At 37.8% G+C, this 72,089-nt stretch overlaps 3 protein-coding genes across 3 annotated transcripts; all 3 read left to right on the top strand.

The window, feature by feature from the left end:
• Positions 1 to 6,120: 6,120 nt before the first annotated feature.
• On the top strand, positions 6,121 to 7,065 carry LOC123784322 (olfactory receptor 5K1-like). The gene has a single exon (XM_045785652.2). The coding sequence runs from the start codon at positions 6,136 to 6,138 to the stop codon at positions 7,063 to 7,065; it is 930 nt and encodes a 309-aa protein (XP_045641608.1). The 5' UTR covers positions 6,121 to 6,135.
• Positions 7,066 to 31,820: 24,755 nt separating this feature from the next.
• LOC123784321 (olfactory receptor 5H2-like) lies at positions 31,821 to 32,759 on the top strand. The gene has a single exon (XM_045785651.2). It carries the CDS (start codon positions 31,830 to 31,832, stop codon positions 32,757 to 32,759), a length of 930 nt encoding a protein of 309 aa, XP_045641607.1. The 5' UTR covers positions 31,821 to 31,829.
• Positions 32,760 to 56,339: 23,580 nt separating this feature from the next.
• Positions 56,340 to 57,287, top strand: LOC123784267 (olfactory receptor 5H2-like). Its single transcript, XM_087861300.1, has one exon. It carries the CDS (start codon positions 56,340 to 56,342, stop codon positions 57,285 to 57,287), a length of 948 nt encoding a protein of 315 aa, XP_087717426.1.
• The last annotated feature ends 14,802 nt before the right edge of the window (positions 57,288 to 72,089 follow it).

Here is a 72,089-nt window from a genome sequence, read left to right as displayed (position 1 = left end):
CTGTACAATGGATATAAGTAATCAGTCCACTGCTCTAAGGGAGGATTTCCCCTTATTGTTGCCTTTCATGGTCACCCTGGGTGAAGCTAGACTTTAGCAGCAATACATCTTGGCTTGCCTCAACATAACAAGCTATCTAAGAACCAACTTGGCCTTTGAGGTCAAACATGTGAGATGAGGACAAGAGGTCAGTGCAATGGTGGAGGATGACACAGAGGTCTTGGTCCTATTGTATTCTCAGACTCTGCTCAGCCAGATCCCTGGATGTGCTGCTTTCATCTAGAGAATTACTCCTGGGCCCACTCAGTCGTATACTTTTTAATCTGACAAGTTCTAGCTCACGAAGGCAATTCTGACCTCTTGGTCACATATGGCCCCAAAGTTAGGAGCTCTTCCTCTAGCAGAGTTTATAGCAGAGCAGGAAGTGATTTTTTGAATACTTTATTCTCCTGCAGAGAATAAAGTCTTGCTTTGAAAGCAGAAGAGTATATGTTATGATTCTCCTATCAGAGTTTCCATAAACTCTAATACTGGATACTCTATATTCAATTTATTTCCATAACCTCTAACTCAGATATTTTAATACTATTGGCCTGCTGAGTCAGTGCGGACCTGCTGAAGAGCCTTTCTTGTTCGGAGACACACTCAAAACTTCCATTCTTCTCCCATTTTAGCAGATGTATTTGTGTGTAGTATCTTTTCAACTTTGTAGGATATTATGATGTTTGGAAATAAATTCAAGCAAGTGCTTGAATTGCTGTATCATAGTGCTAAGGTACAATTTAAATAACAAGCCATATATCACATTTTTTTCCGAATGAGGTTATTATTTAGTCAGTAATAGTAGTCATGGGGAGTAACAATGTTTTAATAGTATTATTACATAAAATTAAAAGTTTTCATACCATTTCTTCAGTTTAATTCCTTTTAAATATCTCTTTTCATGTTTTATAATATGTAATATTTTAGTATAGTGGTGCATCTACCTAATTTGTAGGTGAGAATATATATATTGAGAACATACTACAAATGATCTTATTAATATGAATGTACACCAAAATGATTTGAAATATCTCCTCTAGCGAAGCCATCAGCAGCTGAAAGATTGTTGAAAACACAAGAATAGAGATAATATTGGGAAAACTCTAGAATGAAAGAAGAGGGAGGTCAAGGATACCATCAGAAAGAAGTATCATTAAGGGCAAAGAGGGAAACATGACCCAGTACTAAGACTGAGATGGAGCAATCAAGAAGCCAGAAACAGAGAGGGTTACCATAAGGAGCCAGAGAAGAATTTAATAGAACCAAACACTACACTTGGTTAGGAAAATAATTAAATATTCTTGGGGTTTTCATTTAAAGTTGGTTGTGACCTTGGAGAGAGAGGGTTTTAGTGAATTGGCAGAGCAGAGAAAATAGACAGGAAGGAATCAAATAGCACAATTTCCAATCTATTTTCCCATTCTTTCTATATTACCTGTTGTGTCTCCTTCTATCATGTATGAGTGAGTTTCAGCCACTCTGGTGTATTGTCCTTTTTTAAAAAAAATTAAGTCTGGCTCTTTTAAGATTCCAGGCCTTTATATATGGTTTCCTCAGATACTGCTTTTCCCCATGTTCGTCACCAGTCATTATCCTGCTTATCCTGTAAAGTTATCTGAAATCATACTTCCCCTGGGAAACCTTTCTTTCCTCTGCCAGGTCACCATTCACTTCCTTCGCTATATTTTTATATAACATGTTTACACTTTTTTATATTACAGCCTAAATTGCACACTAGTTATCAATGTAAGTGCCTTTCTTTCTCCCCACTAGATGATGAGCGTCTTGTCAGGAGCCATATATAAAAACTAAGAACTTATCCCCACCATTTTCACATCCTGTGCACACACTCCCCATTGCCTCTTCCAATGCCATTCATATTTAAAGTACTTGATAAAAGTTGAACAGAATGGAAAATTAAGCAATTAATGCAGCATGTATTGAGGATCTAGCTCAGTTTGTTGTCAGGTGCTCAAAAAGATGTATGACATGATTGGTGACTTAATATTTAGTCAAGACTTTTACAGTCAAGACACATATGAGTCACCCTTGATACAGTGGTGAATGCATTATAAAAGCAGTTAAGTATCATGTAAATCAGGAAAAGAAAAAAAAAAACAATTCTATTTAAAGGACCTAGGAAAGTCCTCATGGAGGAGATGTGATTTGAGCTCAAGGATGAGTAGTATGGAGATGGAAGGAAAGAGAGAAGGAGTTTCAGATGAGGGAAACATTATAAACGAATTAGCTGAAGCAACTGCACAAAGGGGCAGTGAAGGGATGCACAAGGCCAAGTGCCCTGAGGCAAGAGGAAGAGGGCAAAGTGATAGATAAGAGACAGGCTGATTGCGGAGCATCTGGAATATGAAAATAAGAAAAATGTATTGTGCATCCTGGTTGGCTGTCTGTTAATTGTCTGCCTTCAGCTCAGGTCATGATCCTGTAGTCCTGGGATCTAGCCACAGAGCTCCACGTTGGGCTCCCTGCTCAGTAGGGAGTCTGCTTGTCCCTCTCCTTCTGCCCCTCCCTCTGCTCCTTCTCTCTCTCTCACTCACTTTCTCTCTCTCAAGTAAATAAATAAAATCTAAAACAAAAACAAACCCTTAAAAAAAAACAGATTTGATTTGAAAGTCATAAGACACCATTACAAATTCTTGATCAATGGAGTATCATTTTTTTCATTCATTCAACAAATATGTGTTAAGCACTACAAAGTACCACTGTTCAAGGTGTTAGAAATGAAGGAATGAACATAACAGAGAAATCCCTTCCCTCTTATGTCTATAGCTAATGGTAGCAGTGGGCATCAAGTGACTGATTATGGACATACTCTGTATATAGTATTTTTTATTAAATTACATTTTATTAAATATACAGTATATTTATATGATTAATGGCATGAAGGGGGAAAACAGGGTAAGAAAGATCAAGGAATTGGAGTGAAGTGAAAAGAACAGAGAACCACTCAGTAAATCATAAGTGGGGCTCAATGTTAACAACAGTTTCCATGAGGGTTTTGCAATACAAGGGAACAAATTCAACTCAGAGTGAAGGAGTTGATGAGCCTAGCTACCCCTACAACACCTTTTGATCTCTTCTTTAAATACTAATCATCTTTCACAAATCATATTAATCTCTCTAGTAACTGAGACTCTCTTCTGCTCATTTTACATTTTATGCACAGGATAATGAACAGAATTGAAAGAATGATGTCAGTTACCTAAGAACCAGCAAGATGATCATCAAATGACCTCAGTGGCTTTAGTGAAGGTCATTTACTTTAACCTCATTGCCTCACAGGTCATCTTTAATTTATGTCATAGTTAATATGTTTTGGGAACTGAATCTCCCCATAGAAATACACGGATGCCACCTAAGGAAGTCCCATAAGCATTTGAAGGAAAAGTTTAACTTTGCATTGTAAGGAACATCATTATTGGCACTGACCTATTAGTAGTCTCTTGGATGTTCATTCTTTTAATCCCAAATGTTTTTGATACCAAAATTTATATTCTGAAATTCTATGAGACTTAACACCATAAAAAAAAGCAATGTGATGTTATAAAACTCATCTTGAAGCATTCAGGAAGGGGAAGTATTTAAATTTATTTTTACTTCATTATTAGCATCCATAAATATTTATTTATCTGAATTATTTAGCATTTTTTCATTGTTCTCAGATTTCAGTTTCTCACCTATCTAGCTCTTCTCACAACAAAGGCTATGACAAATTAACACGAGATTTAAACTCAGTTCATGCTGACCTTTTCTGATGATACGGTAAATTTTTAAAATATACAGGTAAGAATGCAGCTTAATTCTGTTAAATCATTCAGGCAAATACATTGAAAGTTACTTGTAATATAGCTGAATAATTAAATAGCTTATATTTAACATTTTAAAACAAGAAAATAAAACGTTCAGACTGTGCCTTTATTCTGATATTTCATTATGGAAAAATAAACCCATTTTGACCATAAATTTACATAATTAGACACAGTGGACAATATATCCTAATGGCTCACTAAGTAATGATAGAAGATAGCCTTTGAGGGAAAACAAAATTTATTCTCAAAAATCATATTTTTTAAAGATTTTTTTTTTTTTTTAGTTTATTCATTTGAGAGAGAGAGAGACTGAGAGAGCACAAGCAGGGTAGAGACAGAGGGAGAGGAAGAAGCAGACTCACTGCTGAGCTGGGAGCCAGACATGGGGCTCAATCCCAGGACCTGGAGATCATGACCTGAGCCAAAGGCAGATGCTTAAACATCTGAGACACCCAGGCATCCGATCTCAAAAATCAAAATAAGATTTAAGATTTTTCTCTTCTTCTAAGTATTATAAAAATAAAATATACAGGGCAAGCTTATTTTTATTAACTTTTAAACTACTATGATATAGTTCAGAAAATCTTATATAAATTCCTTAGAAAACAGGAAAGAAGTACATAGATCAATTCATATAATAGACTGATACATAATTATTTTAATGATAAATCTTGAAGAATTTCCTTTGTAGGCTATTCTTCAAAATTAGCAGTCTCAATTTTCAGAAACCATAGAGGTCACTAAGGACCAGTGGTAGTATACTGACAGCAAGTTCACCTATCTCAGGCCTTTGAAGCTAGGACTGGAATCAATCCTTTTTTTTCTCTATAGCATTAAACAACTCTTATAAGAAGTATAAGCCATAGCTAAACTCAAATGTCTAAAATTCTAATAAGGAAACTGTGCATGTATATATGAGAAAAAGCCATGTAGATTATACAGAAGCAACTCAAGGTTGTGCTGGTTATATAGGATATGCTTGAGGATGCAGGAAGTGAAAATCACTGTGGTCTGGGGCATTTAGTAAAAACTATCTTAAGTAGCATCTTATGTAAACTATGCTTTGCATAAAGAAGGAAAGTATTTAGAAATCTGGGCAAAAATCAGTAGGAATGATGGCATGGACAAAATCAGTTTTTATGGAAATGGATCTAATACCTGGAAAAGGGATGAGCGAGGTGATAATACATAGATTTTATTTCCTTTAATATCCAAAATAATTTTCTTTAAGATGAAAGTCCTATTCTTAATCCCTAGTGATCTTCATATAATTCTTAAGATATAAATGTAACATATCTCTTGTATGCTATTTTCAAGCATTCCCTCCACTGGGAGAGTATATGAAAACATATTCCTCACTTAAAAAAATGTGTATAGGGGGCGCCTGTGTGGCTCAGTTGTTAAGCGGCCGCCTCCGGCTCAGGGCGTGATCCTGGGGTTCTGGGACCGAGCCCCACATCAGGCTCCTCTGCTGGGAGCCTGCTTCTTCCTCTCCCACTCCCCCTGCTTGTGTTCCCTCTCTCGCTGGCTGTCTCTCTCTCTCTGTCAAATAAATAAATAAAATCTTTAAAAAAATAAAGATCCTTAAAATAAATTTATAATTTTCATATATACACATTTTTTAAAGATTTTATTTATTTGACAGATAAATAAATAAAATCTTTAAAAAAATAAAGATCCTTAAAATAAATTTACAATTTTCATATATACACATTTTTTTAAAAGATATTATTTGACAGAGAGAGAGAGACAGCCAGCGAGAGAGGGAACACAAGCAGGGGGAGTGGGAGAGGAAGAAGCAGGCTCCCAGCAGAGGAGCCTGATGTGGGGCTCGATCCCAGAACCCCGGGATCACACCCTGAGCCGGAGGCGGCCGCTTAACGACTGAGCCACCCAGGCGCCCCTATTTTAAGGATCTTTGATACAAAAACTGACACTAAAATTATACCAAATATGGGTATGCTAGATTTGTACTCTATCTATGCATGAATTCATAAATACAAACCTTACCCACTGTAAACATTCTTCCTGGAATTATAAAAATATTCATGGGAATGCTGATATTCAGATTTGAGGTTATAAAGCTGACAATATAGGGGGATGAACATCCCCTAGAGGTTTGTGTGCCTGTATCCAGAGATCATAATGGAAGTTTGAAGAAGCTCCTCTCTTTGTTGTAAAAAGAAAAATTCGGGAGGAAAATGATACACACTCTAAATCAGAATCTTGTCTCTTCAGAATTCCTATCTCAACAGAGAAGGTGGATATGACTGAGGGTAACTACTCCTTGACAACTGAATTTATCCTCATAGGATTTACAGATCACCCAGAGTTGAAGAGCCTTCTGTTTGTGGTGTTTCTTACTATCTATGTGATCACCATGGTGGGGAATCTTGGCCTGGTGGCATTGATCTTTATAGAGCGTCATCTTCACACACCAATGTACATCTTTCTGGGCAACCTGGCTCTAATGGATTCCTGTTGTTCCTGTGCCATTACTCCCAAGACATTAGAGAACTTCTTTTCTAAGGACAGAAGGATTTCCCTTTATGAATGCATGGCACAATTTTATTTTCTCTGCCTTGCTGAAACTGCAGACTGCTTTCTTTTGGCAGCAATGGCCTATGATCGCTATCTGGCCATATGCAGCCCACTGCAGTACCACACCAAGATGTCAAAGAAATTCTGCATTCAGATGACCACAGGGGCCTACATAGCAGGAAACCTGCATTCCATGATTCATATAGGGTTTCTCTTTAGGTTAACTTTCTGTGGGTCAAATCAAATTAATCACTTCTTTTGTGATGTTCTTCCATTATACAGACTCTCCTGTGTTGACCCTTATATCAATGAATTGATGATATTTATCTTTGCAGGTTCAGTTCAAGTCTTTACTATTATCATAGTCCTAATCTCTTATCTCTGCATCCTTTTCATGATTTTCAAAATGAAATCCAAGGAGGGAAGAGGCAAAGCCTTATCTACTTGTGCATCCCACTTTCTCTCTGTCTCAATATTCTATGGTTCTCTTCTCTTTGTGTACGTTCAACCACATTCAGTTAAAGAAGAGGATAAAGATTTACCTGTTGCTGTTTTTTATACTATAGTAATCCCCTTATTAAACCCTTTTATTTACAGTCTAAGAAATAAGGAAGTAATAAATGCTATGAAAAAAATTATAAAGAAAATTTTATAACATTCTTAAAGAAATATCATCCTCTGTGGAAGATTAACTTAAATTTAATAAAATGCTTTTCAAAATCATGGCACATTGAGGAAGTAGAAAATGACCACTTTGTACATAAAATATTCAATTGGTCAAACATGATAGTATAGGAGTCAAATAGATAAGGTCAGCAAGGATAGATTCTGCTACAAAGTATTCCAAAATCTAAGCTACTAGCTCCCAGCAAGAACGAACTAAATAATTATTCTTGAGGTCACAAACTGTGTCACCAAAAAATTAGCCAAACTATTAAGTAATTGTTTCAACATATAACGAGTTACAATTTTCATCAAAAAACAAATACTAGGAATAGAAGTCAGTATATATAAAGATTACCTCCATTTAATATTGTTGACAAATTTCTGGAATTCCAAAATATAATCTTACAAACTCTGGCACATTCCAGGTTCTCAAGAATTAATCCCATCTGAAACAACATCATCCATCAGAAGTAAACTGAATATATTTGATTCTTAATTTTCTTTGAGTTTATTCAAGAGAATATATTTGAATATTAATTCACACAGAATATCTATTCTAAAATCAAGAATATTTTCATCCTTAAAAGGGGAAATTTTGGTATATATCTTTGTCACAATTAAAAAATATTAAAAACAAGAAAAAATACTAATATAAATGTAGTGTTATTTAATTTTACTCTCAAGTTCTCTGAAGTACAGTATCTGTATACTGGTGATTTATCAATCTGTAGTTTAAATAGATGGTATTCATACTGAAATCCATATGGATTTGGGTATTTTCATATAGCTTGATTAGGTATCCAAAAAATGAAGTGCAATCATGAATACATTAAACTAATTGAAGGGGTTTTTCCCTCTGATATTACTTATCTTGTTTGTTACTAGGAATTCCACCCACCTGTACTGACTCCAGTGTAAATTACTGATACGTTCACAGCATTAACAAAAAGTTGGAGATGCTGTAAAGCATAAATGAGGCACAAAATAATGAAAATTCTGAATGCCTAAACAAAAAATATTTATTGATCACTTACATATGCAAATATAAAAAAATAATTTACTGAGAACATGTTATCTGCTAGGCACAAAGCTAGATATCTCATATATATTACCTACCAACTGGTTAGACATGATTTTTCATGTCTTTTCTCAGTAAAAACCTCATACTTTGAAACATTGAGAAGCTTGCTTAAGTTCATCCAGGTGATTCAGCTAGAATTTGTATCAATGCTGCTTGGGAGTTCAGAAAATGGAGAGTTTCGTCACCCAGGGTATTTAGTCCTTATGTAGCTTCAGAAGTAAGATGTGCCTTAAAAATGATTTTTTAAAAATGATGTTTGGAGGAAAAAAGGAGTGAATATGACCACAGTCCATGTGTATGGAAATAAGTGGGACACTGGGAACTGAGGTGAAGGAGGTGAACCATGGACAGAGTCAGAAAGCTGACAAAACTGTTGTTAAGAGCTGTTGCCAAATATGGGAAATAAAGGTGGAAGGGGATCAGGTTACTGAGAATCTTAAATGTTACCCTAAGGAATCTGAATTTATATCAGAGGAATCAGACACCAAATTCTTCCTAGAATCAGGTAATATGATTGTATTTTTCAGAAAACTAATCTGGCAATTGATTGGAATGAAGCTGGAAGCAATGAGGCTAACCTCAGGCATTCCTATATTAGATGATGAGAGCTGACACTGGAGGATGAATGGAGAGGAGTGCACAGATATAAGCAACATTTTAAAGAAAAAATAGTAAACTGTAACTACTGGATAATATAATGAAGGTATATCTTCTTCCTTGGGAGTACCAACCTAGTTGTAACAGATTTCCTATCACTAATACTTAAAAAGGTACCTGACACATTTGGCCATTCACTAACCATTTCCTGTAATATATTTTAATATAATCATTTAAGTTAATATATAATAGGTTTGTTATTTTTAAACAAGTCAATAAATAATTTTTAATTTCTTTTTTAAATTTCTAATATTGTAAATACTGTTGGTTAAAACCCACATAAACAAAGCTCTACAGGGTCCTAAACACTTTTTTAAAGAGTGTAAAGGAATCCAGATACCTGAGTTAGACGAATGCTGTTTCTTTGTATCCACTCTCTATTTTAGGGGATATTTTTAGTTGTCAGATTCACATGCTTTGATCCCTTTCCGTTTTTCAGGGGTACCACAAATTCTGTTTATGTATTTCCGCACCACCCACTTCCAACCCTTAGCAACACTGAAGCCTACAGGTCTGTTAAGGGAAGAGTCTGTGACTTATTTGGGGCCAATGAGACAAAGAGGTAATTTTGTGGAGGTTTCAATATGTTGCCTTTATTTTGAAAAAGATCCACAGAAAAAGGTAGTCTTTCTTCTTCTGAACGTCATGCTGTGTGGATATGAAATCTGCCACAGTCTATAAGCATTTTACCTTCAAAAGAGAAACCAGCCTGGAGATGAAGTCAACACACAAAGGAGGGTTTGGCTGACCCATTAACCATCCCTTCTCATTTTACATTGCAATAGATCTTCTTAATGTTAAGTTAGTTAAAATAAAAAAATGCTTTTATTGCAACTGAATAAATATTACTGATACATCCATGTCTCTTCCTCATCTCTCATTTTCTGCTTTATTTTAAATTAATTCTCAGACACCCTTTTAGCTTACGAATAACTTTTCATCAGAATCCATTTAACTACTCAGCACATCTATTATATTTTTTACTTTTATTTTTATATTTTAATTTCCTATAACCCCACTGGAAAAATGGGGCACAAAGAGGTTTCATAATTTGTCCACAGAAATATTAAGGTGGAGCTCAGGGATCAAATCTAAGGATCAAATCCAAAATCCATGTTCTTAATCACTAAGTGATATTATACACAACTTAGAGAAGTGAAAGTAGCAAGAGAGGAAAACTTTCAAGAAACTAAGCTGTAAAGTGGGCAAAGAAATAGGGCAGAGGGTCAAGAAAAATGTGAATCAATGATATTTTCCTCGAGATTTATTTTGAAAAATTTCAAACCTAAAAGAAAGTTGAGAGGATCCCCATGAATTTTTTTTAAATCAAGATAATTATTTGTTAACATTTCACCACATTTGCCCAATAATTCATCTGCAAATGTGTATATATACATATTTAAAACACATATGTATACGTGTCTATACAAATATACATATACATAAGATTTAGACAGTTTACCCATAAATTTTTCAACATATATCTCAAAAGAACAAAGACATTTCCTACATTGTCATATCATTTTTTAAAAGATCTTATTTATTTGTTTGAGAGAGAGAGAATGAGAGAGAGAGAGAGCACTAGTGGGAGGGGGTTGGAGGGAGGACACAAGGGGAGGGAGAAGCAGACTCCCTACTGAGCAGGGAGCCCTAGGTGCATGGGGCTTGATCCTGGGATCCCAGGATCATGACCTGAGCTGAATGTAGATGTTTAACTGAGCAAGCCACCCAGGCACTCCTGTCATATCATTATTATCCCCAGGAAATTTAACATCACCTAATATGGTGTTCACAATAAAATTTTTCCCAATTTTCCCCAGATTGTCCTTCTTAGCAATTCATTTTTTCATCAAGAATTCAATTAAAAGGCCACTATTTGCTTTATTATCATTCCTTAATCTCCTGTAATCTAGAAGAAGCTTCTTGCTTTTTTTTCTTTCATGACATTGAAAATTTTAAAATATTTGTGTCAGACATCATGTAAAATATCCCACCATCTCTATTTTTGTGATGTTTCCTCGTGAGGAGATTGAAATTAAATAATTCAACGATCACGGGTGTGCTTGTTTTTCTTTTCCCATCATGAGGCCCATCACATTAGTTTGTCCTGTTAAGTGATGCTGTTCGCTGATTACTTCATTAAGGTGGTACCATCAGGTCTTTCTACTATAAAGATAACTTATTTCCTTGCTATTAAAATCTAATCTGTAGGGTGGTACATTGACACCATGTGAATTTCTTGTTCCCTAATAATTTTTCATCAACAGTTTTAGCATCTGATGACAATAATTATTTGAATCAATTAACATCATTGGAAGCAGAAAACTGGTGGTTGTTTTCCCTCAGATTGTTTTCTGGCTTCATTCCGAGAAACAAGAACTTTCCCGCGAAGACTTTTTAATAAATTAAAAAATTTTTTTCAAACAATTTTGGATTTATAGAAAATCATAAATATAGTATTGAGAATTCCCATATATGGCACACCCATTTTCCCATGTCATTAATATTCTACATTACTATGGTAATGTAGGTAAATCGCCATTTTCATGTCAGTGGCAAACACTATCCTGATAACTTGTAACTCTTGATGTTGACCTTGACCACTTGGCTGACTTGGTGTTTGTCAGGTTTCTCCATTGTGAAGTAGCTCTTTCTCCACCCTCTCTTCCTGTGTTCTGTGTAAGGAAGTCACTATCCACAGCCCACACTTACAGAGAGAAAAGAAATGGACCATCTCTCTGGGACAAAGTATCTATACAAATTGGAATTCTTCTGCATGGAAGATTTCTCCATTCACCTCACTCTTTATATATTCAATCTTCTATTTATATCAGCATAGAATCATGGATATTTATTCTATACTTCGATATAATTAAATATTGCTTTATTGATTTTGCTGCTCAAATCATTCTGGCTTTGGCCACTGGGAGATGTTTCCATTGGCCCTGTGTCCCTTTGACATAGTCCATCATTGTGTATGCAGGGTGGGGTTGTGTTTCTTTGTTGTTTAGCTATTATCTTTTTTTTTACTTTCTGGCATTACAAGATGCCCCAGGCTCATCTTGCATATTTATTTCCTGCCCTAGTCACCAAATCAGCTATTTCTCTAAGTATTTCTAATTCCTTTGACTGGAAAATGGTATTAAGAACCAGGATCTGGGCCATAGGTATGCTAATTGTTTCTGCAATGTCATTGCTTCTAGGCCCTGACAGCTGCCAGAGTGAGGGTACCGTGGCTGTGTTCCTGTCATTCCATATTCTCGTCAGCAACTGGTATTTACTTTTTTTTAATTGTAGCCATTCTTCTATGTATGCCATTATTGTTTTAATTTGCAATTCCCTGTGGCAAATGATGTGGAGCAGCTTTTCATATGCTTATTTACCATTTGTATTTCTTCTTTGGTAAAATGCTTGTTCAGAACTTTTGCCCAATTTTTATTGGGTTGTTTGTGTGCTTTTTGTTCATTTTTTATCAACAAACAACTTGGATCTTTTTTATACAAGTCTTTTATCCGAACGGTGTTTTCCTGGTACTCCCCTATGCACATGCTGATGCACTTCCTGCTGTCTTCATTTCTGTGAGGTTCTGTGCATTTCTCTTCATTCTTTTTTTCTTCATTCTTTGGATTGCATACTCTGTTGATATAACTTCATTTTTTTTTTTTTTTTTTTTTTTAATTAATAATGATTTTTTATTATATTATGTTAGTCACCATACAGTACATCCCCGGTTTTCGATGTAAGGCTCGATGATTCATTAGTTGTGTATAACACCCAGTGCACCATGCAATATGTGCCCTCCTTACTACCCATCACCGGTCTATCCCATTCCCCCACCCCCCTCCCCTCTGTAGCCCTCAGTTTGTTTCTCATAGTCCATAGTCTTTCATGTTTCATTCCCCCTTCTGATTACCCCCCCTTCCTTTATCCCTTTCTTCCCCTACTGATCATTCTAGTTCTTATGTTCCATAGATGAGAGAAATCATATGATAGTTGTCTTTCTCTGCTTGACTTATTTCACTAAGCATTATCTCCTCCAGTGCCGTCCATGTTGTAGCAAATGTTGAGAACTCATTCTTTCTGATTGCTGAGTAATATTCCATTGTATATATGGACCACAACTTCTTAATCCAGTCATCTGTTGCAGGGCATCTCGGCTCCTTCCACGATTTAGCTATTGTGGACATTGCTGCTATGAACATTGGGGTGCATATGGCCCTTCTCTTCACTACGTCTGTATCTTTGGGGTAAACACCCAGTAGCGCAATGGCTGGATCATAGGGTAGCTCAATTTTTAACTTTTTAAGGGACCTCCACACGGTTTTCCAGAGTGGCTGTACCAACTTGCATTCCCACCAACAATGTAGGAGGGATCCCCTTTCTCCACATCCTCTCCAACAATTGTTGTTTCTTGCCTTGTCTATTTTTGCCATTCTAACTGGCGTAAGGTGGTATCTCAGTGTGGTTTTGATTTGAATTTCCTTGATGGCTAATGATTTTGAACATTTTTTCATGTGTCTGTTAGCCATTTGTATGTCTTCATTGGAAAAGTGTCTGTTCATATCTTCTGCCCATTTTTTGATTTGTTTATTTGTTTCTCGTGTATTGAGTTTGAGAAGTTCTTTGTAGATCTTGGATACCAGTCCTTTATCTGTAGTGTCATTTGCAAATATATTCTCCCATTCCGTGGGCTGCCTCTTAGTTTTTCTGACTGTTTCCTTGGATGTGCAGAAACTTTTAATCTTGATGAAGTCCCATAAATTCATTTTATCTTTTGTTTCTCTTGCCTTTGGGGATGTGTCATGAAAAAGGTTGCTTTGGCTGATGTCGTAGAGGTTGCTGCCTATGTTCTCCTCTAGAATTTTGATGGATTCCTGTCTCACATCGAGGTCTTTCATCCATTTGGAGTTTATTTTTGTGTATGGTGTGAGATAGTGGTCAAGTTTCATTCTTTTGCATGTAGTTGTCCAATTTTCCCAGCACCATTTATTGAAGAGACTGTCTTTTTCCCACCAGATGTTTTTTCCTGCTTTATCAAATATTAGTTGCCCAAAGAGCTGAGGGTCCATTTCTGGGCTCTCTATTCTGTTCCATTGGTCTATGTGTCTGTTTTTGTGCCAGTACCATGCTGTCTTTGTGATCACAGCTTTGTAGTACAGCTCGAAGTCCGGCATTGTGATACCCCCAGCTTTGTTTTTCCTTTTCAACAGTTCCTTGGAGATTCGGGGTCTTTTCTGGTTCCATACAAATTTAAGGACTATTTGTTCCAGTTCTTTGAAAAACGTTCTCGGTATTTTGATCGGGATAGCATTGAAAGTGTAGATTGCTCTGGGTAGCATGGACATTTTAACTATGTTAATTCTTCCGATCCATGAGCATGGAATATCTTTCCATCTTTTTATGTCTTCCTCAATGTCTTTTAAGAGTGATTTATAGTTTCTAGAATAAAGGTCCTTTACGTCTCTGGTTAAGTTAATTCCAAGGTAACGTATGGTTTTTGGTGCTATTGTAAATGGGATGGATTCCCTGATTTCTCTTTCTTCGTTCTCGTTATTCGTGTACAGAAATGCAACTGATTTCTGAGCATTGATTTTGTATCCCGCCACGTTACTGAATTGCTCTATAACTTCTAATAGTTTGGGAGTGGCTTCTTTTGGGTTTTCCATATAGAGTATCATGTCGTCTGCGAAGAGAGACATTTTGACTTCTTCTTTGCCGATTTGAATACCTTTGATCCCTTTTTGTTGTCTGATTGCTGTTGCAAGGACTTCTAGTACTATGTTGAATAATAGTGGCGAGAGTGGGCATCCTTGTCGTGTTCCTGATCTTAAGGGAAAGGCTTCCAGCTTTTCCCCATTGAGAATAATATTTGCAGTAGGCTTTTCATAGATGGCTTTTATGAGATTGAGAAATGTACCTTCTATTCCTACACTCTGAAGGGTTTTAATCAGGAAAGGATGCTGTATTTTGTCAAATGCTTTTTCGGCATCAATTGAGAGGATCATATGGTTCTTGAGTCTTTTCTTGTTGATATGATGTATCACGCTGATTGATTTGCGAATATTGAACCACGCTTGCATCCCAGGTATGAATCCCACTTGATCGTGGTGGATAATCCTTTTAATGAACTGTTGGATTCTATTAGCAAGTATCTTGTTGAGGATTTTGGCGTCCATATTCATTAGGGAAATCGGTCTGTAATTCTCCTTTTTGAGGGGGTCTTTGCCTGGTTTGGGGATCAAGGTAATATTGGCCTCATAGAATGAGTTTGGTAGCTTTCCTTCTGTTTCTATTTTTTGAAATAGCTTTAGGAGAATAGGTATTATTTCCTCTTTGAATGTTTGGTAGAATTCCCCAGGAAAACCATCCGGGCCTGGAGTTTTGTTATTTGGAAGGTTGTTTATCACTGACTCAATTTCTTCATAATTAATTGGCCTGTTTAAGAAATCAATTTCTTCCTTTTTCAATCTTGGTAGTTTATAGGTTTCCAGGAAGGATTCCATCTCTTCCAGATTGCTTAGTTTATTGGCATATAGCTGTTGATAAAAATTTCTAATAATCCTTCCAATTTCAGTGGTGTTCGTCGTGACCTCTCCTTTTTCATTCATAATTTTAATAATCTGGGTCCTTTCTCTTTTCTTTTGGATAAGTCTTGCCAGTGGTCTGTCAATTTTATTGATTCTCTCCAAGAACCAGCTTCTAGTCCTGTTGATCTGCTCTACTGTACTTCTGGTTTCTGCTTGATTGATTTCAGCTCTAATTTTGGTCAACTGCTTCCTCGTGCGTGGATTAGGCCTGTCCCTCTGTTGCTGTTCCAGCTTCTTGAGGTGAGAATATAAAAACTGCATTTTAGATTTTTCTATTCTTTTGAGTGAGGCTTGGATGGCTATGTATTTCCCCCTTAGGACTGCCTTTGCAGTATCCCATAGGTTTTGGACTGTTGTATTTTCATTCTCATTGGTCTCCATAAATTGTTTAATTTGATTTTTGATTTCCTGGTTTATCGAGTCATTCCTGAGCAGGATGGTTCTTAGTCTCCAAGTGTTTGAGTTTCTTCCAAATTTTTCCTTGTGGTTGAGTTCCAATTTCAGAGCGTTGTGGTCTGAGAATATGCAGGGGATAATTTCAATCTTTTGGTATCGGCTGAGACCTGTTTTGTGTCCCAGAACATGGTCTATTCTTGAAAATGTTCCATGGGCATTAGAATAGAATGAGTATTCTTTGGTTCTGGGGTGTAGTGTTCTATATATATCTAAGAGGTCCAACTCGTCGAGTGTGGCATTCAAAGCCTTTGATTCTTTGCTTAGTTTTTGCCAGGGTGTTCTGTCTATTTCTGAGAGTGGAGTGTTGAGGTCCCCTACTATTAATGTATTTTTATCTATATGTCTCTTTATTCTGGTTAAGAGTTGGCTTGTGTATCTTGCTGCTCCCCTGTTGGGGGCATATATATTTATAATTGTCATATCCACTTGTTGAATACTTCCTTTAAGAATAATATAGTGCCCTTCTGCATCTCTAACTATAGTCTGTAGTTTAAAATCCAATTTATCTGATATGAGAATTGCTACCCCAGCTTTCTTTTGAGGTCCATTTGCGTGAAAGATGGTACTCCATCCCCTTACTCTCAGTCTGAATGCATCTTTGGGTTCGAAATGAGTCTCTTGAAGACAGCAAATGGATGGGTCATTTCTTTTTATCCAATCTGCAACCCTGTGGCGTTTGAAACCAGAATTCAAACCATTAATGTTCAGGCTGAGTACTGAGAGATATGCTTTTAATTCTGCCATGTTGTCAGTAAAGTCTTTGTTTGTATTGGCTGTGACTTTCTGTTTTGTATCACTCTTGGGGCCTTTTTACTTTTATAGAACCCCCCGTAATACCTCCTGTAGGGCTGGTTTCGTGGTTACGAAATTGGCTAGTGACTGTCGATTCTGAAATGTCTTTATTTCTCCATCAATTCTGAATGACAGCCTTGCTGGATAAAGGATCCTTGGCTGCATGTTTTTCTCTGAAAGAGCTTTAAAAATGCTCCCCCAACCCCTTCTCTCATTCCAGGTCTGTGTAGACAGGTCTGATGTAATTCTGATGCCTTTGCCTTGGTACGTGAGAAATTTCTTTGCCCTGGCCGCTTTCAATACTGTTTCTTTGGATCTCATATTTGCGAATTGCACTATGACGTGACGTGGTGTAGGTCTGTCATGGTTGAGCTTGGGAGGGGTCCTCTCTGCCTCTTGGACACGAATTTTTGTTTCCCTTGCTAGATTAGGGAAGTTTTCAGCTACAATTTGTTCAAATATCTCTTCTAGACCTCTGTTTTTCTCCACCCCCTCGGGGATGCCGATGATTCTAACATTGGATCGTTTCGTTGAGTCAGTAATCTCCCGTAGCCAACATTCGTGGGCGTGGATTTTTTTAAGACCATCTTCTAATTTTATTTTTTCCTCTATTAACCCATCCTCCAATTCACTAACCCTTTCCTCCGCTTCCGTGACCCTGGCCGTCAGAGCCTCTAGTTTTGCCTGCATTTGGCTCATAGAATTTTTAATTTCTGTCAAATTCGCTCTCATTTCCGCCCTTAGGGATTGTATATTCTCAGTAATATTTTCCTGAATACTTTTTTCAAGTCTACTCATTATCTTGACCATTGTTACTCTGAATTCCATTTCTGATAATTTGGTTACATCCATATCCGTTACTTCTGTGGCAGAGGCCCCTGACTCACTGTCTTTTCTTTGCTGGGGGGGGCTTCTCCTTCTTGTCATTCTGATGAAGAGAGGTTGCGGGGTTTCCAGAGCCCAAAATTATTGACTGGGTCCCAGGCCGTGCCTCTTGTTTTATAGGGATCTTAGAGATGTGGGCTTCTTCTTTAAAGATTTTATTTATTTACTTATCTGAGAGAGGGAGACAGACAGTCAGCAAGAACGAAACAGAAGCAGGGGAGTGAGAGAGGAAGAAGCAGGCTCCCAGCGGAGGAGCCCGATGAGGGACTCCTTTCCGGAACGCCGGGATCACGCCCTAAGCCGAAGACAGGCGCTCAATGACGGCGCCACCCAGGCGCCTCCGGTTGTGGGCTTCTTGATTTTTCAGCCTGCCTTCTGTGTTCTGGGGGAGGGGCCTGCCGCGCCGATACTCAGGCAACCTTGTTTGGTTAGAGTCTCCGTGTCCCCTGCGAGGGAGGATGGGGATGGGCACTCTCTGAGCCGGTATTTCCAGGCTTTTGTTCTCTGGCGGCTTTCCCTGGCGGCCGGCTATGCCTCTTCTGAGGGTCAGAGCAGCAGAGGCTGCATTGTCGCAGAACAGAGGGATTGCGGCCCGTTCTCCACTGATGTTCCGGCCACTTTAACTCTGTTACTGTTGGTGCTGCTCAACCCTGCGGCGTCCCGGGATGTGCGCACCAACTCGGCGACCCTGCCCTCACTTCCAGGGCCGGCGCGTCTCTGTCCTTTGTGTTTCTAATGCCGCCAGCCACCGGCCGCCCAGTCTCTGTCCTTTGTGTTTCTAATGCCGCCAGCCACCGGCCCGCGCGTCTCTGTCCTTTGTGTTTCTAATGCCGCCAGCCACCAGCCGCCCCGCACGCTCCCAGGTCTCCCGGTCTCAGTCTATGCCCGGTGAGCACACCTCGATTCCGGAGTTTCGTGAGAAGCCTGGTGGCGCGCGCACCCGGTTCAGGGTCTCAGTCTGCTGTTTCGCGGGTGCCGACCGCGAGTCCGCCCGCTCCCCCGTGCAGGTGGCCCGCCAGCCGCCAGCCGCCCCGCGCGCGCTCCGGGAGTTCCCGGTCTCAGTCTGGATCCCGTGAGCACACCGGGATTCCGGTGTTCCGGGAGATGCCTGGTGGCGCGCGCGCGTTCACGGCTCACCGGTCTCAGTCCGCTCTCTCGCGGGTGCCCTCTGTGTGTCCCCCGCTCCCCCGTGCAGGTGGCTGCCGCTTCCCGGCGCCCAAACGCGGCGGCTCCCTCCCCCTTCCGTTTATCTTCCGATATCCGTGCACGGTTTACAGCTCCCCTCTTCGTACCTCAATACTCAGCGCTGGAGATGTTCATTTGTAGAGATCCAGATGCATCATCCTGCGTCTCAGGCTGATTCCGTGGTTATTTAGGCTGGTCTGGTACCTATCCAGCTCGACTCAGGGGACCGGCTGAAAAAGGGGTCCCCTACTCCTCCGCCATCTTAACTCCCTCCCCCTGTTGATATAACTTCAAATTCAATGATCTTCCCTCTGTCAGTTTAAATCTACAGTTGAGCTTCTGCTGTGATTTTTTTATTTCAGTTGTACTTTTCAATTACAGAATTTCCATTTAATTGTTTCTTCATACTTTCTCTTCATTGATAGTCTCCATTTCATAACATTGCATTCGTACCTTCCTTTACTTATTTAATCCTTGTTTCCTTTAGTTCTGTGAACATATTTATCATGATTATTTTTAAGTTTTTTCTGTTGAATCCAATACATGACTGCTCTCACAGGCAGTTTGTGTTGTCTGCTGATTTTCTGGTGTATGGGTTACACTTTTTGCCTATCTCATGACTTTGTTGCTGTTGTTGAGAACTGGGCATTGAAGATAATATATTGTAGAACTCTGGATACTCATTCATCCTTGGTTCTTGTTATAGCCTTGTTTATTTGTTTACAGACTGGGTGGATAGTGTGTGTGTGTGTGTGTGTGTGTGTGTGTGTGTGTGTGTGTGTGAAGTCCATTTCCCCTGCAGTGTAAAGCCTTTGACGTTGCTCTCTGGAGGATGCAGCATGCACACAGTCACTTGGGATGACCGTGGTTTTATCAGAGGTCCTCTTACCTCTTTCTTTGATCATATCCAGCTGTTAGGCCACATGAACTCCCAGAGATAGCATAAGCACACCCTACCCCACTCCCCTGCTCTCTCTTTTTAATGCCTTGGTGAATAAGTTGTTCCACATTCATAAGCAATTAAATTTGGGCCCCTTTGAAGCATGGTTTTTGAGGATAATGTTTGAGGCTCTTTCTAACGTGAGGCAAGCTCCTTCATATTTTCTCCTATGCTGCATTTTTCCAGGCAAACCAGCTGGATGTTTCACCAAAGGTTCCACCAATCTCCTCCTAATCATCTTTTGCCAATAAAGTCATTTTCTTTGAGGGACACTTTGGAGGTCTCTATATACAACTAATGAATCTTTGAACACTACAACAAAAACTTATGATGTACTATATGCTGGCTAACTGAACATAATAAAAAAATAATAAAATTTAAAAAAAAGAAATTATTCTTTTGCCAAAAGGGATATAAAAGATATTTATTCACATCATTTAATGAGATTAAGAACTATAAAATTAAGATTTTAAAACATGTTTCCTAAATTGCCATAAAAGTTATGTTCTGAAAAATCTGAAAATTATATTTTAAATTTGGGGGCTGCTTTCAAAGATTAGGTGAAAAGAGATTTAAAATATTACCTGCCACTGATTTTCTATTATTAGTTTTAATCAAAAATGTTCAAATATCAATAATTTCATATGGTTCTACCTGATTAGAAACAAGAGAGAGCTGAAAAACTAATTTTCACATCAAATGAAACAACACAGTCCTATGCATTCCAAAGAAAAAAAGTCTTCGCAAGACAGGATGACCTCAGCTATTTTGAAATGTGCTTGAAATATCAACCACAACACATATGCAACAGCAGGGCTTATGGTGCTGGCTTTCCATGCTTCAGGATGCTACCAGTGAGGCTGTAACTCCCAGCCCGATAGTGACTGTGTTTCCACAGTGCATATTAAAGGCTGGTGTCGGACTGACAGTCACAGACAACTTTGGGGTGACAAGGGGCAGGGATGTTGTCCAAAATAAGTATCTTCCCAATACAAAAATGTCATGTTGGTCAATAATTCTAAGACCCCGTGCACAAGTGTTTTGTATGTTTACTTAGCTTTTCTACCTTCCACAGAAGGTGCTGAGGCAACGAAACTTCAAGAGCGAGGAAGAGGTAGAAAAGTGAGTAAGCAGCAACCGCACGGGCAACAGTCATCTGCAGAGTAGCATTGGCTTTAAGTCAGAAGCAGGCTTGATGATTTCTGTACAGAACACAAACATCCACAGCCATTATGTGACTTTTTAAAAATCTAGCCACATTAAATGAGACACATAGAGATCACAGAATTACTTTGAAAATATGTTTCTAAAATTCTGAAACACAATGGATAAAGAGGCTCTTGTTTGCTAATGGGGGCAAGGGGTTACCATATTATTTGGAAGATAAAAGAGAGACCCCAGAAACAAGGCATTTTCCAAAGAACCACAGAGATACTCATTCAGAATACTGTACTCCTTTATCCTAAAATACTGAGATTTAAATCAACTCAGACACTATACACAATTGAGTTTCTTCTCATTTTTTATTTTACTTTTTAAAAAAGACAGATTTAGGGTATTGTAAGAAATTACTAAGTTACATTTTTTTTAAAAAAAATCTGTCAAGTGCTACAGTAATGGAATAAATAAGATTTTTTAAAGTTCAATGTTTATAGACATAAAAAAATGACTGAATTAGAAAATGTTAAACAATGTTGACACACACCAGGAAGGGATTTAGGCAAGGAAAGGCACATCATTTCACCACAAGAAATATAGACCATACTTGGAAGTTAATGACCAGCCAAAGCTTTAGGTCTTGTGGTAGTTTTCCCACTTCTGGAGGGTCATTATAGTGGAAACTTCTTCATGGTACTGAGCTGGAATAAATAGATAGCATTTGGAAAATTTTAATCTGTGACCCCAAAGTAGTGTTAGAAAGAAAGCACTCTTAATAAACCCGATATGTGAAGAAGCAAGGAGCAAAAATCCAAAATGGTTTGGTTGTACTGAAAATTCTATTGACATATTAAAAAGAGTTTTTAAAAATACAAAAAAAAGGTAAAGTAAAATAAGGTTAATCCTTTTGTCTGGAATTGGAATTCTTGCAGTTACAAAGTTAAAGTTTCAAGTAAACACTGTATTTTTCACGTCCTTTCTTGTAGACAGACACAGTATAGATAAATAGCTACCATATTTCACCTGGAATAAAGCTATATGCCAATATTTGGGGGAAAGGATCTTAGATAATCTCCTTATTTTATATAATTTAAATCTTTGAGAACAGCACTAATGCTCTGGCTGACTGGCTATCTACAATAGCTAAGTAAGCATAAGTTCTGACAACGATGAGAGGTTTCTCAGAGACACCAAGACGTTTCTAGCTCAACTGATAGTTATTTACTGAAAAGTCTAACAGATATCAGTAGATGTGTTTGGGTCAATTTCTCACTATCAGTTTTCTTTCACAAATTTGTGCCAAGTGTCCACCCACTCCTTGCTGTCTGGACTCTGTACTTAGATTACTTGGTTTAAAAAATGGAATCATTCAGAGTAATCCATATAAATTTTAGTGGCATTAAGAAACAGACAGGGCAACAATGTGTGAATGTTTAAGAATTATGACTCTGTCTCTGTGGAAACCAGGAAGAAAACAAAAGGTAAGTGTGATGACAAGACTCACCTGCAAGGAGATGGAGAATGCCTGTGGCAATGGTGGGATACAGACTCCGGCAAATGCAAGCACAAAGTCCAATCACAGCCCCAAAGCACATCAAACCTAGACTAACAAAAGGTAAAAGGAACTGGCAACGCCAAAGATCTGATTTTGAAAAAGAGAAAAAAAGATATGTTACCATGATTTCAGACAGTTTTCTCACAATGGCAACTTCTTTCATGTACTAATTAGATCTTTTCTCAAAAAGTGAGAAAGGAGGGGCCCCTGGATGGTGCAGTCGGCCGAGCATCCCACTCGTGGTTTCTGCTCAGGTGGTGATCTCAAGGTCCTGAGACCAAGCCTGGTAACGGGCTCCATGCGTGGGAGTCTGCTTAACATTCTCTCTCTTTCCCCCACTACCCCTCCCCTGCTCATGCTCGCTCTCTCCCTTTCTCTCCCTAAAATACATTTTTAAATCCTTTTTTAAAAAGTGAGAAAGGAATACTTCAATATTGGAGTTTCTTTTCTAAAACACTTTGTTCTGGGGCGCCTGGGTGGCACAGCGGTTAAGCGTCTGCCTTCTGCTCAGGGCGTGATCCCGGCGATATGGAGTCAAGCCCCACATCAGGCTCCTCTGCTATGAGCCTCCTTCTTCCTCTCCCACTCCCCCTGCTTGTGTTCCCTCTCTCGCTGGCTGTCTCTATCTCTGTCAAATAAATAAATAAAATCTTAAAAAAAAAAAAAAGGCACTTTGTTCAAAAGGAGGCCACCTAATAAAAGTAAAAGGCACTAACAGTTAACCATTACTGAGGGCTCACCGTGTGTCAAGCACTTTCTACCCATGCTTTGGCTACCCAGAATCCCTATGAAGGATGTACTATTATCTCCATTTCATAAATGAGGGAACTGAGGCAAGAGGTATAAATAACTTGTACAAGGTAACACAGTAAGTGGCAGAGCCAGCATTTGAAGCAAAACCTTCTAGCTCCACATACAAATGAATCTACATCCTTATAGGATCTCAAGGCAGGCCTAAGAAGGAGATGAATGGTGATTGTAAAAGACCTGTTGAAAGAATATACATAAAGCACAAAGCAGAGGATCTCTGCACTCAATAAATGGCAGTTGTAATTATCATAAATTCCCTCAACAACATAGGAAGAAAGCTGATGACTTTACAAAGCATCCCCTTCCATTTTTACATTATCTTCACTATTAGTAATGTATTAATATCAACTCTAAATCAAATTCTACCCTCTAGTGCTAGTTTTACTTAACGACATAAAAGTCTTTTTTCCAACTTCCCTTCAAACTCTGTTAGTAATAAACTTCCTCCTATATATTTGCAATACAAAATTGAATACCTTGAATAACACGGGTTTAACTGGCAGGCTGACTTACATGCAGATTTTTAATAGAACAGTACTGTAAATGTATTTTCTCTTCCTTATGATTTTCTTAGTAAGATTCTCTTTTACTTTATGTAAGAATACAGCATATAATACATATAACATACAAAATATGTCTCCATTGACTGTTTTATGTTACTGGTAAGGCTTCTGATCAACTGTAGGCTGTTAGTAGTTATGCTCTGGGGGAGTCAAAAGTTACACATGGATTTTCGACTGCATGAACGGGCCAGTGCTCCTAACCCCTACATTATTCAAGGGTCAACTCTACTTGCCATTTATTCAATGCTTCCTCTCATGACATGGTCATTCTTATGGGCCAGCTCCAGTAAGTCTCTATGGCCTGAACATTAGGTCCAAATCTGAAGACAGTATTTCCTAGGTAGTCTGACCATCAAAGTACAGAATGCTCCTAATAAATACTTTCATTTGTTTTTGATATCCATACTTTTGTTACTACCTCATGAGAGTGGATTAACATTATTGGTAGCCCAGACCCTTGACTCATATAGAGCTTGAGTCATCTTTTTTCACATATCCCTATCTGAATTCAGGTAACTGAAATGCTTATCTCAAATATAGGAATTTATTATTTATTCTATTAAATTTACTCTTTACAAGAGTCCATTAATAACATCTTTTGGGGAGGTCTGGATTTTGTCATCCAGTGTATTCACTGCTTCTCTCAACTTCATATTTGCAATTTGGTAAGTACGTATCTAACTTTAAAACATGTTATCAACAGAACAGAGTTCACTGGGATACCATTAGAGATCTTATCTCAAGTTGATACATTGTACTGACTCATTGTTCCAGTTACAGAGATTAATGAATGGAAATTTATTTCCTTCCCCCTCCAACTGTAGTGCTGAGATCAATATACTAAGGTTTTAAGCAGATCAATCCCACTATTGTGGTTTTCAATCGACAAATTTCTCCATGAACTGCTGATTTAGCATGAAACTCATGCATTTTGTGACCACATCAAATGACTCTGGAACACGAATAACAATGACTGCTTATTGTTTTAATTATAAAGGTTTAACAAAAATGCTTTTCAATAATTATTCTCTGAAATAAAAAGTGATATAGAAAGATGTTCCCAGAGGACAGCAACCTCTTTAGCCTTGAGTAACACACAGGATTCTCCAATGCCCAATGGATGCCAATAGTTCTCAGCAGTAGGCTTTAGACATGGGCTCAAGGAAGGAAAAGAAAAAAAGTAGGAGCAGTAAATGAATGAAAATAGATATGCAAGAAGATTAGGAAGGAGGAGAAGACAAATAAATAGGAACTTTGGTTTTATCTGCCTAACTTACTCCCCCAGCCATCTTCCCCTTCTCAGGTAAAGACAATTCCATCCTTCTAGTTCTAGTTCCTTCTAGCTCCATCCTTCTGGTTTTCAAATGCAGAGTAATCTTCTGCAATGATAGCATGGCTTAACTCCAAACCTAAGAGCCTCTGCTGTGATTTATCTGCAGAGACCTGCCTAAGTCTCCAAAAAGCACCCTTATCTCTCACCATGACTTCAACTACCATTGGTTTTGGTAGATCATGTGACCCAAGTAGTAGAGCAGCTTGCACAGCTGCCTACACCTTTGTACATCCTTCTCCTGTTCAGAGTTACACTTAAAACTAACAGCTTTCCTGGACACTTGGTAAATGGGTTGGAGTAATACACCCAAATGAAGACGACATTGCCTCTAAAATCCACAGGGGCCCAATAGATGTTGTACCTCTCTTTTGGCTGTAGGAGGGCCAGATGCAACAACGTATCCTTTACCATTGAAGAGATGTCTCCACCTGACCCACCACTGGACGACTAGAAATTTCACCTAGATAAATGGGCCCTGAATTTTGTTGAATTTATTTCTCAACTTCTGGTACACAAATGTCTACCAATAGGTCTACAGTAGCTACTGCATAGAAATAAGTGTGATATCCTATAGCAGGAAAAGAAGATCAAGATCCTTGGGTAAATATTTGCAAATCATGTATCTGATAAGAGCTTCATATCCAGAATATAAGAAGAATCTCAAAGCTGAAAAATAAGAAATATATAACTCAATTTAAAAAAGAGAAAAATATTTGAATAGACACTTCATTAAACAAGATATACAAGTGTCAAATGGAGACACAAAATATGTTCAGTATAATTCATCATTAAGGAAATGCAAACGATGACCATAGTGAGATACATTGACCCACAACTTAAAATAACTAAAATTGAGGGGCACCTGGGTGGTTCAGTTGGTTAAGCATCTCCCTTCAGCTCAGGTCTTGATTGCACTTCTGGGATCAGGCCCCACACCCACCTTTCCACTCAGTTGGGAGTCTGCTTCTCCCTCTCACTCTTCCTCTGTGCTCTCTCTCAAATAAATAAATACATATCTTTAAAAGAATAACTAAAATTGAGAAGACTACTCATACTGGAAGCAGCAATGCAGACTTTTGTACCCATAGATGGACCACAAAATGAGGTAAGAGATAAGTACACAAAGTGGAAGAGAGAATTATATTTAACTCAAGTTTGGATTATGTTGAAATTACCAGGGCCCCTTACTGCTTACCCACCCTTCCGCTGAGTTTTCACAGGGTTTCCCTTTTATCTATGTAGTTTATTTCCCCCTCTTCTTTGGCTTTCACAAACAAATTCAAAGGACACAGGATAACTAATGACTCTACCAAAATATAGACCCTTTTCTTTCCCCTTAGCTCTCATCAAATCCCATGTGGAGGTTAAGCATTTTTCCTCCTCTTCAGATACCAAATCAAAATGTTACTATTTCTACCTTGTTCTATTTTGATATAAATAATGTCATTTATTTTCTGAATGAACATTCATGTCACTTCTCTCTTCATGCTGAAAGGTAAATATGAACACCTTACCACCATGTTCAAAATATCTCACTAGTTGTCCTTAAAAGTGGGGTAAAGAACAAAGTGCCTGACCTAGCCTCGATGACCCCATGTGAGCCCAAGCATGCTGGACTTTCTTGTCCCATCTGGCTCCATCTTGCTTCTCCTTGCATGCCAGCTACATTTACCATTTTCTTTGTTTATTTCTCTGATGATCTAGCTCTGAGATCACCAAACCCTCCAAGGATGGAAGACCCTGAAGGTGGCAAATATCCAGGGCATCACTTTGTTAGACACGAGGACTCTCAGACATCCTCCCTGACCTATCAAAGAAGAATGTGCATTTTAAGAAAATCACCAGGAGATTCACAAGCATCAATGTTTGAGAAGCACTGTTATATACCACCTCCCACTATGGTCCTTTGTTTTGTTTTCCCTTTCATCTTCCCTTGACCTCTGCCAAATAAGATTTCTCACCTGTTTACAAATTAAAGTGGGAAGTGCAGTGTAGGTCTGGAATGTGAGCTGCACTTTGCATCAGGAGGACACCTCTATTTGGAGTTGGCTCCTGAAGGGAATGCAGAACACTGGTCTCATTAAATTCATGTGTGATTAGCTCAGATAAGATCATACTAATCAGAGCACTCAGAACATCAAAATTTATACATTGAAATTTGCATAAATATGTCAGAGGTGCCATTAATAGTGGAAAATAGGGACATAAAATACAAGATCTATGATGACTTGAAGTTTATGATTTCAGAGTCTGTAATGCCCTATGAGATACCTGGGCTTCTCATACATGTTCAAGTTTACAATGCCCAGAAGAACAATTTAGTTTTGTCCTAAAGGAAAGCCTTGGGTGCTGCTGGGACAATTTTAGTCCTTCATTCCTTCCTCATCTGGCAAAGAGCCCACAGTTGTGCAACTGGTTGACTGTTGTGCTTGAATCAAATTGACATAAATAACACTTTCCTGAGCTTGTTAAATGAAGCCTCCAAAGTGAATCAGTGTGCAAGGAGTTTCTACCCATGTTATGGTCACTTCAGGACTACTGTATTTCTTAGCTACTTTAGAAAGCCTAACACTCAAATGAATTTCCTCAATTTCTTACAAGATATGGGTAAGAAAGAAATGATTACTCTTAAAGTCATTATTCTTTATATATAAAGTTGATATACTATTACATCTATAATAATTTTACATTGGGTTTACAAGGGCCAAAAAGCCAGGTGAGTAATAGAAGACAAAGTGAATAATTTACATATTAAATTTTAATGACTGTCTCTAGTAAAGCAAAATAGCTGTAAGACTGAATTACTCTTTTTAGCAATGTTTTACTATTTCTTAACATATCTATAATGACTATATAAGTATTCATGAACTAGAATGTTAAACAATTTAAACCACATTTAAAAATCATTTCATTCCTATGTAAGAAATCTCTCTGCTTCTTCTGATTAAAAGCTCCTTATGTTTAAGTGATCAAAGTTTCTGATTCAAACTTCCAAGGTACGTCCCTTGCCTATTAACTCTATCCTATCTCCCACTTCTGACACGTTTCATTGACTATTTCTTTTTTTTTCTTTTTTCTTAATGTTTTTTTATTATATTATGTTAGTCACCATACAGTACATCCCTGGTTTTTGATGAAAAGTTCGATGATTCATTAGTTGCGTATAACACCCAGTGCACCATGCAATAATGCATTGACTATTTCTATACACGTAGCAGGAAATAGGCAGGAAAAGCTCCGTCTCTGCTCTTTCCAGCATTTATAGCTCAATAAGTACCTGCATAAACTGAATTTGAGATTTTTAAATTATTTAGTGATTTGGAATTGCCTAGAAAGGAGACTTTTCCAAATAAAAATACAGTTACCAAGTGAAATTAGTGGCTTTGTTTTTTATATCATCTGTATGCCACTACATTATGGCTCAATTTTATTCTGTTATAACACTGGTAGAGGAAAGGTGTTTTCAAGTAAAACCATAAGGATTTCTAGAAAAAGTCAGATGTAATCACTGTAATAAACGTAAAGCAACTTTTAAACATGAAAACCTTTCAGGCAGTGCTAATGTATTTATGAACAGTTTTTGAAGAAAAATTTAACCTGAAAATCTTTTGCTTACACATATTCCATAGAAAAATAAATTTGGAAATTCTAATTAAAAAAAGAAAGAAATGTTGACAACTTTAAATGACAACCAGGGTTAAAATAGACATTTATCCCCAAACTTTGGGCCTTTCCTTTTTTGTTGTCCATACTCTTTCTCTTATACATTCTTTTCCTTTTAGCAATTTATTTATTTATTTTTGAGAGAGAGTGTACGTGCAATTGATGGGAGGGGCAAAGGTTAGAGAGAGAATCCTCAAGCAGACTCCCCACTGTGTGCAGACCCAATGCATAGCTCAATCCCAGGACTCTGAGATCATGACCTGAGCAGAAATCAAGAGTCAGCCTCTTAACCCACTGAGCCTCCCAGGCACCCCTGATATATTCTTAATCCTTCCTCTTTGCTTATCTTTCCCACACTTATCCATCCATGTGTCTATTATTCTCTGCCTATCTCTGTTCACGTATCTTGTGATCTTCACCACCCAAACTTCTCCTTCTGCTGTCTTCTTTCTCCTTTTCATGGGTTCCTCTCTGTTTGTCTGTTTTGAAAACTTTTATTAAAACAATATCAGGGAAAAATGCTCTATTTGTCCTGCAATAGACATATAACACCTGTCATCCATATTCTTGGAGTAGTTAATGTCACCTTGCTGCTCACTGTGGTCAACTTGGTACCCACTCACTGCTCATTATTCTCTGGCTGCCAGAAATTGTTCTCACTAAAGCCGTCTCTTAGTTTCCATGCTCAATCATACCTGTTCACCCCTTGTCCTACTGGAGCATTTACTTTAGTGACTGGCGCCATCATCTTCTTTGTCCTTCTTGGGTATATTTCTTTCTTTGTGTTCATGACACTCACCTGTCCTGTTGTCCTTCTCTTCTTGATCATTCTGCTCAGTATCCTTTCCTGGTCTCTTATTTGCTGCCAGTCAGAACTGTTACTTTCAAAAAGACATTATTTTTTGGAATGGAATCTAACATAGAAATGCTGGGAGATTAAAGGGATCAGTTGGGAAAAAATGGGCAGCAGCAGAAGCAAGCATGGCAGTCTGTGAACAGCAGAAATTATATTCCAACGTTGACTCCATGAGGGCTGCTATGACTGCCGCTGTGTGGGAATGCCACTGTTCACACTGACAGAGTCACTGGTGTGGGTGCAGGGTGCATTTGCTGGAACCTTCATATTGTGCTTTGGCTGCCTTAGCCACTCAAATTCTCTTTTGTCCTTGTCCCTTTTTCTCCGTCACTCCAAATTCCAAATCCAGTGTGGTTGGGTTTCAGTTGCCAAACTTACAAGTCCCCTCACTCTAGTTGTTAGGAGGATAGGAAAGTCAGTTGTAGCTCTTTTGGCTCCTGCAGTGGTTGGTAGACTTTGCCTAGTCCATGATTATGTGGTAGAAAGAGGAATGGCTATTTAAAAATGACATATATCCTTCATAACCACATTAATATATTGCCAGATTAGTTTCTCACCCTTCCCTTCACTTTGTGTATTCTCCACTAGATAGGTTCTATGTAAGTATGCCTTCAGTCTACCCCAATGACTTCCAAGTCATTATTTGTAGTAGCTCCAACTACAAAGTATATACCACCTGGATGTTCAAAGGACAATCTCTCTACTGCCTGGCACGGCATCCTTATTTCAATGAATCTTTAAAATATTTGAGTATAGTTGGCACTCAATGTTTCATTTGTTTCTGGTGTACAGCATACTGATCTGACAAGTTTATACCTTCTGCTATGTTCACCCCAAGTATAGCTACTATCTGTCACCATACATTTCTAGTATGATATTCTTGACATTATTCTTTTCTATGACTTTTATTCTTGTGACTTATTCCTTAACCGGAAGCCTATATCTCCCACTCTCCCTCACACATTTTGCCCATGCCTCCAGCTTTCACCCCTCTGGCAAAGAAGTTGTTCTCTGTATTTATAGGTCTGATTCTGGTCTTTGTTATTCATTTTTTTAGGTACCACATATGAGTGAAATTATATCATATTTTCTTTCTCATTCTGACTTATTTCATTTAGTGTAGTAGCCTTTAATAGCTTGTTGTGTCAAATGACATGATCATATCCTTTCCTATGGCTGAGTAATATTCCAGTGTGTGTGTGTGTGTGTGTGTGTGCATGTGTGTGTACACACACACAGACCACATTTTGCTTATTCATCTATCTATAGATGGACACCTAGGTTGCTTCCATATCTTGGCCATTCTAAATAAGGCTTCAGTAAACATAGGGGCGCATGTATCTTTTCAAATTAGTGTTTTTGTTCTCTTTGGGTAAATGAAAATCTACCCAGTGTCCAAGTGTCTCCTCTATTCTTCACTGACCTCCCCTTCACCTCCAATGTGTCACAGAAGTGGTGTCTCTACATTCTGAACTCTTTTCTATCTCTCTCTTCATCTTCCCCATCAATCCAAATGTCATTTCACCCATGGACTAGCCACGTCACATGTATTTGAATCATGTGGGCAGCAAGTTTAAAATGCAGATTATGAGATTTCATTGTTGACCCACTAAAGCTAATTCTAAAGTAAAACAATTTATATTTTGCACAAAAAGTTCCTCAGAGAATTCCAGGGTATAATCTGGTTTGAGAACCAGTGGAACAGTAGTCACATCTTCCTGACTAGCATTCATGACCCCATCTTCACCTCCCTGCAGCCTATTTTCTACAATACCACATATTCATTTAAAAAAATCTTATAGTGCAACTCCTTTTTCAGCGCATGCTTTTTCCCTGATGAGCAATGTCCAAGATCCTTCACATGCTATTCAATTCTTTCTATTACCCAGCCTCTTCAAGTTTCTTTCCCCTTCACCCTACATCCATGTTCTAGACACAGAATTTTCCTTTCATATTCAATTCTACCCCATAAATGCAGCACTTTTGTGTACAATGTCTTTCATTTTCTCAATTCTGTTCATTGCGGCACCTTTTACAAATTTATATAATTGCATTTTTTCTAATCCCCCCCAAAAGATTCCATCTATTACAGAAGTAAGACAGAAAATTGAGAGGGTATTTCTGAGGTGCATAATGTTATCTCAACTCTCTTCCCTATGCTTCATGTTATAAATTGAACAACTTTTTGTTTTCATTTGTTTATTTTCATTTCAGGCAATACCCAGTGAGGACATGGAAAAAGAAAATGCTACATTGTTGACAGAATTGATTCTCACAGGACTCACATATGAGCCACAGTGGCAAATCCCCCTGTTCCTGGTGTTCTTGGTTATCTATCTTCTCACTGTTGTGGGGAACCTTGGTCTGATTGCTCTCATATGGAATGACCCTCAGCTTCACATTCCTATGTACTTATTCCTTGGGAGTTTGGCATTTGTGGATGCTTGGTTATCGTCCACGGTATCCCCCAAGATGTTGGTCAACTTCTTTGCCAAGAGCAAGATGATCTCTCTCTCTGAGTGCATGATACAGTTTTTTTCCCTTGCACTTAGTGTAACCACGGAATGCTTTTTGCTGGCAACAATGGCATATGATCGTTATGTGGCCATATGCAAACCATTACTTTATCCAGTCATTATGTCCAATACCCTGTGCATCCGGCTGATACATTTGTCATTTTTAGGTGGCTTTCTTCATGCCACAATCCATAATGCTTTTTTATTCAGATTAACCTTCTGCAATTCCATCATAGTTCATCACTTTTACTGTGATATTATACCATTATTTAAGATTTCTTGTACTGACCCTTCTATTAATTTTCTGATGGTATTTATTTTCGCTGGGTCAATACAAGTATTTACCATTTTGACTGTTCTTGTCTCTTACACACTGGTTCTCTTTACAATTTTAAAGAAGAAGTCTCTACAAGGCATAAGGAAAGCCTTCTCCACCTGTGGAGCCCATCTCTTATCTGTGTCATTATACTATGGCCCACTTCTCTTCATGTATGTGCGCCCTGGATCTGCACAGGCAGTTGGTCAGGATATGATAGACTCTCTATTTTACACTGTTATAATTCCTGTGTTAAACCCAATGATCTATAGCCTGAGAAATAAGAAAGTCATAGATGCACTGAGAAAAATATTAAAGAGAAATGCTTAGTACTCGTAGTAACATCGGTTCTTCTTCCACTAGAAAAACACAAAATTGTGTAGATTTGATGTCTCTATGTGTTGATTAGTGTTCAAAGGTTTTGGCAGTTATAACTGCCTTAGTGTTCAAATGACTAAAGGGGGGAATACAAATAACCATCTTAAATATGTATTATTCAAAAACATAGAATTTTATTCAAGTTTTTATGTCATACTGAAATATTTAAGAAAAAATTTTACGTATTTTAATGTTTTCAATGTGGCTTCCTAAATGCATTAAGCATTGTAATAGTGTAAATCCTCTGAAAAGAATTGGTGAATGAGTCTTTTACAACCATTTGGTTGTGTAGCCTGAAGGCTCACATCACATTTCACTCCACAGTAGGGTCAAGTTTGTGTCTGAGTGAACAGAGGGAAAAAATATAATGAGTCATCCAATTTCAGTCTACCCCTGCCCTTCCTCTCTCACTACTGGTTCCATATACAGCCCTACTGATACTGTTAAGGGTCACACACTAAAACTACTCACACCTGTCATTTTTTATAGTCTTGTTACTTCTACATCCTGTTGATATTCTTTTATTTCCCAAACATTGCTGTCAGACTATTCATAAACAGAAGCCTAAGTAATATCCCTCTTGAATAACTTTTTGAGGATTGTCATCTCTACCAGATTATGTGTATATATAGCACACACATCTAGAATTGTATAGATACATATGTATATATTTAATGTTCATGTATATGAATGGATTACATAAATACATCTCTCTATCTGTCTATCATCTATCTATATTACCCAGCATTTGTGACCCTGGCAGTATTTGAGGTACTTCCCAATAAACTCTTGATTTGACTCTGAAGTCTCTTTCCTCACAATTCTTCTGTGGGACCCTGTGTTTTATCCCAAATAACTCACTGAAAGCTTTCTGGACAACTTCTTTTGATATATGTTGTTGTTCATATGGTTTCTCCACACAGAATGCTTCCTCAGGTGTACCTATCTTCGTGTACAATTGAAATGGGGTCCTATCTCCAAGGTCATTTTTAAATGTTCCAGCTTCTTTGATGCATTTCCAGATGACATTGAAGAAGATAAAAATGCTCACTCATTGGAAACATTGCATATTTTGTTTATTCTTTTAGGCCACTAATGGCCATGTATCATACTGAGTTTTCATTTATAAGCTTTTTTATTTTTTATTTTTATTTATTTTTACTCTTTTAATATTTTTATTTTAATCACCCAATGCTCATCTTAAGTACATTCCTTAATCCCCATCACTTATACTACCCCCCACCCAACCATCTTCCTCTGGTAACTATGAGTTTGTTCTCAGTAGTTAACAGTCTATTTCTTGGTCTGTCTCTCTCACTCTTTTCCCCCTCTTTGCTTATTTGGTTTGTTTCTTAAATGTCACATATGAGTGAAATCATATGGTATTTGTCTTTCTCTGACGTATTCCACTTAGCATTATACACTCTAGCTCCATCCATGTTCTTGAAACGGCAAGATTTCATTTTTTGATGTTTGAATAATATTCAATTGTATAAATATGCCACAACTTCTTTATCCATTCATGGATTGGTGGACACTTGGGCTGCTTCCATATCTTGGCTATTGTAAATAATGCCCCTATGAACATAGGTGTGCCTGTATCCCTTTGAATTAGTGTTTTGTATTCTTTGGGTAAATACCCAGTAGTGCACTTGCTGGATCATATGGTAGTTATATTTTTAACTTTTTGGGATCCGTCCATACTCTTTTCCACAGTACTGCACCAGTTTGCACCCCCCTCCAACAGTGTAAGAGGGTTCCTTTTTCTCCACGTATTCACCAACACCTGTTGTTTGTGTTTTTTATTTTAGCCATTCTAATAGGTGTGAGGTCATATCTCATTGTGGTTTTGATTTGCATTTTGCTGATCATTGGTGATAAGAGCATTTTCATGTATCTGTTGGCTATCTGTATGTCTTTTTTTGAAAAATGGCTGTTCACGTCTTCTGCCCATTTTTCAATGGGATTATTTCTTTTTTGGGTGTTGAGCTATAAAAGTTCTTTATATATTTTGGAGACTAACTCTATAATGGATGTGTCACTCGCAAATATCTTCTCCCATTCTGTAGGCTCCTTTTAGTTATATGATTGTTTCCTTCGCTGTGTAGAAACTTTCTATTTTGATAGAGGCTCTGTAGTTTAATCTTGTTTTTGTTTCCCTTGCCTCAGGGGACCTATCTAGAAGAAAGTTGCTACAGTTAATGTAAAAAAAAAAATCTGCTTGTGTTCTCTTCTAGGATTTTTATGGTTTCAGGTCTCATATTTAAATCTTTAATCCATTTTGAATTTGTTTTTGTGTATGGTATAAGAAAAAGATCCAATTTCATTCTTTTGCATGTTGCCATCCAGTTTCCCAACACTATTTATTGAAAAGACTTTTTTCCCTTTGCACATTCTTGACTCCTTTGTTGAAGAATGATTGATCATATAATTCTAGTTTTATTTCTGGATTTTTCTATTCTGGTTTTTATTTCTGGACTTCCTATGTGTCTATTTTTATTCCAGTACCATGCTGTTTTGATCACTACAGCTTTGTAACATAACTTGAAGTCTGGAATTGCGATGTTTCTAGCTTTGCTTTTCTTTTTCAAGATTGCTTTTTCTATCTTGGGTCTTTTGTGCTTCCATACAAATTTTAGAGTTGTTTGTTCTAGTTTTGTGAATGATGCTGTTGGTATTTTGACAGGTATTGCATGAAAAGTGTAGAGTGCTTTGGGTAGTACAGGGTTTTTGTTTTTTTTTTAAGATTTTTTATTTTTGCAAGAGAGGGAGAGAGAGAGAGCTAGAGAGAACAAGCAAGCACGAGTTGGGGGAGCGGCAAGGGGAGAAGCAGGCTCCCCTCCGAGAAAGGATCCCAATTCAGGGCTTTTTCCTGGGACTCCAGGATCATGACCTGAGCTGAAGGCCAGTGCCCAACTGACTGAGCCACCCAGGTGCCCTGGTAGTATAGACATTTTAACATTTGTCCTTCCATGAGCATCGAACATCTTTCCCTGAATTTGTGTCTTCAAGTTCCTTCATTAGTATTTTTTTTAATTTAAATTTTAGTTAGTTAACATACAGTACAATATTGATTTCTGGAGTAGAATTCAGTGATTCAACACTTACATACAACATCCAGTGCTCATCAGAGAGCCTTCTTTAATACCCATCACCCATCTAGTCCATTTGAGAAGAATAGGTATAAACTCTTCTTTAAATGTCTTGTAAAATTCCCCTGGGAATCACCTGGCCCAGATCTTTTGTTTGATTTTGGTTTTTGACTACTGGTTCAATTTCTTTGCTGGTTAAGGAGCTGTTCAAATTTTCTATTTCTTCCCTTTTCAGTTTTGATAGTTTGTAGATTTCTAGGAACTTGTCCATTTCTTCCAGGTTGCCCCATTGTTTTTGTTTTTTTTTAAGATTTTATTTATTTGAGAGAGAGAGAGAGGGAGAATGAGTAGGGAGAGGGGCAGAAGGAGAAGGAGAACCAGACTTTCCGCTGAGCATAGAGCCTGACATGGAACTCAATCTCAGGACCCTAAGACCATGACCTGAGCCAAAGTCTGATTTTTAACTGACTCAGCCACCCAGGTGCCACCCAGGTTGTCCATTCTGTGACATATAATTTTTCATAGTATTCTATTATAATTATTTGTATTTCTGTTGTGTTGGTTCTCATCTCTCCTCTTTCATTTATGATTTTATCTATCCTTTCTCTTTTCTTTTTGATGTCTAGGGATTTATCAATTTTATTAATTCTTTTGAAGAACCAGCTCTTCATTTGGTTAATGTGTTCATTTTTTTGTTGGTTTCTGTATTTGTTGGTTTCTGTATCATTTATTCTGCTCTAAGCTTTATAATTTCCCTTCTTCTGCTGGCTATAGGTTTTATTGTCTTCTCCGTTTCTAGCTCCTTTAGGTGTAAGGTTAGGTTTTGTATTTGAGACTTTTCTAAGCAGAAAGCCAACAAGGAAACAATGTCTTTGATTGATATATTGAACCAGATAGACTTAGCAGATATATTCAGAACCTTTCATCCTAAAGCAGCAGAATACACATCTTTCTGAGTTCACATGGAACATTCCACAGAATAGATCATACATCAGGTCACAAATCAGCCCTCAACAAGTACAAAAAGATCGAGAGCATACTATGCATATTTTTAGACTCTAATTCTATGAAACTTGAATTCAAACACAAGAAAAAAAATTGGAAAGACCACAAGTATATGGAGGTTAAAAGACTCCTACTAAAGAATGAGTAGGGTAACCAGGAAATTAAAGAAGAAATAAAAAAATACATATGGAAGCAAACAAAAAGACAACACGACAGTTCAAAACCTTTGGGATGCAGCAAAGTAGTTCTAAGAGGGAAGTACATTGCAATACTTGATTTTGTATCCTGCAACTTTACTGAACCAATTTATCAGTTGGTTCAAGAAGCAAGAAAAGTCTTGATTTTGTATCCTGCAACTTTACTGAACCAATTTATCAGTTCTAGCAGTTTTTTGGTGGGGTCTCTTCTGGGTTTTCTATATAGAGTATCATGTCATCTGAAAATAGTGAAAGTTTTACTTTCTCGTCACTGATTTAGATACTTTTTATTTCTTTTTGTTGTTTGATTGCTGTGGATAGGACTTCCAGCACTATATTGAATAAAAGTGGTGAAAGTGGACATTCTTGTCTTGTTCCTGACCATGGAGGAAAAGCTTCAGTTTTTCCTCATTGAGGATGATGTTAGTTGTGGGCTTTTCATAGATGGTGTTTACTTTGTAGTGGCATGTTCCCTCTAAACTTACTTTGTTCAGTATTTTTCATCATGAATGGATGTTGTATTCTGTCAAATTCTTTTTCTGTGTCTATTGAAATAATCATATGATTCTTATCCTTTCTCTTACAGATGTGATGTATCACATTGATTGATTTGCAAAAATTGAACCATTCTCCCAAACCAGGAATAAATCCCACTTGATCATGATGAATGTCTTTGTTAATGTAGTGTTGGGTTCGGTTTGCTAGTATTTTTCTGAGAATTTTTTTTAAATAATGTTTTATTATGTTATGTTAGTCACCATACAGTATATCCTTAGTTTTTGTTGTAGTGTTCCATGATTTATTATTTCGGTATAACACCCAGTTCAGCATGCAATATGTGCCCTCCTTAATACCCATCACCAGCCTATCCCAATCCCCTACCTCCCTTCCCTCTGAAGCCCTCAGTTTGTTTCCCAGAGTCCATATTCTCTCATGGTTCATTCCCCCTTCTGTTTACCCCCTCTTCATTCTTTCCTTCCTTCTCCTACTGATCTTCCTGCAATTTCTTATGTTCCATAAATGAGTGAAACCATATGATAATTGTCTTTCTCTGCTTGGCTTATTTCACTTAGCACAATCTCCTCCAGTCCTGTCCGAGTTGCTGCAAATGTTGTGTAATTGTTCTTTCTGATGGCTGAGTAGTATTCCATTGTATATATGGACCATATCTTTATCCATTCGTCTTGAGCATCTTGGCTCCTTTTACAATTTAGCTATTGTGAGCATCTTGGCTCCTTTTACAATTTAGCTATTGTGGAAAATGCTGCTATGAACATTGGGGTGCATATGGCCCTTCTCTTCACTACGCCTGTATCTTTGGGGTAAATACCCACAAGTGCAATTGTTGGATCATAGGGTAGCTCAATTTTTAACTTTTTAAGGGACATCCACACTGTCCAAAGTGGCTGTACCAACTTGCATTCCCACCAATGGTGTAAGAGGGATCCCCTTTCTCCACATCCTCTCCAACATTTGTTGTTTTCTGCCTTGTCAATTTTTGCCATTCTAGTTGGCATAAGGTGGTATTTTTACATCTATGTTCATCAGAGATACTGGCCTGTAATTGGCTTTTTGTTGCTGTTGTTGTTGTTGTTGTGTCTTTATCTAGTTTTGGTATCAAGGTAATGCTGGTCTCATAGAATGACATTGGAAAATTTTTCTTCCTTTTCTATTTTTTGGAATAGTTTGAGAAGAATAGGTATTAACTCTTCTTTAAATGTCTGGTGAAGCCCTGTAGTTCTCGACTTTTGTTTGTTGGGAGTTTTTTTTATAATAATTTTTTATTATGTTATGTTAGTCACCATACAGTGCATCCTTAGTTTTTGATGTAGTGTTCCATGATTCATTATTTGCGTATAACACCCAGTGCTCCATGGAATATGTGCCCTCCTTAATACCCATCACCGGCCTATCCCAATCCTCCACCCCCCTCCCCTCTGAAGCTCTCAGTTTGTTTCCCAGAGTCCATAGTCTCTCATGGTTCATTCCCCCTTCTGTTTATCCCCCCTTCATTCTTCCCTTCCTTCTCCTACCGACCTTCCTATTTCTTATGTTCCATAAATGAGTGAAACCATATGATAATTGTCTGTCTCTGCTTGGCTTATTTCACTTAGCATAATCTCTTACAGTCCCGTCCATGTTGCTGCAAATGTTGGGTAATCGTTCTCTCTGATGGCTGAGTGATATTCCATTGTATATATGGACCACATCTTCTTAATCCAGTCATCTGTTGAAGGGCATCTTGGCTCCTTCCACAATTTAGCTATCGCGGACAATGCTGCTATGAACATTGGGCTGCATATGGCCCTTTTCTTCACTACGTCTGTATCTTTGGGGTAAATACCCAGTAGTGCAATTGCTGGATCATGGAGGAGCTCTATTTTTAACTTTTTAAGGGACCTCCACACTTATTGGGAGTTTTTTGACTACTGATTCAATTTCGTAGCTGGTATATGGCTTGTTTAACTTTCCTATTTCTTCCTATTTCAGTTTTTGTAGGTTATGTTTCTAAGAACTTATCCATTTCTTCTAGGCTGTCCAATGTGTTGGCATATAATTTTTCACAATATTCTCTTATAATCCTTTGTATTTCTGTGATGTTGTTTGTTATTTCTCCTCTCTTTGTGATTTTATTTATTTGGGTCCTTTGTTGTTGTTGTTTTTTGTTTTGTTTTGTTTTTTTTCCTTGGTAAGTCTGGCTAGAGACATCAGTTTTATTGCTTTTTCAAAGAAACAACATCTGGTTTCATTCCTGTGTTCTAGTGTTTTTTTAGTTTCGATATCATTTATTTCCACTCTGATCTTTTATTATTTCCTTCCTTTTGCTGGTTTTGGGTTTGTGTTGTTCTTTTTCTAACTCCTTTAGGTGTAAGGTTAGGTTATTTTAGGTTTTTCTTGAGGTAGGCTGAATTGCTATAAACTTCCTTCTTAAAATGTTTTTTGCTTTGTCCCAAAGGTTTTTTTTTTTTTTTTTTTCTCAGACATTAACACCGTATATATTTCCTCTTTCGGAAAAAAAAGTAAAAGTTAAAAAATACAAATTTATATCCAAATTCCTTGAAAATTTAGGAAAAAAAATACACAATACAATACATATAATTCTGTTTAAATATAATGCCTTGGTACAAAATATTATTTTTAATAAAAAACAAAATAAAGCACAAATTATTAAGTTAAAACCTCTGATTTGAAAAATTTATTAATTTTTTTTTTTGAAAGACAGCCCATGAGCAGGGTGGAGGACAGGCAGGGAAGGGCAGAGGGTGAGAGAGAGAATCTTAAACAGACTCCACACCCAGTATGGAACCCAAAAGGGCTCAATCCCCTGACCCTAAAATCATGACCTGAGCTGAATCAAGAGTTGGATGTTTAATCCACTAAGCCATCTAGGTGCCCTTAGTAATTTAATTCTTAAGCATCACTTATAATTAAAATGAATAATTATTTTCAACTTGTGTAAAACTAATTTGAATTCTTGGGCATAGAATCCATAGCTTTAGGTTTATTAACCTTTATAAAAACAAAAAGAAAGCCAAATCTGTTGACCATATCCAAGTTTAATTCCTCTTGTTTCTACTTTCAGTTTAAATTCAGGAACTATTTTGAACCGCCATGTTTTTATTTTCATTTGTTTCTATGTACTTTTTAATTTCTTCTTTTATTTCCTGGTTGACCCAATCATCTCACTAGCATGTTATTTAACTTCTTTGTTATTGTGGTCTTCCTATAATTTTTCTTTTGGTTGACTTCCAGTTTCATAGTTGTGGTCAGAAAAGATGCATGGTATGATTTCAAGTTTTTGAGTTTGTAGAAGCTAATTTTGTGGCCTAATATGTTATTATGGAGACTGTTCTAAGTGCACTTGAAAAAAAATGTGTATTCTGCTGTTTTAGGATGAAATGTTCTGAATATATCTATTAAATTCATCTGTTCCAGTGTGTTATTCAAAGTCATTGTTTCCTTGTTGATTTTCTGCTTAGATGATCTGTCTGTTGCTGTATGTGGGGTGTTAAAGTCCCCTAGTATTATTGTATTTTTATCAATGAGTTCCTTTTTGTTCCTTATTAATCGTTTTATGTTTAGTTGCTTTCAAGTTGGGGGCATAAATATTTATAATTGTTAGACCTTCTTGTTGGATAGATCCCTTTATTATGATGTAGTGCCGTTCCTCATCTCTTGTTACAGTCTTTGTTTTAAAATCTAGTTTTTCTGAGGGGCACCTGGGTGGCTCAGTCAGCTACATATCTGCCTTTGGCTCTGGTCATGATCATGGGGTCCTGGGATCAAACCCCATGTTGGGCTCTCTGCTCATATGGGAGTCTCACTCTCCCTCTTTCCCTCTCTCTCCCTCTTTCTCTTTCAAATAAATATATAAATCTTTTTAAAAAATCTAGTTAGTCTGATATAGGTATGGCTATTTCAGCTTTCTTTTGTCATTCATTTGAATGATGAATGTTTCTCCATCTCCTCACTTTCAAGTACAGCAGCCTTTAGGTCTCTTGTAGGCAGCATATAGATGAGTCATTTTTTTTTTAATCCATTCTGTCAAACTATATTTCAGTTGGAACATTTAGTCCATTTACATTCAAAGTACTTATTGATACTTATGTATTTATTGCTATTTTATTAATTGTTTTTGATTGTGTTGGAAGATATTTTTCTGATCCTTTCTTGTCTTTATCTCACAGTTTGCTGGTTTTCTTTAGTGATAACTTTTGATTTCTTTCTCTTTCTTCTTTGTATATTTATTAGTGGTTTTTGATTTCTGGTTGCTGTTAGGTTTGTATATTACATCTTCTGCATATAGGAATCTGTATTAAGTTGATAGCCATTTAAGTTTGAACCCAGTCTTTACCTCTCCCCATGTTTTAGGCGTATGGTGTCATATTTTCCATCCTTATATTGCATGTTCCCTGATTCTTTAATAGAAGTATTCATTTTTATTGCTTTTTGGTTTCCTACCTTCATACTGTCATTTTTGGTCTTTCCCTCTCACTCAAAGAGTCCCCTTTAATATTTCTTATAAGGCTGGTTTATAACTCCTTTAGTTTGTATTTGTCTCCTTCTATTCTGAGTGATAGCTTTGCTGAATAGAGTATTTTTGGCTACAGATTTTTCCCACTCAGTATTTTTAATATATCATGCCACTTCTTTTTGGTTGAAAGTTTCTGCTGAAAATTTCACTGATAGCCTTATGGTATTTCTTTGTAGGTAACTGTCTTCTTTTGTTTTGCTGCTTTTAACAGTTCTCCTTTATCACTATATTTTGCCATTTTTATTACAATATGTTTTAGTGTGAATCTGTATTGGCTTTTTGGGGGGGTTCTTTGTGCCCCCTGATTTGGATATCTTTTCCCTCCTAGATTTGGGAAATTTACTATTATTTCTTCAAATAAATTATATGCCTCCTTTTCTCTCTTATTCTTCTCCTGGGATTCCTATAATAAAAATGTTACTACATTTGAAGGAGTCACTGAGTTCCCTAAGTTTATTCTCATTTTTCGTAATTTTTTTCTCTTTATTCAGCCTATTACTTTCCTTTACTCTGTCTTCTAGGTCATTAATTTGTTCCCCTGCTTCTTCTAAGCTCCTGTTCATTCGTTTTTCTTTTTGCTTATCCACTGCAATTTCCACTTCTATAAATTTTTTAATTTAAATTCAATTAGCCAACATATAGTACATCTTTAGTTTTTGATATAATGTTCAATGATTCATTAGTTGCGGATAATACCCAGTGCCCATCTCATCAGGCGCCCTCCTTATTTCCCATTACCGAGTTACCCCATCCCCCACCCACCTCACTTTCCGCAACCCTCAGTTTGTTTCTTGGAGTCAGGAGTCTCATATGGTTTGTCTCCCTCTCTCATTTCTTTCCCTTCAGTTTTCCTTCCCTTCCCCTATTGTCTTCTGCACTATTCCTTATATTCCACGTACTGAGTGAAACCATATGATAATTGTCTTTCTCTGATTGACTTATTCACTTAACATAATCCCCTCCAGTTCCATCCATGTTGATGTAAATTGTAGATATTCATCTTTTCTGATGGCTGAGTAATATTTCATTGTACATATGAACCACAACTTCCTTATTGATTCACCTGTTGAAGGACATCATGGCTCCTTCCGCAGATTGGCTATTGTGGACATTGATGCTATGAACATTGCAGTTCATATGCTCCTTCTTTTCATTGTGATGCCCCCAGCTTTGTTTTTGTTTTTTGTTTTTGTTTTTTGTTTTTCAACATTCCCTTGGTGATTCGGGGTCTTTTCTGACTCTATACAAATTTTAGGATGGTTTGTTCCAGCTCTGTGAAAAATGTCAATGGTATTTTGATAGGGCATGCATTGAATATGTAAATTGCTCTGTGCAGCATCAATTTAAAAGATAAATTTAGGGACACCTGGGTGGCTCACTTGGTTAAGCTCCTGCCTTAAGCTCGGGTCATGATCCCAGAGTCCTGGGATCAAGCCCCACATTGGACTCCCTGCTGGGTGGGGAGCCTGCTTCTTCCTCTCCCTCTGGTGCTCCCCTGCTTTGCTTGCTCTCTCTCTCTATCAAGTAAATAAATCAAATTAAAAGAAATTAAACAAAATAGAAATAAATTTAAGTATTTTTTTTTATAAATAAAGAATCCTTGCTCTTACAGTCTGCAACCTTTAAAATGAGTGCATTGCTCTTAGGATTGATCAAAAGAAACACTCCAAAAATTGAGATGAAACCTTGTTATGTAGCAAGATTGAAGTAATGCAGTTAACTAAAAAACAAAAACCAAAAAAAAAAAAAAAGTGTTACAGCCTATTTATGATAGTTCTTTAAATGGAGAAATATTTGGCTGCATTTATATAGACATTTATATTTTGTTTCCAAAAGAAAGCTTGCTTCTTTAAGAGTATTCATAAATAAAGCCGAAAAATTTTTAATTTGAATATGGTAGTTTCATTCCTTTAAAATATATCACAGATATTGGTCTTGTGTAACAAACAACTCTAACTAGCATGTGGTTCAGAACACACAATGTAGGGTTTAAAAATATCTAAAGGGTCCTTTTCTATTTATAATTTCATTCTTTCACAAAGTGTACAAAGAATTTCATTAATTAGTTTTCAGTGAACTGCTCTTTTGCTATGGTAGGTCATTAAACACACCATTTAGGCATTTTTTTTTTCATGTGCAGTATCTCATTCAATTTCACTCATTTTTGACATGTCCATGAACATATCTAAGCAATTACAATGTTTCAGGATTAAAGATGAAGAGTTCAATCGCCCCAAGTTTTACTGACTAGGTGACGAATATATGGCGGCTAGGACTAACCTTGGAAAAATTAGAAAGTGGACACAGCTTGTCTTGTACATTCTCCCACCTTGTTTGTTGTTTCTTTTCATGACACAGCCAAATCTTCCTTCTGGCATACTAATGCAACGAGCTTTCACTTGGCCTCTGATGAACCAAGATTCTCTCTGTGAAGAGCCTCTGCAAGGCAGCCTGCTTCCCATTTAGTTTCTTTCCCTCCCAGTCATTGAAGTGTACACACCTTCCATTTTTCTCTTGTTAATCTCTTCTTGGCTTATGGCTTATTGCAGTGAACTCTCTGAAGGGTATTTGCATCTTGGATGAGAAATTCCAGAGATAATATCTTAACCCAAAGAAAAAAACAGGAATAGTAGAGTTTCATATATAATGACAGATATAATTTAGAAATAGAGTCTTCAATTCACAGGAGGCAGGTGACTATCAATGCCACACAGTACAAGGCATGTCCATTCTGGAAGGCACAGTATTGCTAAAATAGTCCATTGACTCTTTGCTTTTCACATACAGCTTTCAGTATAATATAGATTGATATTAAATACCTGTTATTTATCATTTTCACCTTTAAGAAAAACTCCCAAGATACACTCTGACCACTGGATAGATCATCACCACTGGCAAACAAGAGTTTAAAAAGTTCTTAGGAAGATGATAATGTTACATATGGAATATTAAATCCTTTCCACTTCAGAAGGTTGAGTTGTTAATCAAAGAAGTACAGTGTGTTTACATTTATAAATTCTCCTCAGAATAAAATAGAAAAGAAAGTGTCATGTTGTTTAAGTTAATTGGAGAGAACATACAGATCACCTAGCGCAAACTCTCTTACATGGCAGATGAGGAGACTGAGACACAAGGAGCTTGGCCTCTTGCATGTTAGCACAGGCCCTGTGATTAGAACCTAGGTCTCTTTACTCCACATGCAAACCTCTTCTGCAATACAGTCTTGCTGCCCATCCTCAACCTTAATAGTAACTTGAGATGAAGAGTGGACAGTTTCCCACGGGCCTGCTCACCTACCCCCTAGCTCTGGACTGTCTACATCCCACTTTGTCTACACCACCTCCATTATCTTTTCTTGAACCACTACAATTTGCTTCTCTCCCTTATGACCTTACTACACACCATTTGAAGTTGACACTGTGTACATCCCCTTCTTTTTTCAAAATTCTTTATTATGTTCAGTTAGCCACCATGTAGTAGTACATCCTTAGTTTTTGATGTACTGTTCAATGATTCATTGGTTGCATATAACACCCAGAGCTCATCACAACACATGTCCTCCTTAATACCCATCACCTGGCTACCCTATCCCCCCACTCCCTTGCCTCTGAAACCCTCAGTTTGTTTCCTGAAGTCCATAGTTTCTTATGGTTTGTCTCCCTCACTGATATCCCCCTCTTCAGTTTTCACTCCCTTCCCCTATGGTCCTCCATGCTATTCCTTATATTCCACATATGAGTGAAACCATATGATAATTGTCTTTCTCTGCTTGACTTATTTCACTTGGCATAGTCCCATCCAGTCCCATCCATGTGGACGCAAATGCTGAGTATTCATCCTTTCTGAAGGCTGAGTAATATTTCATTGTATATATGTACCATATCTTCTTTATCCATTCATCTGTTGAAGGACATTATGGCTCCTACCACACTTTGGCTATTGTGGACATTACTGTTATGAACATTGGGATGAATGTGTCCTTTCTTTTCACTACATCTGTATCTTTGGAGTAAATACCCAGTAGTACAACTCCTGGGCTGTAAGTTAGCTCTATTTTCAACCTTTTGAGGAATCTCCATACTCTTTTCCAAAATGGTTGTACCAGCTTGCATTCCCACCAACAGTGTAAGAGGATTCCCTTTTCTCCACATCCTTGCCAACATTTGTTGTTTCCTGCCTTGTTAATTTTTGCCATTCTAATAGGTGTATGTTGGTATCTCAATATGGTTTTGATTTGAATATCCCTGATGGCTAATGATGCTGAACATTTTTTCATGTGTCTGTTAGCCATTTGTATGTCTTCCTTGGAGAACTGTCTGTTCATGTCTTCTGCCCATTTCTTGACTGGATTATTTTTTTGGGGGGGGTGTCGAGTTTGAGAAGTTCTTTATAGATCTTGGATACCAGCCCTTTATCTGACATGTCATTTGCAAATATCCTATCCCATTCCGTGAGCTGCCTCTGTTTTGTTGAGTGTTTCCTTTGCTGTGCAGAAGATTTTTATCTTGATGAAATCTCAAAAGTTCATTTTTGCTTTTGTTTCCCTTGTCTTTGGAGACGTGTCATGAAAAAAGTTGCTGTGTCCGATGTCTAAAAGGTTGCTGCCTATGTTCCCTTCTAGGATTTTGATGGATTCCTGTCTCACATTGAGGTCTTTCATCCATATAGAGTTTATCTTTGTGTATGGCGTAGAGAATGGTCGAGTTTCATTCTTGATAATGCTCTTTTAAATAAGCAGTGAAGAAAAAAAATTAAAATCAAGATACGTCAAAATGTATTTTTTACACATCCCCTGTTCCCTACTTACACAGTACTATGCAAGTATTCTAAAGATTTCCACTGTCAGTTTCATACTTCCTTTCCTGTTTAGGTAGCTGGATGCAGATTTCAGTAGGGCACCTGCTCCAAGGGATGAAGAACTAAAAAAAAAAAAAAAAGTTTTGTTGTTGAACAAAGGATGAAGTATTATGGACGGTTTTTACTTTTCTTGAAAACATGATTAACAATAATAATAGCCAGTCAGAATCAGAACCAGTATGATATATCTATCTATATCTATAGCTGTGCCTATACCTATATCTATATCTGTATCTCTGAAGATATCTATTATATGATATTGGCTCACATGATTATAGAGGATGACAAATCCCATGACTTGCTGTCTGCAAGGCAGAGACTCAGGAAAGATGGAAAGAGAAGAGAATTCTCTACCTGAGAATGGGAGAGCTGATGGAAGGTGTAAATTCCATCCATCAGGTCTGAAGGCCTGAGAACGAGCATGAAGGACATCAATTTCACAGATCAACCAGTCAGGCAGAGTGAATTCAACCTTCCCCTGCCTTTTATTCCATTCAGCCCTTCAATGGATTAAATAATGCCCACCAGCATCAGAGTGGAAAATTTACTTGATCAGTTCAATGATGTAATACTCATCTCTATCGGATACACCTCACAAATACAACCAGAAATAATATTTAACCAGATATTTGGACATCCTGTAGACTAGTCAACTTGGAATATACAATGAACGATCTTAGGTCCACCCACTGTCAGCTTGTCACCCATCCACAATTCCTTCATCTGTACTTAATTCTAAGTAAAGACAATAGCTAAGTCACACTTCCACCTAATATGATACAACAAAAAACTGTGTAAAACTGAAAATGCACTAACACTTTCCCTAGTAGAGGGGGTGAAGTGTTTGAGTGATGTGTACTCTTCTCCATGATACTGGTAACTGAAATACTATGATGCCAAATTAACTATAATTTCAATGCAATAAATACAATACGTTGTGTTACCTGTTAAGAGAACATGAATGGAAAGAAAATGAATATATTTGCAATTTTTATTTATATATATAAAAACGTATGGTCCTGTACACACACACATACACACAGATATACATACACAAACACACACAAATATATTCTTACCAAACTGAGTAGTAAATACTCCTGGCAATTACAGTTCTTATTTCTGTAACTACTTCTGTGGTCATAGCTAATGTTCACAATTATCTCTTCCGTGACTCATCCTACATTCCCTTTTTCCTCAGCAAGCACCTCAGCTGGTCAGTTTTTCTCTACCTGGTCATTCTTCTTTACCTTCATTCCTTAAGTGTCAGGACAATAGGAATTCTGCTTCAATTGGTTTGTTGGAGGTTTCCACTGACCTTAATTATAGGGAATGGCACTACTAAAAGACACCCTAAGTGATATGAATTTCAGACATACTTGTTCTCATCTCCATTGTGGCGTAGTCCAATTTCTCCTTGGTATCTCACCAGCCAGCAGAGTAACTCCCTTCTGTGTATGATGATTCAGAGGAAGAAAGAGCACAAAGTGGCCTACTGCCATTCTTAACTTCCTTCTCAACAGAATCATTATGTGTGTGTTGGTGGAAGCATTCCCTCTTCTGGCTGTAAGACGATTTGAACAGCAGAGCACAAAAACAAGGGGAACAGAAAGCAAAAGTCATGCTGGTTCATCATTAGAAGTAATAGTGACTGGTACCACTTCCGTGTTAACTACTTGATTCCTAGACTCATGAATACTAGCTATAGAGAAACAGTACTATGTATTGGACACTGATTCAGTAAATATACAGCTTTTTGGAGAACCTTGCCAAGCCCTGCTGGTAATGCCATCTAGATGGTGCAATAACTGAGTTTCAAAAGATGATTCCATTGTTCTAGCAAACTATTTTTATCAGGATGGTTGGGAAAATGTAAGGTAAGTGAATTCTAATATCATGGGGCCATTGCCACACTTGATTTACTATGAAATGAGTTGCTTGATTAGAAGCAATGCAAGTGGAATACTATGATAGTGGATAAAGAATGCTGTAAGTCCACAGAGTGTTGGCAGAAGCATTGCAAACAGGAGTGGAAATCTATATCCAGAGTAAGTATGTATCCCAGTAAAAACACATACATCCCTTCTGTTATTGTAATTGGGCCAATATAATCAACCTGCCATAAGGTAGGTGGCTGATGACCCCAGTGAAGAGACTCAGTGCTGATCTATGCTGCTGGCAGACAGCACTCAGCAATGGCCATTCTGCATTGGCCACAGTAAATAGAATTCCAAATTGCAGAGACCAGGCATAACCTCCATTCCTGCCATGGTAGCCCCCCTTTTCATGACAACTATTGGTGATTAGAGAGTTGGCAGGAGAAATATGTTGACTGGTATCCATTGAGTGGGTCATCTTATCCACTTGATTAAAATCTTTCACTGCACAGGTCTCCTTTTGGTGAGCGCATATGTGGGACAGAAATACATTCATATTTTTATCCATTTAGAGGGAGTTTTCCACACTTTTCATCCACACATCTCCTTGTCATCATTTTCCAGTCATAATCCTTCAATGTCCCTGACCATGCAGCCAAAACATTTCTCAAAGTCTTTGAATCATTATATAACCACATATGTAGCTCCGACTCCTAGCAAGTAAATGAACAATCAGGTAAATGCTCAAACTTCTGCCCACTGGGAGGATTTTCTTTCACCGCTGTCCTTCAGGGTGTCCCAGATCCTCTTAACAGTGTTGCAGTTGTCCACATTCAACTGGTGTCTGCATATCTTGCAGAACTATCAGTAACTCAGGCCCAGTTCATCTCTCTCTCTGTCTACTGATTATAAAGAAGCCTCTGTGAAGCCATAAGTATGGCTAGAATGGAGAAGTCCATCTAACAGGCCTGGGGAATATGGACATTTGGACCACTTCTTCATGTAACTTATGGGTACCTTCAAGGCCTGCTGAGGTTACATCATAGATGTACCATCTCATTTGATGATGCTGTGGCTGTGAAGTCCTAACTTATGGTTTGGTGGGTAATACAACACCCAATTCATGAAAGGCAACTCTGCTCTCATGGGAACTTGGTGGCCCATGGCTAAGTGTACAATCCCTCTTAAGGCTTAGGAGCAAACCAATAGGTATTTTTCAAATGGAGAGTAATTATCTGCTGTGATAGCATGGCTTAGCTCTAAACCTAAGGGCCTGTGCTTTGATTTACCTACAGAAACCTGCCTAAGTCTCCAAAAAGCACCCTTATCTCTCACTATGACTTCAACTACAATTGGTTTTGTAGATCATGTGACCCAAGTAGTAGAGCAACTTGCACACCTGCCTACACCATTGTAAATCCTTCTCCTGTTCAGAGTTACACTTAAAACTAACAGCTTTCTGGACACTTGGTAAATGGGTTGGAATTATACACACAAATGAAGATGACATTGCCTCCAAAATCCACAGAGTCCCAATAGGTGTTGTACCTCTCTTTTGCTGTAGGAGGGCCAGAGGCAACAACTTATCCTTTACCATTGAAGAGATATCTCCACATGACCCACCACTGGACGACTAGAAATTTCACCTAGATAAATGGGCTCTGAATTTTGTTGAATTTATTTCTCAACTTCTCGTACACAAATGTCTACCAATAAATCTACTGTAGTTGCTGCATAGGAATAAGTGTGATATTCTATAGCAGGAAAAGAAGATCAAATCCTTAAGTAAATATTTGCAAATCATATATCTGATAAGACCTTCATATCCAGAATACAAAAAGAATCTTAAAGCTAAAAATTAAGAAATATATAACTCAAAAAAGATTAAACATTTGTATAGACACTTCAATAAACAAGATATACAGATGTCAAATGGAGACACAAAAATATGTTCAATATAATTCATCATTGGGGAAATGCAAATGATCACCATAGTGAGATACATTGAACCACAATTTAAAATAACTAAATTCAGAAGACTACTCATACTGGAAGCAGCAATGCAGACTTTTGTACCCATAGGTGGACCACAAAATGAAGTGAGAGATAAATACACAAAGTTGAAGAGAGAATCAAATTTAACTCAAGTTTGGATTATGTTGAAATTACCACTGCACCTATTGCTTACCCACCCTTCCACTGAGTTTTCACAGGGCTTCTCTTTTATCTATGTAGTTTATTTCCCCCTCTTCTTTGACTCTCACAAAAAAATCTTAAGGACACAGGATGACTGATTAATGACTCTATCAAAATATAGGCCCTTTCTTTTCCCCCTAGCTGCCATCAAACCCCATGTGGAGGTTAAGCATTTTTCCTCCTCTTCAGATACCAAATCAAAATGTTACTATTTCTACCTTGTACTATTTTGACATAAATAATGTCATTATTTTCTGAATGAACATTCATGTCACTTCTCTCTTCATGCTGAAAGGTAAATATGAACACCTTACCACCATGTTCAAAATATCTCACTAGTTGTCCTTAAAAGTGGGGGAAAGAACAAAGTGCCTGACCTAGCCTCGATGACCCCATGTGAGCCCAAGCATGCTGGACTTTCTTGTCCCATCTGGCTCCATCTTGCTTCTCCTTGCATGCCAGCTACATTTACCATTTTCTTTGTTTGTTTCTCTGATGATCTAGCTCTGAGATCACCAAACCCTCCAAGGATGGAAGACCCCGAAGGTGGCAAATATCCAGGGCATCACTTTGTTAGACACGAGGACTCTCAGACATCCTCCCTGACCTATCAAAGAAGAATGTGCATTTTAGGAAAATCACCAGGAGATTCACAGGCATCAATGTTTGAGAAGCACTGTTATATACCACCTCCCACTATGGTCCTTTGTTTTGTTTTCCCTTTCATCTTCCCTTGACTTCTGCCAAAAAGATTTCTCACCTGTTTACAAATTAAAGTGGGAAGTGCAGTGTAGGTCTGGAATGTGAGCTGCACTTTGCATCAGGAGGACACCTCTATTTGGAGTTGGCTCCTGAAGGGAAAGCAGATCTTTGGCCTCATTAAAATCATGTATGATTAGCTCAGATAAAATCATATTAATAATCAAACCACTCAGAACATCAAAATTTATACATTGAAATTTGCATAAATATGTCAGAGTTGTCATTAATAGTGGAAAATAGGGGCATAAAATGCAAGATCTATGATGACTTGAAGTTTATGATATCAGAATCTGTAATGCCCTATGAGATATCTGGATTTCTCATACATGTTCCAATCTACAATGCCCAGAAGAACAATTTAGTTTTGTCCTAAAGGAAAGCCTTGGGTGCTGCTGGGACAATTTTAGTTCTTCATTCCTTCCTTTTTTGGCAAAAAGCCCACAGTTGTACAACTGATTCACTGTTGTGCCTGAATCAAATTGATATAAATAAAACTTTCCTGAGCTTGTTAAATGAAGGCTCCAGAGTGAATCAGTGCACAAGGAGTTGCTCCCCATGTTATGGTCATTTCAGGACTACTGTGTTTCTTATCTAGTTTAAGAAAGCCTAACATTTCGAATGAATTTCCTCAATTTCTTACAAGATATGGGTAAGAAATAAATGATTACTCTTAAATTCATTATTCTTCATATAAGAGGTTGATACACCATTACATTTATCATAATTTTACATTGGGTTTACAAGAGCCAAAAAGCCAGGTGAGTAATAGAAAACAAATAGTGAATAATTTACATGTTAAATTTTTTTTTTAAAGATTTTATTTATTTATTCGACAGAGATAGAGACAGCCAGCGAGAGAGGGAACACAAGTAGGGGGAGTGGGAGAGGAAGAAGCAGGCTCATAGCAGAGGAGCCTGATGTGGGGCTCGATCCCATAACGCTAGAATCACGCCCTGAGCCGAAGGCAGACGCTTAACTGCTGTGCCACCCAGGCGCCCCTACATGTTAAATTTTAATGACTATCATCTAGTAAAGCAAAGTAGCTGTAAGACTTAATTAGTACTTTTAACAATGTTTTATTATTTCTTATCATATCTATAATGACTTTAGGAGTATTCATGAACTAGAGTGTTAAATAATTTAAACTACATTTAAAATTCATTTCATTCCTATGTAAGAAATCTCTCTGCCTCTTCTGATTAAAAGCTCCATTATGTTTAAGTGATCAAAGTTTCTGGTTCAAACTTCTAAGGTACGTCACTTGCCTATTAACTCTATCCTATCCCCCACTTCTGACAAGAATTTCATTGACTATTTCTATACACGTAGCAGGAAATAGGCAGGAAAATCTCCTTCTCTGCTCTTTCCAGCATTTATAGCTCAATAAGTACCTGCATAAACTGAATTCGAGATTTTTAAATTATTTAGTGATTTGGAATTGCCTAGAAAGGAGACTTTTCCAAATGAAAATACAGTTACCAAGTGCAATTAGTGGCTTTGTTTTTTATATCATCTGTATGCCACTACATTCTGGCTCAATTTTATTCTGTTATAACACTGGTAGAGGAAAGGTGTTCTCAAGTAAAACCATAAGGATTTCTAGAAAAAGTCAGATCTAATCACTGTAATAAACATAAAGCAACTTTTAAACATGAAAAACCTTTCAGGCAGTGCTAATGTATTTATGAACAGTTTTTGAAGAAAAATTTAACCTGAAAATCTTTTGCTTACACATATTCCATAGAAAAATAAATTTGGAAATTCTAATTAAAAAAAGAAAGAAAGAAAAGATTCCCAATGTTGACAACTGTAAATGACAACCAGGGTTAAAATAAATACTTATCTCCAGACTCTCAGCCTTTCATTTTTGTTGTCCATAATCTTTCTCTGATACATTCTTTTCCTTTTAGCAATTTATTTATTTTTGAGAGAGAGTGTGTGTGCAATTGATGGGAGGGGCAGAGGTTAGAGAGAGAATCCTCAAGCAGACTCCCCACTGTGTGCAGACCCAATGCATAGCTCAATCCCAGGACTCTGAGATCATGACCTGAGCTGAAATCAAGAGTCATCCTCTTAGCCCACTGAGCCTCCCAGGCACCCCTGATATATTCTTAATCCTTCCTCTTTGCTTGTCTTTCCCACACTTAACCATCCATGTGTCTATTATTCTCTGCCTATTTCTGTACATGTATCTTGTGATCTTCACCACCCAAACTTCTCCTTCTGCTGTCTTCTTTCTCCTTTTCATGGGTTCCTCTCTGTTTGTCTGTTTTGAAAACTTTTATTAAAACAATATCAGGGAAAAATGCTCTATTTGTCCACCTGGAATAGACATATAACACCTGTCATCCACATTCTTGGAGTAGTTAATGTCACCTTGCTACTCACTGTGGTGCAACTTGTTACCCATTCACTGCTCATTATTCTCTGGCCTCCACTGCATCACATAACAGAAATTGCTCTCCCTAAAGCCACTAAACATCTCTTAGTTTCCATGCTCAAGCATACCTGTTCAGTCCTTGTCCCACTCGAACATTTATTTTAGTGACTGGCATCATAATTTTCTTTGTCCTTCTTGAGTATCTTCCTTTCTTTGTGCTCATGACACTCACCTGTCCTGCTCCTTCTCTTCTTGATCATTCTGCTCAGTATCCTTTCCTGGTCTCTTATTTGCTTCCAGTCAGAACTATTAGTTTCAACAAGAAATTATTTTTTTGAGTGTAATCTAACAGAAATGCTGGGACATTAAAGGGATCAGTTGGGAAAAAATGGGCAGCAGCAGAAGCAAGCATGGCAGTCTGTGAACAGCAGAAATTATATTCCAACATTGACTCCGTGAGGGCTGCTGTGACTGCTGCTGTATGGGAATGCCACCATTCACACTGACAGAGTCACTGGTGTGGGTGCAGGGTGCATTTGCTGGAACCTTCATATTGTGCTTCGGCTGCCTTAGCAACTCAAATTCTCTTTTGTCCTTGTCCCTTTTTCTCCGTCACTCCAAATTCCAAATGTAGTGTGAGTGATGTAGATTTGTCAAACTTACATTGCATGTCCCCTCACTCTAGTTGTTAGGGGGCTAGGAAAGTCAATTGTAGCTCTGTTGGCTCCTGGAGTGGGTGGTAGACTTCGGGTGGCACCAAGATTATGTGGTAGTAAATTGGATCAGGTTGGCTACCTAAAAGTGACATATTATCTTCACTCCATTTTAATACACTTTGTCAGTTTATTTATTTACCATTCTCTTCACTTTGTGTATTTTCCAATATATAGTTCAGACATAAGTGTGCCTTCAGTCTATCGCAATGACTTCCAATTCATAATTTGTAGTAGACTCAAACTACAAAGTACACATGCAATGGTTGTCCCCAAACTGGCCACTGTATCTGAGTTCTTAATTTTTGATGAGAATCTACCCAGTTGCCAAGTGACTCCTCCATTCTTCACTAACTCTTCACCTGTAATGTGTCAGAGAGGCACTGCATCTTCCTATTTTTTTTAAGATTTTATTTATTTATTTGACAGAGATAGAGACAGCCAGCGAGAGAGGGAACACAAGCAGGGGGTGTGGGAGAGGAAGAAACAGGCTCCCAGCCAAGGAGCCTGATGCGGGGCTCAAGCCCAGGACCCTGGGATCATGCCCTGAGCCAAAGGCAGAAGCTTAATGACTGAGCCACCCAGGTGCCCCATGCATCTACCTTCTGAACTCTTTTCCATCTGCCTCTTCATCTTCCCATCAATCTCAATGTCATTTCATTAGTGAATTAGCCATGTCACCTGTATTTGAGTCACTTAGAGATCAAGTAGAATACAGATTATTAGGCTTAATAATTGATTCACTAAATTATTGTGTACAGTAAAACCTCAAATCTATATTTTGCATGAGTTTCCCCAGATGATTCCAATGTGTAATCTGGGGAACGTTTTATGAAAAATACCGATTTGAGGTTTTACTATAGGTTCTGTTTGCGAACAGTGCATAGTAGTCACTTCCTCTTGACTAGTATCCTGACCCTAATTTCTCCCTCTCTGCAGTCTATTTTCTACACCGCCATATATTCATTTTAAAAAGCATCTATCAGTACTACTCCCTTCTCTTAAGTTTCAGTGCATGCTTATTCCCTGATGAATAATGTTCATGATCCTTCACATACTCTTTAACTCATTTTTACTGAGACCCTTCAAGCTGCTTTTCCCTTCACCCTACATCCACATCCCAAACATAAAATTTCCATATCACACCCATCCTATCCCATAAATTTAGGACATATTACAATGTCTTTCATTTTCCCAATTCTGTTCATTGTTACAAATTTGAAAAATTGAAATAATTGCACTTATTTCCAAGCCCTCAAAGGATTCCAATCAATATAGAGGAAATACACAAAATCGAGAGGGTATTCTAATGTACATAATTTTATTTCAACTCTCCTCCCCATATTTTCATGTTATAATTTGAGTGCATTCTTTTTCCCATTTATTAAATTTCATTTCAGGCAACACCCAGTGAGGATATGGAAAAGGAACATGGAAAAGGACATGGAAATGCAACATCGCTCACAGATTTGATTCTCACAGGACTCACATATGAGCCACAGTGGCAAATCCCCCTGTTCCTGGTGTTCTTGGTTATCTATCTTCTCACCATGGTGGGGAATCTTGGTCTAATTGCTCTCATATGGAATGACCCTCAGCTTCACATCCCCATGTACTTATTCCTTGGGAGTTTGGCATTTGTGGATGCTTGGATATCATCCACAGTATCCCCCAAGATGCTGGTCAACTTTTTTGCCAAGAGCAGAATGATATCTCTTTCAGAATGCATGATACAATTTTTTTCCTTTGCAATAAGTATAACAGTGGAATGCTTTCTGTTGGCAACAATGGCATATGATCGCTATGTGGCCATATGCAAACCATTACTTTATCCAGTCATTATGTCCAATACATTATGCAACCGTCTGTTAGTTTTGTCACTTTTAGGTGGCCTTCTTCATGCCATAATTCATAATGCTTTCTTATTCAGATTAACCTTCTGCAATTCCATCATAGTACATCACTTTTACTGTGACATTATACCATTGCTTAAGATTTCTTGTACTGACCCTTCTATCAATTATCTGATACTATTTATTTTTGCTGGGTCAATACAGATGTTCACCATTCTGATAGTTCTTGTCTCTTATACACTAGTTCTCTTTACAATCTTAAAAAAGAAGTCTCTACAAGGCATAAAGAAAGCCTTTTCCACCTGTGGAGCCCATCTCTTATCTGTCTCTTTATACTATGGTGCTCTTGTCCTCATGTATGTGCGCCCCGTATCTACACAATCAGAAGATCAAGATATGATGGACTCTCTATTTTACACTATCATAATTCCTTTGTTAAATCCAATTATTTACAGCTTGAGAAATAAGAAAGTCATAGATTCATTGAGAAAGATATTAAAGAGAAATTCTTAGAACTCACATTAATATCTGTTCTCCTGTCATTAAAATGACACAAACTGTACAGATGACATATTTGCATGTGTTGATTACTGTTCAGTGTTTGCAGTTATAATTCTTCTAATGTTTAAATGACTTAAAGTAAGAGTACAAATAAATATATGTATATGTAGTCAAAACATAGAGGGAATTTTAATCAAGTGTTCATGACATAAAAATAATTTAAAAGGAAACAAAATATTTTACCTGTTTGCATGTTTCAATGTGGCTTCATAAATGAATTAAGCATGTAATAGTGTAATTTCTCTAAAAAGCACTTAAATATGATATATTTGACAGCCATTCAGCTATGCAGCCTGAAGACTCACATTGCATTTATTCCACATTGGAGTCAGGGTTTTGTTTGAGTGAACAGAGACTAAAAAGTATAATGAGTAATCAGATTTCAGGTTCACCTCTGCCCTTCCTTTCTCACCACTGATTACCTACACCATTCTACCGTTATCACTGCGGTCCTCACATTAAAACCGCTCACTTCTGTCATTTGCTCTAATCTTGTTACTTTTCACACATCCTGTTGATATTCTCTTACTTCCAAAACATTGACTAAAGAATATCCCACTTCAGCAACTTTTCATGGATTGTCATATCTACAGATTTTTATATAGGGTGTACATATCTAGAACGCTATATATACATATGCATGTTTATTCATATATGTACAAAATGAATGATATAAAAGATATCTACTACAAATTATATAGATTGTATATTTCCCTGGCAGATTATATATTTTTATGTGTTAGTTTGTTGTTGTTATAAATATTTTTTAAAGTTATTATTTATTGATTTGATGAGTGAGTGAGAGAGTGCTCGAGAGCAGTCAAGAGGGGCAGAGGGAGAAGCAGACTCCCCACTGAGCAAGGAGCCCAACACAGGGATTCCAGGACCCTGGGATCATGACCTGAGCCAATGGCAGAACCAATTGAGCTTAACCATCTGAGCCACGTAGGTGCCCCTTTTGTTGTTGTTGTTGTTGTGTTAAAGTAGGCTCCACGCCTAGTGTGGGGCCCAACACAGGGCCTGGTCTCACAATCCTGAGATCAAAACCCCAGCTGAGACCAAGAGTCAGACACCCATCTGACTGAGTCACTCAGGCACCCTTCTGTTGATTTGTTTCTTTTTTTTAATAATATTTATTTTGTTAAATTAGTCACCATACAGTACATCCCCAGTTCTTGATGCAATGATCCATGATTCATTACTTGCATATAACACCCAGTACACCATGCAATACGTGCCCTCCTTAATACCCATCACAGGCCTATCCCAATCCCCCACCCCCCTCCCCTCTGAAGCCCTCAGTTTGTTTCCCAGAGTCCACAGTCTCTCATGGTTCATTCTCCCCTCTGTTTACCCCCCCTTCATTCTTCGCTTCCTTCTCCTACCGATCTTCCTATTTCTTATGTTCCATAAATGAGTGAAACCATATGATAATTGTCTTTCTCTGCTTGACTTATTTCACTTAGCATAATCTCCTCCAGTCCCATCCACGTTGCTGCAAATGTTGTGTAATCATTCTTTCTGATGACTGAGTAATATTCCATTGTATATATGGACCACATCTTCTTAATCCAGTCATCTGTTGAAGGGCATCTTGGCTCCTTCCACCATTTAGCTATTGTGGACAATGCTACTATGAACATTGGGGTGCACATGGCCCTTCTCTTCACTATATCTGTATCTTTGGGGTAAATACCCAGTAGTGCAATTGCTGGATCATAGGGTATCTCAATTTTTAACTTTTTAAGGGACCTCCACACAGTTTTCCAGAGTGGCTGTACCAACTTGCATTCCCACCAACAGTGTAAGAGGGATCCCCTTTCTCCACATCCTCTCCAACATTTGTTGTTTCCTGCCTTGTCCATTTTTGCCATTCTAACTGGTGTAAGGTGGTATCTCAAGGTGGTTTTGATTTGAATTTCCCTGATGGTTAATGATTTTGAACATGTTTTCATGTGTCTGTTAGCCATTTGTACGTCTTCATTGGAAAAGTGTCTGTTCATATCTTCTGCCCATTTATTGATTATTTGTTTCACATGTATTGAGTGTGAGAAGTTCTTTGTAGATCTTGGATACAAGTCTTTTATCTGTAGTGTCATTTGCAAATATCTTCTCCCATTCCGTGGGATGCCTCTTAGTTTTTTTGACTGTTTCCTTGGCTGTGCAGAAGCTTTTTATCTTGATGAAGTCCCACAAGTTCATTTTTTCTTTTGTTTCATTTGCCTTTGGAGATGTGTCATGAAAAAAGTTGCTGTGGCCTATGTCAAAGAGGTTGCTGCCTATGTTTTCCTCTAGGATTTTGATGGATTCCTGTCTCACATCGAGGTCTTTCAACCATTTGGAGTTTATCTTTGTGTATGGTGTGAGAGAGTGGTCAAGTTTCATTCTTTTGCATATAGAACTGGAACAAACAGCCCTTAAATTTGTGTGGAACCAGAAAAGGCCACGAATCGCCAAGGAATTGTTGAAAAGGAAAAACAAAGCTGGGGGCATCATGTTGCCGGACTTCAAGCTATACTACAAAGCTGTGATCACAAAGACAGCATGCTGCTGGCACAAAAACAGACACATAGACCAATGGAACAGAATAGAGAACCCAGAAATGGACCCTCAGCTCTATGGGCAAGTAATCTTTGACAAAGCAGGAAAAAACATCCAGTGGAAAAAAGACAGTCTCTGTTGATTAGTTTTAAACATTTTTTGCAGTTATAATTGCCCTAGTGTTAATGACTTTAGGTGGGAGTACAAATACACATCTTTAGTATGTGTGTACACACATACACTTGTTCTCCCTGGCATTATTTGAGGTTCATCCCCCAAAACCTTGATTTAACTCTGAAGTCTCCTAAAATTCTCCTAATGGATTCTGTGTTATTGCTGAAATGAGTTACTAAAATCCTTCTGGACTCTTTCATTCTTAGGTACACACTTTTGTTCACAGAGGTCTTTCTACAGAGAATGCTTCCCCAATTGCGCCCACCTTCACTTACAATTAAAATGGGTCATTTCTTCAAGATCTGTCTTAAGTGTTACAGCTTCCTTGATGTATTTCCAGATTATCTCAAAGAGGATAGGGATGCTCACTTGTTTGAGGCATTGCATACTTCATTTATTCTTTTATGCCACAAACTGCCTGTGTAATACTTATTTTTAGCTTAAAAGCTTCTTTAGATTACAATTTAGAAGTCCTAGTACTCTTCAATCTTTTGCAACGTTTAGCACAGTGGCTCAAAACCATGAGTTACTAAATAAGTATTTATAAAACATGCAAATTTAAAATGAAACTGACAGCACAAATACTTCAAATGAAGTGAGAATGCATCACTCATTTTCATATTGTAGTGAGTCTTGGGTGATTACTAGGCCCTGAGTGTCTGCTGCAGGCTAGATCACCTTCTTAAATTTCTTTCAAGACACTCACGAGTATCACACAGCTAAAGTGAATTATTCTTATTCTTCTTATCATGAGGATTAGCTCCTGGGACAGAGTACAGCACAGCATTAGGAGGATGTTCTTTATTAGCTTTTTGTTTAGAGATACAAAACAGGAAAGTATTTAAAACAAATATTACTATGTATTTCTGGAGTTTCAGATCACAAGATTAGACCAGGTCATCTGCCATGTTTTTGTTTCCCTGAGGGATACCTCCAAGTCCAAGGAAATGGAGTGAATACATCAGAGTTCAGACATTGTTATTATTTTTCACTAAAGATTCCATGTTATTGCACAGGTCTTAGTTTAATTCTTGTTGCTATATGATATTCCCATTGTGCCGATTTTTTTCTGCACATTATCTACATTTTTGCTTGCTCATGTGACATGATGACCCAAAGATTGTATTAGTAGTAAAACCAACTGGTGTGTATTTCTTTTGTAACCATAAAGATCTATTTCCCTAACTGGCTTTTTCTTTGAATAAAAAGGTTGACATCAATCTATGAGTGTATGAGTGTGGTGTATGCAATGTCTGGTCCCACTTTAGTTTGGGTGGGTGTGGAATAGGCTTTGAGGGTCTCAAAACTCAGACGTCCTGTGTAGACTTCTCTTATACATGTCTCATCTATGGATTCCACTGTCCTATGTGTTTTGTTAAACTTCCAATGACTTTATGCCTTACAGAAATTCACTAAAATCTTTTGTTCACTGATGTGATCCCATTCTTTTTTCTGTTACAGAATTTTTCATATTTCCATATCATTTTTATCAGTTCAGTGTCATGTTGGGAAAGACCTAAAATATACATCTCTGCAAAGCCCACATTTTAGACAAGATATTCTGTAAACTTTTAAAAAGTAAACTATGAAGTTACCTATGCATTACTTAATGAATATTTAGATGTAAAGGATGATATCACAATGTTCATCCAGTTATCTGGATTAATGCTTAATGTGGTTTAAACCATCCTTTTATAATAATAATAGTAATAATAATAATTAATAATAATATACTATAAACACACTTTCTTATGAACATTCTGATTCTCTTACCTGGAAATTTAAAAGAATTCATAGTTCCTCTTTTAGTATATATACATATATATTTTTTTTCTCATCATTTTGTAATACCTGTTGAGAAGTTGCTGACAACATTATCCTAGACTGTGCTCAAAGAACCAATATACTTAGGACAACACAGGACACCAATGGGGACCAGCTAATATGGTGGAGTAGTAGGAAGACCCTAGGCTTGCTTTGACCATTAAACACATCTAGATTAATATCCAATCATCGTGAAAACCCAAGAAATCATTCTGAGGATTGACAGAACAAACTGCATGCAAATAGAGGGAGAAAAGAGGCCATTATCATGGAAGGTAGGAGGTGCAGAGCTGTGATTTGGGGGAGAAACGAATCATGGGTGCTGTGAAGGGTATGGAACCCTGCACACAGAGAAAGGTGAGAGAGAGAGAAAATGAGAGAAAGAGAGAGGAACATACAGTGGATTGCACAAGGAAAACTTTTCCAAAGCCACTGATTGGTAAAAAGAATGAGGTTGCTTTGTGTGAGTTTTGCAATCAGTGGGGCTCAATGACTGGACTTTTAGAGGTCCGTGGTGTGGCTGGTGTGGAGCTCAGTGGGCATTGCAGTGCTCCTGTGGGAAGGTGGTCAGATAGCCCAGGGGGCTGATGGCATGATCTGGGACACGCTCAGAGATTCCTCCTTCTTGGCATGATCTGGGAAGAGTGGCATTGCCTCTCCATGGACAAAAGATCCACGTGCAAATGCCTACTGAAAGTGGTTAACCTGGACACTGTCTTTTTGCTGTGCTTTACCCCAAAACCGACGCTCCTGTGCTTCGATGCGATTGCCCCTCTGGGTCAAACTGCAGCAGCATGGCAAGACCCTCCCCCAGAGAACAAGTGAGGGGCCATGCCATGCCAGGTCCCTAACATTTGGAGTTTTAAAAGTCAGTGGTCCTCCCTGGGTTAGAGCCCAAGGTGCACTGCACTGCTGGTCAGGCAGATGGCCCAGACACAAAAGCGTGAAGGCAGTGATCTGAGGGATACCTGAGACACATGAGGGGACACTGTTTGCTCTTCTGTGAGGGCTTCCCAGACAGAAGTGGGTGTGAACTACCCTCTCTGGTGACAAGGAAGCTGGCTGGTGCCATTTCTCTCTCCCACTGCTCAGCATAAACTAACTTCAGTAAATAGTACAGCACCAACACTGGTGGCCTAAACTGCTTACACCAAACCACACCCCTCCCTGCTTTGCTGATACTGGTTTTCTTAGGAAAGTGTGCCTGAGACCCAGAGCAGCAGAACCCTCCCCAAGAAGACCAGCACAAACCCCTGCACATACTACATCTACTGACCATAGAGTTCTGTAAAGCTTCAGCTCTAGTGGAAGTAGCATCAGGTCTTTTTGAACTAGCAAACCAGAGCACACCTAGCTAAAACTCACCATACTCTGTCCAAGGATCAGACACTCTTCACTACAGGCTGGGAGAAACTGCAGAAGACTGACCTGAGGGAAAGAGCAGCTAAAACACAACAGCAGAGTGCACACAGCATACACCACAGACACTTCCTGAAGTGCTAGATCCTGGGTAGAATATGACCTCTTCTTCATAAAGCCATTACTCTCATGAGTAGGAAATGTAACAGACTTTCCAATCATACAGAAGAAGACAACGATCTAGACAAAATGCCAAGATGGAGGAATTCATCCCAAAAGAAATAACAAAGAAAGGTCATGGCCAGGGATCTAATCGAAACAGATGTAGTATGCCCTAGGGAGAACTAAAAGCAATCATAATATGGATACTAACTGTGCTTGAGAAAAGCTTAGAAGACATCAGGGAGTCCCTTCCCACTAAGACAAAAGAGCTAAAAACTAATCAGGCCAAAATGAAAAATGGAATAACCGAGTTTAAACCTGATTGGATGTAATGACCACAAGGATGGAAGAAGCAGAGGAAGAATAAGTGATATAGAAGATAAAATTATGTGGAAAATAATGAAGCTTTACAAAAGAGGATAAGAAAAATACTGTATCACAAAAGTAAGTTTAGGTAATTCAGTGACTCCTTAAAGCATAACATTATATCACAAGACTTCCAGAAGAAAAAGAGAGGGAAAAGGGGGCAGAAGAGCAAATATACCTGAAAACTTCCCAAATCTGGGGAAGGAAAGAGACATTCAAATCCACGAGGCACAGAGAACTCCCATCAAAATCAACAAATGCAGGCCATCACTAACACATCTTACTTAAATTTGGAAAATATAGAGAAAAGGAAAAAAAAATCCCAAAAGCAGCAGGACAAAAGAAGTCTCTAACTTACAAGGGAAGACAAATAAGGTAAGCATCAGATATCTCCACAGAAACTTGACAAGCAAGAGGAGAGTGGTATGGTATATTCAATGCACTGAATGGGAAAAATATGCAGCCAAGAATATTCTATCTGGCAAGGCTATCATTCAGAACTGAAGGAGACAAACAAAAATAAAGGTGCTTGTGAATACTACATCAGCCCTGCAAGAAATATTAAAGGGGACTCTGAGTGGAACAGAAAAACCAAAAGCAACAGAGACTGGTAAGGAAAAGAGAAAATCTCCAGAAACAATGACAAAAAAAGCAATGAAATTGCACAAAATTTATATCTATCAATAATTACTCTGAATGTAAATGGACTAAATGTTCTAATCAAAAGACATAGGTTCTGTTTCTCAAATTCCACATAAGTGAAATCATACTTTATTTGTCTTTCTCTTACTGACTTATTTTGCTTAGCATAATACAGTCTAATTCCAACATAGGGGAAGGGAAGGAAAAATAAAATAAGGTAAAAACAGAGAGGGAGACAGACCATAAGAAACTCTTACTGCAGAGAACAAACTGAGGGATGGTGGGAGGGTGGGAGGTGGATGGGGTAATTGGGTGATGGATATTAAGGAGGGCACTAGATATAATGAGCACTGGGTCTTATATGCAACTGATGAATCACTAAATTCTACCCCCAAATTAATAATACACTATATGTTAAAACTTGAATTTAAATAAAACAAAACTAAAAAAGACATACGGTATTAGAATGGATAAAAAGACCCATCTATATGCTGCCTACAAGAGATTCATTTTAGACCTAAAGATACCTGCAGACTGGCAGTGAGAGGATGGAAAAATATTTACAATAGAAATGGATGTCAAAAGAAAACTAGAATAGCCATACTCATATCAGGCAAATTAGATATTAAACAAAGACTGTAACAAAAGATGAAGAAGGGATATGAAGAAGGGGTCATAATAAAGGGATCTATCCCATGAGAAGATCTAAAAAATGTAAATATTTATGCCCCAAACCTGGAAGCACCCAAGTGTATAAAACAATTAATAACAAACATAAAGGAACTCATTGGTACTAATAATAGTAGGGGACTTTAACACCCCACTTACAGCAATGGACAGGTCATCTAAGCAGAAAATCAAGAATGAAACAATGACGTTGAATGACACACAGGACCAGATGGACTTAACGGGTATATTCAGAACATTTCATTCCAAAACAGCAGAATATACATTCTTTTCACGTGCATATGGGGCATTCTCCAGAATACATCACATATTAGGTCCCAAATCAGGCCTCAATAAGTGCAAAAGATTACGATCATAACATGCTTCTTTTCAGACCACAGTCTCAAGAAAAAAATTGGAAAGACCACAAATACGTGGAGGTTAAAAACCATCCTACTAAAGAAGAATAGGTCAACCAGGAAATTAAAGAAGAAATTAAAAAGTACATGGAAACAAAGGAAAATGAAAACACAATGATCCAAAACCTTTGGGAAGCAGCAAAAATTGTCATAAGAGGGAAGTATATAGCAATACAGGGCTATATCAAGAAGCAAGAAAAATCTCATATATACAACCTAACCTTACACCTAAAGGAGCTAGAAAAAGAACAATCAGTGAAGCCTAAACCCAGAAGAAGAAAGGAAATAATAAAGATTTGAGCAGAAACAAATGATATAAAAACAAAACAACCCAGTAGAACAGATCAATGAAACCAGGTGTGGGTTCTTTGAAAACAATAAAAAAAATTATAAACCTTTAGCCAGACTTATCAAAAAGAAAAGAGAAAAGACCCAAATAAATAAAATCACTAATGAGAGAGGAGAAATCAAAACCAAGACTACAGAAATACAAAAAATTATAAGAGAATATTATGAAAAATTATATGCCAACAAATTGGGCAATCTTGAAGAAATAGATAAATCTCTAGAAACATATAAATACCAAAACTGAAGCAGGAAGAAATAGAAAACTTGAATAGACTGATAACCAGCAAAGAAATTGAATCAGTAATCACAAATCTCCCAACACACAAAAGTCCAGGGGAAGATGACTTTACAGGGAATTTCTACCAAACATTTAAAGGATAATTAATACCTATTCCTCTCATGCTATTCCAAAAAGTAGAAATGGAAGGAAGACTTCCAAACTCATTCTACAAGGCCAGCATTACCTTGATCCCAAAACCAGACAAAGACACCACTAAAAAGGAGAATTACAGGTCAATAGCCCTAATGAACATGGATGCAAAAAATTCTCCACAATATAATAGAAAAATCAAATCCAACACTTCATTAAAAGAATCATTCACCATGATCAAATGGGATTTATTTCTGGGTTACAGTGGTGGTTCAATATTCATGAATCAATCAACATGATACACTACATTAATAAAAGACAGGACAAGAACCATATGATCCTCCCAATAGATGCAGAAAAAGCATTCAACAAAGTACAACATCCTTTCTTGATAAAAGTCTTCAACAAAGTAAGGACAGAGGGAATATGCCTCAACATCATAAAGGCCATATAGGAAAAACCCAAGCTAATATCATCCTTAATGGGGAAAAACTGAAAACTTTTTGTCTAAGGTCAAGAACTAGATAGGGATGTCCACTCTACCACTGTTATTTAACAGATTACTGGAAGTCCTAGCCTCAGCAGTCAGACAACAAAAAGAAATAAGAGGCATCCAATTCAGCAGGGAAGAATTCAAACTTTCCCTCTGCAGACGAAATGATACTCTGTGTAGAAAACCCATAAGACTCCATCAAAAAATTGCTAGAACTGATAGAGGTATTCAGCAAAGTCACAGAATACAAAATCAACATACAGAAATCTGTTGCATTTCTATAAATCAATAATGAAGCAGCAGAAAGACAAGTCAAGGAATCAATGCCATTTATAAGTGCATCAGAACCCATAGGATACCTAGGAATAAACCTAACCAAAGAGGTAAAAGCTCTGTACTCTGAAAACTATAGAACACCTTTGAAAGAAATTGAAGATAACATAAAGAAATGAAAAAAAAAAAAAACCCAAAACACTCTATGCTCAAGGATTGGAAAAACAAATATTGGTAAAGTGTCTTTACCCAAAGCAATCTGCATATTTAATGCAATCCCTATCAAAATAGCAACAGCATTTTTCACAGAACTAGAACAAGCAATCATAAAATTTGTATGGAACCACAAAAGACCCCAAATAGCAAAAGTAATCTTGAAAAAGCAAAGAAAAGCTGTAGGCATCATGATTCTGGACTTCAAGTTATATAGCAAAGGTGCAGTGATCAAGACAATATGGTACTGGTACAAAAATAGACACATAGATCAATGGAACATAATAGAAAACTGAGAAATGGATCTGTAACTATATGGTTAACTAATTTTCTCAAAGCAAGAAAGAATATCCAATGGAAACAAGACAGTCTCTTCAACAAATGGTGTTGGAAAACTGGACAGCAACATGCAAAAGAATGAAACTAGACCATTTTCCTCATCCCCAGGAAGCACCTCCAATCCCTGGATCCCCCTCTGTTTACCTTGGAATCCTGGAATTCCATCTCTTGTCCTGCCTCTGGCCCTAGTGGCTCAGTCTTTTGCTCCCCTTGACTTGTTTTCCTCTGATAGATTCTCAAGTAAGACAATGGTTAGGGTCTGACCCCAAACAACATCACATTATGAAGGTACTACCATTGCCTTCCCTGCTTCTGCCCCTTCTCCAATCTCACTTTTTTTTTTAAGATTTTTTATTTATTTGACAGAGAGAGACACAGCAAGAGAGGGAACACAAGCAGGGGGAGTGGGAGAGGGAGAAGCAGGATTCCCACTGAGCAGGGAACCTGATGTGGGGCTTGATCCCAGGACCCTGGGATCATGACCTGAGTCGAAAGCAGACGCTTAACAACTGAGCCACCCAGGTGCCCCTCCAATCTCACCTTTTCCCCTCTCTGGGACAGAATCTTTGATTCCCTCCCCCTGAAAAACCAAAAAAGCCTCAACTCCCCAGTGAGGGGCAGCAGATACTAGTGGGACTTGTGGAAGGAGGAGAGCAAGGACCATCAAGGCGAAAGCTCACAGATCCCTGGAAGGAAAGGACAGGGGTTACAGAGAGGAGAGGGGGTGCTCCTCCTGTCTCATGTCACTTTTGTACTTTCCTCTCTGTTTGGACAGCTGAACGCAGGTTTCAATGGGGCATATGCTCCAAAAAATGAAGTATTGTGGATGATTCTATAATTTTTTCTTGAAAACATGATTAACAATGATGATAGTCAATTAAAACCACACTGCCTCAAAGGTTAATAGCAAGGATATCTATTCAATAGAAAATTCAATGTCATGCTGGCTCAACTTTCCAACCATCGTTCTCAAATTAATTTTATATAAATGATAATACACATAATGTAACATGTAATGATACCTCTTCATAAAAGTTACCTTCGAAGACAAAGTTTTTTCAGGTCAATAGCTAACAATTGCATCATATTTCCCTCTTTCTCAGATTAAGAAAAAGTCACTAAATGTACAGGTAGTGTTTGTATTACTCAGGGTTGTCCAGAATACAGAACCAATAAGATATACAAATCTATAAGTGAAATATATATATGTAAAGACATTTATTATAAGATACTGGCTCATATGAACATGGAGCCTGAGAAGTCCCATGATTTGCTGTCTGCAGGGTTTGAGACTCAGGAAAGATGATGCAGTAGTTCTAAAATGTGAGACTAGGAGAGCCAATGAGTGGTATAAATTCCATCCATCAAGTTTGAAGGCCTAAGGATCAAGAGCACCAAGGTCAGGAGAGTATCAATGTCATAGATCAACTATTCAGGCAGAGTGAATTCAACCTTCTTTCCCTTTTTTGATACATTCAGGCTCTCAATGGATTAGATGATGTCCACCAGCTTCAGGGAGGGACATCTACTTTATTCAGTCCACTGATGTAATATCAATCTTTTCTGGACACATCCTCACACATACAACAGGAAATGATATTTAACCAGTTATCTGGACATCCTGTGGACTAGTCAAGTTGGCATATACAATGAACCATCACAAGTCCATCCACTGTCAACTTGACACACATACACAATTCCTTAAACCACACTTAACCTCCAAGGAAGGACAAGAGCAAGATCATAATTCACCTAACATGATACAACTATGCTGTGTAAAGCTGAAAATGCACTAATCCCTTCCCCAGAAAATGTGTTAAAATTCTTGAGTGATGTTTACTCTTCTCCTTGATATCTGGTAAACACTATGATGTCAAATTAACAATAATTAGTTACCGTGACATAAATTCATTACACTTTATTTTACATGATAAGAGAATACAAGTGGAAAGAAAGCAGAGACATTTGTTATGTATACATGTATTCATACACAAATAAAAAATATGTGCCTATACACACACACACACAGAGGCACGTAAATGCATTCTTACCAAACTCAGGATTAAATATTTATGGCAATTGCATCCTCATTTCTGAAACTAGTCATGTGGTCATAGCTGTTATTCACAATTACTTCTTCCACTACCCATTCCACAATTGCTTATTCTATAGCAAACAACTCACGATCAGATTTCTCTAAGTGTCTGGCTATGGAAATCCTGCCTGAATTGGTTTGTTTGAGTTTTCCATTGACCTTAACTACAGGGAATGGTACTACTAAAGAAAAAGTTAAGTGATTTGAATTTCAGATGTACTTGGCCACATCTCCATTGTGGAGAAGTAGAACAATTTCTCCTTGGTAGTCTCACCAGTAACAGAGTAACTCCTTTCTTTGCATAATGATACAGAGGAAGGAGGAACACAAAGTGGCCCAGGGCCAGTTTTAACTTCCTGCTGAACAGAATCATTGTTGTGTGTGCTGTTGGAAACATTCCTCCCTCTGGCTCTAAGACCTTTGGACCAGCAGAGCATAAATGCACAGGAAGACCTGCAAAAATTATGCTAGTGTATCACTAATGAGTGGTAATAGCGAGTGGTACCACTCAGACATTCACTACTTGATTCCTGGGCTGGAGAATCCTAGCTATGGAAGAAAATATGTTGGACATTGATTGAGAAAATATACAAGCTTCTGGAGAGCCTTGCTGAACCATGCATGATAATGCCCTCAAAGGTGCAGTAACTGAGTTTCTAAAGACAATTCCATTATTCTAGAGAACTACCTATGTCAGGATGGTGGGGAAAATGGTAAGACAAGGTAATTTGTTATCATGCAACCATTGCCACACTGGATATACTGTGAAGTAATAGCTCAATTAGAAGCAATGGGCATGGTATACCACGACAGTGGATAAGGAATTCTGTAATAAAACAGATAAAGTTTTGGCAGGACCACTGCATGCAGTACTGAAAATCTGTATCCAGAATATGTGCCTATTCTTATGAGAACAAAACACCTTCTCTTTCATTACATTGGAATCTGGCCAATATCATCAATCTGCCATGAGGTAGGTGGCTGATCACTCCAGTGAATGGTGCCTTATCAGGGACCCAGTATTGATCTCTGCTACTGGCAGACTGGACATTCAACAGTGGCTGTAGTCAGGTTGGCTACAGTTAGCAGACGACCATGTTGAGGAGCCCATGCATAACCTCCATTCCTGCCACCGTAGCCCCTTTTTTCATGAGCCCATTTGGTGATTCCTGCCTACCTGATTATTAAAGTCCTCCACTCCTGAGGTTTCCCTATGCTGAGCATTCACATGGGACACAAATATCTTCATGTTTATTATCTCTTCCACAAATTTCCTTGTCATCATTTCCCAGTCATAAATCTTCAAATTCTCTGACCATCCAGCCAAACCATCTGAAAGCACTTGAGTCATTATATAAGCAGATAGATGGGTGTTACTCCTTCTAGGCAGGTGAACAACCAAGTGCACTACTTAAAATTCTGCTCACTGGGAGGATTTTCCTTCCCTATTGCCCTTCAGGGATGTCCCAATGCATGACAGTAGTGCTACAATTGTCCACTTTCAAAAGGTGTCTGTGTATCTTACAGAATTATCACTAAGCCAGGCCCAGGTCATCTCTTCCTCTGTCTACTGATTACAGAGAACCCTTCAAGAGGCCATAATTATAGCTATAATAGAGAAGCCAGTCTAACAGGCCTGGGGAATTGGGCATTTGGACCACTTCTTCATGTAACTTACTGATACCTTCAGGGCTCACTCAGGCTACATCATGTATATATCATCCATTTGATGATGTTTGATGATATACTCTGAACTTTATGTCTTGGTGGATCATAGAATACCCAGTTCATGAAAGGTAGCTCTGGTTCCATGGAAATTCCTCGCCCATGTTTGAGCATTCAGTCTCTACTAAAGCCTAGTAGCAGAGCAATAGCTGTTTGTCAAATGGAAAGTAGTTGTCTGTAGTGATGGCAGAGCTTAACTCCAAATTTAAGGATCTGTGCTGTGATTTACCCATAGATACCAGCCTAAGACTCCAAACAGCATCACTGTGTACTACTGCCAATTTGACCACCATTGTTTTTGATCAGGTGACCAAAGTGACAGTGCAGCTTGCATAGCAGCCCACACCTTTTGCAAATCCTACATTTCTTAATCACACTCAAAAGTAGCAGGACAATAATCATATGGTTTCACTAATATCTGGAATATAAGGAATAGCACAAAGGAACATGGGGGAGGGGAGGGAAAACTGAATGGGAGGAAATCAGAGAGAGAAACCATGAGAGACTGTAGAGTCCGGGAAAAAAAAATGAGGGTTGTAGAGGGGAGTTGGGTGGGGGGAGAGGGTAACTGGATGATAGGCATTAAGGAGGGCAACTGATCTGATGAGCACTGGGTGTTATACCCAACTGATGAATCATTGAACACTACTACATCAAAGACTAATGATGTACTATATGTTGGATAATTGACCTTAAGTAAACAATTATCATATGGTTTCACTCATTTATGGAACATAAGAAGTAG

The sequence above is a fragment of the Ursus americanus genome, chromosome 4 (genome assembly GCF_024610735.1).
Source record: "Ursus americanus isolate L20-20 chromosome 4, mUrsAme1.1.p, whole genome shotgun sequence".
NCBI lineage: Eukaryota > Metazoa > Chordata > Mammalia > Carnivora > Ursidae > Ursus > Ursus americanus.
This window is presented reverse-complemented; position numbering and strand designations above follow the sequence as displayed.

What these genes read in the sequence shown, in the direction of transcription:
- LOC123784322 (XM_045785652.2), top strand. Translation starts at nt 6,136, where the DNA reads ATGACTGAGGGTAACTACTCCTTGACAACTGAATTTATCCTCATAGGA.
- LOC123784321 (XM_045785651.2), top strand. Translation starts at nt 31,830, where the DNA reads ATGGAAAAAGAAAATGCTACATTGTTGACAGAATTGATTCTCACAGGA.
- LOC123784267 (XM_087861300.1), top strand. Translation starts at nt 56,340, where the DNA reads ATGGAAAAGGAACATGGAAAAGGACATGGAAATGCAACATCGCTCACA.